General features: G+C 32.6%; 1 protein-coding gene and 1 pseudogene across 1 annotated transcript; one reads left to right on the forward strand and one right to left on the reverse strand.

Moving 5' to 3' along the window:
• Nucleotides 1-16,988: 16,988 nt before the first annotated feature.
• On the reverse strand, nucleotides 16,989-17,701 carry LOC149259837 (WD repeat-containing protein LWD1 pseudogene; annotated as a pseudogene).
• A 1,429-nt stretch (nucleotides 17,702-19,130) lies between these two features.
• LOC149259838 (uncharacterized) lies at nucleotides 19,131-48,613 on the forward strand. The gene is made up of 4 exons (XM_089455371.1): nucleotides 19,131-19,303; nucleotides 47,044-47,306; nucleotides 47,417-47,963; nucleotides 48,450-48,613. Exons 1-4 carry the CDS (start codon nucleotides 19,131-19,133, stop codon nucleotides 48,589-48,591), a joined length of 1,125 nt encoding a protein of 374 aa, XP_089311497.1. The 3' UTR covers nucleotides 48,592-48,613.
• Nucleotides 48,614-72,089: the final 23,476 nt, after the last annotated feature.

A 72,089-nucleotide genomic window follows, 5' to 3' on the forward strand; every position in this document is an offset into this window, starting at 1 on the left:
CCCATTAGCCCTTTCCATTTTCCCATATGTTTGTGGGTGATAAACCACTAGTACAAAATGGCTAATTAATTATTAAAACAACGACTAAAATTTTCATATAAATGACCATTTTTCAGTCGATGACCAATAGTGGCTAATTTATAGTATCTTACAATGCAACCAACGTTTAGTCATTTTTAGCTTAGTCATTAATTGGTTGTCTCAATTTTATCATATAGTAATATATTTAGTCATAAATCTGGTCACTAATTTAGTCATTAATTGCCACAATTAATGACCAAATACACAACAAAATATACTACTATATGATCATCCTAGAAAACCAATTAATGACCAAAGAAATATGACTAAAATGTTGGTCACGTTATAAGATACTGTAAATTAGCTACTAATAGTCATATATATGCAAATTTTAGTCATCATTTGAAACTAATTAATGACCAAAGAAATATGACTAAATTTTGGTCGTGTTATAAGATACTATAAATTAGCTACTAATAGTCATATATATGTAAATTTTAGTCATGACTTGAAACTAATTAATGACCAAATAAATATGACTAAATTTCAGTCGTGTTATAAGACATTGTAAATTAGCTACTAATAGTCATATATATGCAAAATTTAGTCGTTATTTGTAATCACAAATTTATCATTTATAGTAGTCATATATCATTTTTTGGTAGTTTCATATTCATTATATAAATGAATGATTTAGTAGTTTATATTCATGTCATTTACTTCCATTAATAATTATTATAAACGACTAATTTAGTTGTATATTCATTTTATTTCTGTTCATCATTAATCAATACAAACTTCTAATTTAGTAGTTTTAGATTGATTTTATGTGTTCATTATTAATCAACATAAATTATTTCGTATGATTTTGTGACTAAATTAAAAAAATGCTATAAAATGTTCACCTAATATGAAAACGCAAAGTTGCATATGTTAATTACAATATTAAATAATATGAAATATAACTATAAATAAATTCAACCACATAAATTATATTATATGAAATGTCAAGTATTGCAATATAAGTTTCCAACTTAATATTAGTTGGAGTACAATTTACACATGAAATATTGGTTCATCACTTCAAAACATTATAATTGTGTTTCCAAAGGATTACAGGTGAATTTACCAACTCTGAAGACTTGACCATCAATCTCTATGTGTGTGTCGCATGCGGGATACTAGCCTTAAAGGATCACTAAACTGGTTCTCTTCTCTCTTTTTGTGCATTTGTTGCTCCAGTGTTATTGTTTTCCTCTTTCTTCAATTCTTGCTTTTTACCATAAATATTTAGTTCCTCTTCTGAAAAACGAAAGAAGAAATAATGCAAAGTATAAAACATAAAATACAATGAACACTAGAATATAAACTAAAGTAAACTATAAAGGATTTAGATGACATATACCTAATATCAGTAATGTCAATGCCATATTTCCCGAGAAAATCAAGAAACTTGAACAGGTTTTCTTCACTTGGACGATAGTGGCCACTATGTGGCCAAATGACTTGTATAAACAAAGAAAATAAAATTTCACCATATAAAATAACACCTTAGTAGCTTAGTATTCAACCTCTAGCATAATTTTAGGCACAATCATGCTAACTAAGTTACATGCTAAAAATCTTAGGTGTTAGATAACTCGTGAAAAAAAATAATATGAGGTGTGATGCTTAATTCTTGTCATTTTATTCTCAATAGCATTTCGTTCTCCAATGCATCATGTGCTCAAATAACAACATGTTATTAAACGTTTCTAATAGTCATGAAAATATTTTAACACAAAACAACTAAAAGGATTTCAATCAATATCATGCAATACTAATTTCATATTCAAGCTTTGGATTTTATTTAAATGAAAATGATACCAGATATTTTCGATTTCATAGTTCAAAAAAAATAAAATAAAAGGAAACGTTCAAAATACTATCAACAATAAAAAGAGGATATCATGGAATGAACTTTGCAATTATAAAAAAAAATTCACCTTTCCACCGGTGTCTAGAATTCATATAACATTTGTTTTCCAAAAATAACCATGAGTTGAAATAATCACAACATTAAAAACCATAGGAATCCCAGCTAAAAATATTTCTGAAGTTGATGGATCATATGCCTAAAGAATCTCCAACAACAAATGAATCATATCCAATACATGTTATACATGGTCCCCCCAACCTTTTTCCAATCGCATTTCCTATAACCTACCCACACCAGAGTAAAGTAGCAATCAAACATAGGCATTGAGATTTGTTTTTATATTTTATATCTGTAAACTTTGAATCTGATTTGTTTCAAGGACATATTAATTCATATTTAAAGTCTTCTAGTCATGAGAAGGTATCAATCAAGTAGGACATCACAAAAATCAACCTCAATGAGGTTCTCAAACAATTCCTACAATATCAATATTTTCTGTGTTATGATATCTTGGGTAGAAAAAAGAACATATCTGCAAAATAAAAAGTCATATATTACTTGTGTTCAAACTCATATATGGCGTATTCTTAGGCAACCTTTTAAGATGTTCCTCTTCCTTTACCAAAGGAGACTGTAGCTTGGTTAAACTATGTATACTTTCGTTCAATATCAATTCCTGCAAGATAAATTTCACACATTATTATTTCCCATTTCTCAACATGCTACAAATGATAAATTGAAAGTCACATAAAACCAAGTGCAAACCATTTTCTAACCAAAACAAACAAACAAACAGTGTCTCTAATAAAACTTCACACCTCAGAAATTACTCTGCCACATTCTTAGGCTAAAGGTGAGATTATTTGAATCATGTTTAGCTCATACTTAACGGGATATTTGTATTGCTGCCTTGAGGTCAATTTGGTACTGAAATAAATATATAAATCCATCTCATTATTAGTGAAATTCATGTATAATTCAGAAAAATTACATTATAAGGTATTGGTAAATCTAGAGATGCAGGCATATATTCATAGGTAAATGAGGGTGCACACTCTCAAACTTATGTGATTGAGTGGCACTATCCATAAATAAATTATTGGTTGTATTAAACATTTGCATTTAACCCATTTATTCTAAAGACTCTGTTGTTCCTTAAGAAACCGATTTCCTGGCTATAGTGAAATTGTGCTTAAGACATTAATAAAGATGATTTACGATCACTTATTGTTTATTATATTCCCAAATGAAGGACTTGGAAAACTTGGTCTTAGACTCTTAATACATGCATGACCAGAACATCTCAGAATGCCATTTGTTGCTAAATATAAATGATGTATGAGGAAAGTTTGAAAAGGAAGTTAAAGACAATATGTTGATCTCTCACAAGAACTATTATATGTAACTTAGAGGAATTATGACCATGAGAAATAAATCATAGAAAATATGCTAGTCTTTCAAAAAAACTACTATCTACATAGAAAATTTTAGGGGCGAATGTTTGCCCTTTGGCGAAATTAAGGGGTTTTAAATTTTTAGTGGGCGAATATTTTGTATCATAGTAAATTTTTACAAATCACCTCAAAGAGCCAACCTTATTTTAAGGGAGAGGGTAAAAAAGGTAAATTTAGCCCTTGAAATTAGGAGTTACAACCTTCCATTCACCCATTTTCAAGAATAGGTTTTATTTAAGTGAATCCATTCGCCCATTTTCAAGAATAGGTTTTATTTAAGTGAATCCTATGGGCCAAAGGCCCAAATACCATATTTATAAAAGAGGTATGGTAAATTAATAAAAATATAAATAAATGAGAGGTATGGTAAATAAATAAAACATTTTTTATATTTACTCCATAAGTCACCTTATATACATGCAAGGGTGTAAACAAATAAAAATATAAGTAAAGTGGAGGTATGGTAAATAAATAAAACGTCTTTTTATACTTACTCAAAGGTATGGTAAATAAATAAAAATATAAATAAACTAGACGCATGGTAAATAAATAAAACCTCTTTTTATATTTAGTCCATAACCCTCGTTCTATTTATGAAGGCTCAAGAAAGAGGTTTTATTTAAGTGAATCCTATGGACCAAATACCATATTTTTAAAAGAGGTATGGTAAATTAATAAAAATATAAATAAATGAGAGGTATGGTAAACAAATAAAACATTTTTTTATATTTACTCCATAAGTCATATGGTAAACAAATAAAACATTTTTTTATATTTCCTCCATAAGTCGTATGGTAAACAAATAAAACATTTTTTTTATATTTACTCCATAAGTCACCTTATATTTACGAACACTCAAAAAATGTGTTATATTTAGGTGAAACCTATGGGAAAAATACTATGGGACAAATACCATGGACTAGATTGTTGTTAATACCATGCAAAAAAACATTATTAACCCTAATATTAGTATTAATAAAAATAAAAATGGCACATGGTATTGACCCATGGTATTCACCTGGAATGTAGCCTATTTAAATGGGGGAATTAAATATCGTGATATGCAAACTAGCATAGAGTGAAAAAATATTTGATCCGATCAAGAGTAAAAATGGATGCTGTAATTTAATGTATGTTAAACATTTTAGCTTGGTTAAAATAAAAAATAAAATAAAAATCAACTATTAATTTTATTAATTTTTATAAATTACTAATAGTAATTTTTAAGCTCCAGGTTTATGATAACCCATGGTATTGACCCATGGTAATACCATGGTATTCATGTGAGCATAGACTATTTAAAAGGGAAATTCTATCATCTTAGATCCATCTTAATTTTGGGTCTACCAAGTGCTCAGAGGGATAAATAGATTTCATCCCCCTAAGAGTGGTAGATGTGGAGTTAAGATGGATATAGGTTGGTTTTTATGATAATGAAGATATTAAATAGACTTAGGAAATTATATTGTAAAAACATCTTAAGGTGAATGGTTAAAGCATAGACATTGGACAAGTATATTCGTATACTTCTATTTTAAACAGAAACAAATCCAGGGCTAAAAGGAATGGATTGATTGCACTAGTCATCCTTCTATAACTTTCCAACATATGCTAGAGTAAACAGATTGTAATTTGGGTAATTTTTCTAATTGCAAACAGGAACATACTTGTGTATTCGCAGGGTGGTTACGAGGTCCCTAGAAGTGATGAATTTGAATTTTTCTTGGTTTTATATATAGTATTAGGTTTTTTCTCATTCCTGTGAATGGCACAGGTGAATTTTATCTTACACCCACTAGGTTATCGATATGTAATTTCGGTAATTTTGATTTCAAAAGATGTTTTAAAGAAATGCAATGATTTCATTTGTGTATTCAATAAACACAAGATTTTATAATTGAGTAAAATATTTGCCATGCCTGGTGGGAGATTCGCCAAAAAATTATATATACATATCATATTATTGATAAAATCGCCTTCCATTTTTCCTATATACCATGGAGATTTGCCCATTTATTATACATGCAAATTTAGGGGGGGTTCTTAAAATTTTCCCTGACTATCTATAACTTAGAAAGGAAGTGAGGACTTTAAGTATAGTAGTGCTCTTTAAGCAATTTTACCTTGCAGCTTCATTACTACACTTAAAAAGAAGAAAACATTGCATGAAACATGATAGTGAAACTTACAAATTATATGTAAAAACTCTTGGAAACTTCTGGTTGTTTAATTAATCAATGATGTTATCAGGAATAGAGTGGCCTCGTTCTCCAAAATTCCAACCCCTACTTAGTAAAATTTCCCCCCTTTATACATTTCTGGAATAGTTATTGATTTCTTAAACTTATCTAACTATTTTCTAACTATATGAAGTAAACTACTATAGAATTTACAGAGGGTAAAACACCTCAAAGAACATGAAATAGCAAGAACAAAACCGAATTTAGAAGAAGATGGTCACTGATAGCTCGCTCTGCTTAATTCGTTGTTGAATTCCTCAATTTCATTTCCATTATGAATAGAATCTGCTTCGGCATACACATACTCTTCTCCTTCAATGCCGAGTTCATCTTCATCAACTGCATATAATGTAGAAATTTCATCTTCAAATTGTTCTTCACCAGGATCTACTTCTATGTACAATGGTGCTTGAATTTGATTTTGATCTTTTCTTTCCTTTTGCAAAATTTGCAAAGGTTGTCTTCTGAATTGGGGATTAAAGTTCTTATTAAACTGTGTTTGTCTCTAAGAGTTCTTATTTTCTAACTCTAACCTATTTAATTTATCTGACATGGTCTTAATTATATTACACATATCCTCCAATGATTGACTTTGAGAGGACTCTATCTTTGCCTTTCCCTTATCTTGGGAAAGTTGTGTTTCTGGTGCTTTTCCTGCAGCCACTAGATTCGCTTCTATCTCTAAAGCATCTGTTTGGATTTGATCAAGGGTTGGAGCTCTCCTTTCCCTTAATGTAAATCCAAAGTTTGATTCAAAATCCCCTGCAAAAGTTATTTTCGCACCAGCAGGAGGAGGCTTAATCTCTGCTGGGAGACTATTGTACAATTTGTTGAATCTTCTAACAAATTCAGCCACAGTTTCATCAGACTTCTTCTTTATGGAATTAAATTTTGTTAATGAATATCCATGGTCTCTTTTTTCTCCCCATCTCAGAATAAACACACGTTCCATCTCTTCCCAAGAAGGAATAGTATTATTGGGAAGTCCTTTGAACCATTTCCTTGCTTCTCCATCTAGGGACTGAACAAAAAGTCTTAGAACAACATCTAAATGTTCAACATTTAGGCTTTCTGCAAAATTACAAAATACTACTACATGATTCTCTGTTGTCTGTTCATCTTCTCCTAAAAAATGAGGAAGAATTTTGAGGTAATCCTCTGGCATTTGATTGTAAGGTTGTGGTAGTTGAAGAGGTGCATACCTATTCACTAGGAACGCAGGGGCTGCCATGTTTACTGAACTTTGATTACCACTAGATGTGGAACTTGATTGAGAGGTAAATGGAATGTGCGAAGGAGGTGATGTGGTTATTGGTTGAGGTTAAATAATTACAACAGGTAAATGAAAAGTAACAGACTCAAAAGATTGGTCTTGACAACTAGGTTCCTGAAATGAAGATGATGGAAAAGATGAGTCTTTATCAGATGAATGTTTAGATAGATTGCTACTTGATGCAGACAATGTAGGAATTGGTGTAATTGGAATCTTAGACCTTTCAACCCTCTTAGAAAATAGCCTTTTAGGATTTGAAAGAGCTTGAACTTTCTTTTGTGAAGTGTCTGATCTTGTATGGGGCCTTCCTAATGCCAGAATTATTGCTTTTATTCAAATAGCCAAATATTTCCTCCTCACTGAACAACTAGAGGAAAATATTGAAACCCAGGGAAAAACCTTCTTGTGTTCTCTCCCCAGCAACAACGCCAATTAATGTTATTCCTTAAGAAACCAATTTCCTAGTTGTAGGGAAATTTTGCTTAAGACATTAATAAAGATTATTTACTGTCACTTATTGTTTATTATATTCCCAAATGAAGGACTTGGAAAACTTGGCCTTAGATTCTTAATACACGTATGACCAGAACATCCCAGAATGTCATTTGTTGCTAAATGTAAATGATGAATGAGGAAGGTTTGAAAAGGAAGTTAAAGACAATATGCTGATCTCTCATAGGAACTATTATCTGTAACTTAGAGGAATTATGATCATGAGAAATAAATCATAGACAATATGCTGGTCTTTCACAAAAACTAATATTTATAACTTAGAAAGGAAGTGAGGACTTTAAGTATAGGAGCACTCTTTAAGGGATTTTACCCTGCAGCTTCATTACTACATTTAAAAAGAAGAAAACATTGCATGACACATGATAGTGAAACTTACAAATTATATGTAACAACTCCTGGAAACTTCTGGTTGTTTCATTAATCAATGATGTTATCAGGAATATAATGGCCTCATTCTCCAAAATTCCAACCCCTACTTAGTAAAATTTCCCCCCTTTATACATTTCTGGAACAGTTATTGATTTCTGAAACTTATCTAACTATTTTCTAACTATATGAAGTAAACTACTACAGAATTTACAGAGGGTAAAACACCTCAAAGAACATGAAATAGCAAGAACAAAACTGAATTTAGAAGAAGATGGTAACTGCTGGCTCGCTCTGCTTAATCCGTTGTTGAATTCCTCTGAAGGTGCCTCAATGGTAATTAATCTACTTTAATCGTAACAAACTTGTGTTTAATTTATGCATAACTTGGATTACACATGTATCAAGCATTTCAACTGGCCAGAACAGTAAGAAATTCGGCCAACTGCCTTCTTTAAATCTGGCTTTAACATTGATTTTCATGTTTACACAACAAAACCAATGCAAAATAGGCAAAGTGGAACTGAAAAGGGATTAACCTGTTTTAATAAACTTATCACATCCACCTATTTAGCGTTACATTGACTTCCCCTTATAAATCACAATTGGTGCTTATTTCTTTTATAATCCCTTTATAATAGAAATATATTAAAAATGCATGATTATAACGCATATGAAAACTTTTCAATATAGTGGACCCGCCGGAACTTTACAACAGGATATATAATATTTCGGGTCCACTATATCAAGTCGCAATCAACGGTTCTTAACGTTCAAGGCTCTGTGGCGTGGCAGACCCGACGGAACTTTAAACCATGGTGTATATACCTTTTGGGTCCGGCTTACCCCTATCGCAATCGGCATAGCCACCTGCATATATATTAAGAATTTATGCGATAACATGGACCCGCCGGTTTATAAAACATAACCTATATGCATTTCGGGTCCACTATCACAAGTCGCAATCGGCGGGGGCATATGTATATAATATAAGCGTTTTATATTATCTCGGACCCGCCGATGTTATAAAATATGGCATATAAATTTTCAGGTCCAGAACCCAATCGCTAATCACAATCGGCGCTTATCCGTGGTGCCAACCATCCATATTGTAGACCCGCCGAACTTTTAAACGCAACATATAATATTTCGGGTCCAGTGTTAATGTTTTAACACTTGTTTTCTTTGAAATTCAACCTTTTCCTTCATTTCCTTTGTATTTTGATTTCCGATTGTTTTGCGATATATATATACATGCACCCATATAACCATTGACTTCTGATATACCACTCCTTTTGCTTTGTCTCTTTTTTTTAAATATTTTTAAAGATTCTTGAATGAAAAATGAATGTTATAAACAATGAACAATGCATGTTACAATAGACTCAATCAGAGAACACACAGGCAGGGTCCCAGAACATCCCCGAGCTTCACAAGAAACAAAGAGACATTCATTCTATGACGATTTCATTATAGAGACAAAAAATATCCTAGGGCTAACCCAAAAACAATAAAACATAAAAAAAATATATGGAAAAATACAAATACAGGTTGTGTTCCAAGTATAAGATAAGATCACTTTATTTATGTCCACCAAATGACCATAAAAGTATGTAAAAGGAACAAAGATATTACATCTATTGTTAGTACAAAGTGTAAGTTCCAAGGCATTTACGAATTGGACGTTAACTCTCTAGCAAAAGATAGTATAAGCTAAGATATAATTACAAATATAGATGTTATAAACTGAAAAGCTCTAAAAATATCAGTATTGAGCAAGAGAAGAAAGGACAACAAGCCCTGTTAGAGCTTACAGCTGAGGATGAGTGAGGGGACCAAGAGTCAGACAAATAAAGATATATTAAGAAATGCATCATAAAACTAATATGAATTCTATATTTTGAGAAACTTCTACACACATTATATTAAATAAGAAAATCGTTGTAGTTGGCATTTTCCAAACAAAAAGCTAGGAAACCAATCTGTAACAGAAATCAAACATGCAAGAGTATGTCTTTCCTTTTTTATTAAATGAAAAGTTAAATTTGTAACATAGGAAGGAGCATTTAGATGGAGAAAACATGGAAAATGACATATTGAAACTACATCTAATACCAAAATTTCATAATTAGGCATACACTAAGTTGACTTACCTCACATTGATGAGCTACTACTGAATACAATGGTTTATTAGTTGCAGATGTACAAAAGTCCCATATCAACAAATGGCGATCATATCCAACAGATCAAAAAGGTACTTGTGCCTTAAATTCCATGCAACATCTTCCGTGACACCCTCATGGACCTACATTAACATGAGGTCATCAAACATTTTCAACAAAGATAACAAAATTGACATTGTAAAGTAAAAAATACACATAAACAGAAACTCACCAACAAATCCCATTAAATTTCTACAAAAAAAAAAATTTGATAGTAAACATTAAGAATAATCTTGGCATCTTTTAATGGTCACATTTGTGGGGTTGTGAGCTCAGTTCTAACAATGTATTTACCCTTTTTTATTCCATGCTACCATAATGTAAAACCAATGAACTTTAGGATGAAAATGGCTTTTGACACAACTTGAATAGCATGAAACATTAACAAACCTAAAGAAAATAAATTTTGAATCCTAAAAACCTGTGTGTGTTCAATTTCATATAGAATCCTCTGCTAAGCTGCAACTGGCAGACAACAAAATATGAACCAATCCTATTATATGGAAAATTCATCCAACTCATGAACTATATTCAAATTCCAACCTAATGATAATAAGAGGGCATTATGATGGGTTTATTTATTTGCAGTCAGACACAAACTTACTTTGAATAACATTTGTCAAAATAAATCACCTTATATATTTGTTGGGCCTCAAGCACTTTGATTTTGGCTGGTGCATCAATGTCCCACAAACAGATTTGTGTGTCATTTGAACCACTTAGAATATAGCCATGCTTAAAACGGCTCCATGATAATTACTTTTAAGGTTGAGTATCAAGTATTGTAATAGCCCCCCTCCTTGAAATGCTTTTCTCCCAAATTAGTTGTAATGTTGGTTATTGTAGAATATCTAGGCCTCACTATGTCACATCTTCTTCTGGCAGATATTTCCTCTACCCTATTGTAGTCAATGGCATAGGTCTTGGACAATACTTGCAAATTCATCAATCAACCATTTCTCCTTTAGTATTGTTATTTTTCTGGTCCTTACCCTACTATGCTAACCCTTCATGGAATTAAACAGGAAAGTGAAACTTATCTCATTCTTAGCAAGATATTTTGACACTTTGTTTGGTGTAATCAGGTCATTTGCACTCAGTTCTAGTCCGCTAACACTAGTCAGTTGTTGTCCTTCCTCATATTTCAAGTAAAGTTCCTCCATATTCATGCGGAATTCGCCCAAGGTATTCAACCATTGAGCTCCAACAACAACATCAGCCCTCATAGTTGTCCAATTGAAATTTCGTCCCTTTGACCATCATTTTGCACTCCATCATACTAGCATTGGCCACAGATGCTTGGAAATTCTATAACTAGACTACTTTTAGGTGCAAGAAGTTACCAGCTTTGCATCAATGATGTTACGAGAACTCTCAGAATCAATGAGATTCATCATAATTTACCCTTCTCTAAAGTTTTAAACATTGGCTTGCATAGCATCCCTTCTTGTGACATTTGCAACTAGTCACATTCCTCAGGTCCTCCCTCTCAGAATGAAACATTTATCATATTTCTTACCATTCCTACTCCCTTCTCATATTTATTATTCTCGTTAATGACTACTAGGCCATTCATGTTCTCAACTTTAGCTACCACCATTTCTCAAATCATTTCTTCCTAGATATAAATGTCCCAAATCCTCTAAAATATGGGTGTGTTCATGGGTACAAATACTTCATACAAAGGTTCCAACATGTACAGATCTGATACCATCTCAATTTCAAAATTATTGATTAGGTCTACACTTAAAGAATGAAGCCTATAGGAACTAAAGCTGAAAATTTACTTTCCCCCTATCAAGCCTTTAGATATATATCCACTAAAACGTTTGTAAGGTATTTTCAAGATTGAAAACACAAAATCTTATGAGAAACTCAAAATAGTATATAGGAATTGACTAATCTACATACATCTGCAATCAGGAAATTAGCACAACAAGCCACGACAGCTAGATAGTGTATTGGAGCCTAATCTACATGACACATTGAACTTAAACATTCTAGATAGCAAGGATGAGATCCGACAATAGTCAAATTAACTCTATATTACTCAAAAAAGAAAAACTATTATTGTCACTTGACATCACACGCAATCTCTATGAACAACTTAAAGATACCATACACATTAATTGTCATTGCTAAGCTAACATGCACCTTCTCTCTTTATAGACTAAGAGAGTGAATGGAGGTCACAACTACATCATAAAATGCTTTGAGGAATGTGCCCTCATGGAGTTAATGTCATCAAATAAGACTTAATTCCACTCATGATTGTAATCTCAACATTATATGCATACAAGGAGTGTGTTACACCTACAAGGTGTCTTCTAACATCAATGTTCCCGTGTTCAGGTGTAACCATGAGCATCTTAAAAACACCTTGGGAAGTGCACCCTACCTAACTAATGCACAATAACTCTTGCAAACCAAAAATAATAGAGATGGTTTATAAAAAAAAAATATACCCATCATGAAGATATCTCTCATAAGACCACCCTCTCCCAACATTGCAATGTTTGGTCCTATAGCACACCCTTACTAAAAGGTGAACTCTGTTGTTGCTTTTTCCAGGCTAAAGAAGAACACCTATGAAAATTAGTTAATATAAAATAATTCGTATACATAAGGCAATTATTTTTCACAAACGTAACCACTGAATCTAGTTGACACACATAACCTATTATTAGCTTTTTAAAGTTCATATTAACATGTCACAAACTTAATATTTATTCCTAGCATTCACCAAGAATGTCTTATTCCTTTACTTGTAAGAATAACATTTAATGTTGAAAATATCAACACACAGTAACAGTCGTAACAATATAACCAAGCTTACCTACTTAGAATCAACAAAAAACCTTAAAGTACTATCAAAATTGTAATCTGATTTTACTAGAAACTGGATCACATCAAACTGAAAATTATAACAACAAAGTAGAACAAGTGTGAAACTCAAATCATGTCACTATTTTATTACTCTTAAATTCAGTAAATCTAGACACCATATTCTTGGTTGTCTAGGGCATCCTCTAAAGAAGATAACATCTCCATACAAAGATCAAGACAAGTGTCTCAGATCTATCAAAGTCACACAAAAAAAAAAAAAAAAATCTGAACAAGGCAACTTTTCAATCCTAGAATAACATGCTCATGTTATAGGCTACAACCTATGCATGGCCATCAACAACATATCAAAATGAAAATCACTCTCATTCACACCTCCAATCCTCTTGAAACTGAGCCAACCAAGGCTAGGTCAACTTCCTCATCCCAAGAGGATTCTGAAGCAAGCGTAACATCATGAGATACTTCTTGTGTCTAGGAGAATCCATCAACCCAAACACTATACTCTACAATAATCCCATCAACTACAAACTTTGGTTCAACCCCATAATCATCATCCATTAAAGGTTCTGAACCTTTGTTCATATCATCCCATAATGAAATATCAATATATGCCTCCCCAAAGATAGAAGGCTCATCCAGCCTCTCACTGGAATGTACAAGTGCCAATGTATTAGCAAGTGCCCTGTGATGGTCACACACTCTCATCCCTCTTGCCAAAGTCTTTGAAGTATAGATACTACAATCGTTAATGGTTCATTGTTTTCCCTCAAAAGAAACTCTCCACTATACATCAATCATACAAGAAACTAAAAGAAAATTAATATTCTAACGAGAAAAAAATAAGACATTATCCAACTCAAAAACATCCCGGAAAGGCATCTGAAAGGAAATGGAGACAACTTCTCTTACGGAATAAGTAGCATAATCACTAAGCTCAATGAACATTTTTCTGTGTTGTTCTTGAATCCTATGGAATAAATTATTGTCATGTAATATGTCTTGAAGCTCCACTATCCACATAGCATATAAGTTCCAACTTTCAACACTAGACATAGAGTTAAAGGACAATAAAGAGACCAAAGCCATCTCCATCTTGGAAGATTTGCAATAAGATCCTCCACCTATCACAAGTGAAAAAAACCAACAGCTATCAAGAAAATCAGCCACCTATCACAAGTCCTCCTAGGCATCTCACCTGCTGAAAATGAAACTATGCCAACCAACAATCATATAGATCTACCACCTCTCACTCCTAAAACAAATCAGACACCTATGGTAGGTCCTCCTAGGTATCACACCTATAAAAAAATACATCCATAACCATCATTAATATGGTGGATCCATCATCTCTCATCACAAGAGAAACCAAGGTTTCAACCCAGCAAAAGCATCTCACAAGTGCAAGTGCTCATCTCAAGCAACCTAGGGCTAATTCCCTATTTGGAACTGGAAGTCTAAAGTTTGGGTTGGGAAAGTGAAGAATGATATCAAGATTCTATTGCAGGCCTATGATCATCATGTGTAGGCAGCCAATTGGATTGCAAGGATTCTCTAGATAGGGAAAAAATATTTGAAGAGGGACCCTACTTCTTCTACTCTAGTGGTATCTATTTTATATGTTGATAGAATTGTTCATGATGTACTATATGCTCCCACAAGAGCACGATGTGAAAAATTCCTTCACAATTTGGTCAAGGTTGTGAGAGATTTGTAATATTTGAGAAATTGAGTAATCACATATTGCACAAGGACTTGAATGTAAAAAGTATTCAAAAGTGTAATGAAGCACCCCAAAATATCTTTGAAGAAAATATTAAGCACAAAGGAAAGTAGAAGAAAGAAGGAACAACTAGCAACAACTACAAGCCAGTTTCTTCAAGATGAGTAGTATAACAATTGGAAATTGAGAAAGAAGTAATTCAATGTAACAAAACATGAAGAATAATTTATGCTTTCATTGCATCTTAAGCAAAAGATAAGTTGACAGAGTGATTATTTGATTATGGAGCTACTAAGCATATCACTAACCACAATGATTGGTTTATTGCATTTGTAAAAGACAAAACCACTTTGTGGTGGTTCTGGGTGATAAACAAAAGTATTGTATTGAATGGAATTGTAATGCATAGGTCAAGGTGAGAGGTATATACCTCCATGTTGATGAATATGTCTTGTTTTCCTATTTTAACTAAAATTTTCTTTTAGTTAGTGAAATTATAAAGCCTACTCTATTTTTCAATGTTTTGGAAAGAAATATGCTTTGTAATTGATAAGTAAAACTAGATACAAAGGAACAATGGTTGTACAAGATTATGGATGATAAATGGTGGTTGATATCCTTGATATCCATGAGAAGAAAGAATAACAAGCAAGCAACACAAACTACCATTTGAAAGAGGGAAGGATTGAAAATCCAAAGGTGTTTTGAATCTTTCCCATGATGATATTTGTAATGTATGCAGACAACTTCAATGGTCAGCGCAAGGTATGTCCTATTGCCTATTTCATTTATAAGGATAATATGTTGTCCCAAAAAAATTGACCACAATTGTTTTGAGGAGCAAGGTTTGGTACTAAATGTTATTGCCAATGCCATTGGTTAAAAGAAAAGAGATATTAAAAAATAAATTTGGTCATGAAAAGGACAAGTTTTATGAAACATAGAGAAAGAGAAATAGTTGAAAAGGGCTCCCTAGAGGTACATTATCCTTTAAGGAAAATTCATAGTACAAAAGAGTGGAATGCTAGGATAGACCCAATGTCACAAATGGATGGTGAAAACCATGCCAACATTAAAGGGGACAAAATCTTGAAGTTGCATGGAGGGAAGATCAGTTTTTTGGGACATGATGAAAAAATGTATTCTCAAATTCTAGATGCTATGCTTGATGGAGAGTTGAACATTAAAAAATGAGATAACTCAAATTAGATAAGTGGGCATTTTTTAAGAGTAGCGTCAGTAGATGAAGGTGCGAAAAAAAATTTATATTTTCAAGAATGTTTTTGAGAAAATAAAGGATTCAAGAGTACAATGCAAAGTCAGATTCCTTTTAGCCCATGGAAAGAATGTTCTTTTTAGAGAGTAATTCCATGCCTCTTCCATGAGAATTCTATTAATGGTGAGCAATTATTTGAAAATCAAGCATTTGAAAAAGTAGTTAATGTGTCCCAATAAGGAATTGGATGAAATGGAATGGAAGGTTCTAAAATTACAAAGGAAGAAATTGATAATAAATGAGAATCCATGTGAATATTTTATTGTCGAGAGGCCTCTTTTATGCAAAGTCACAAGAAAGGCTGACTTGTGTATTTTAATGATGAGAGTCTGAAATCTAGTCATCTTCGAATCCATACTTTATAATATGGAATCTATGATGCTCCTCTACATATATAAATTTAATAAATCTAATTTTTTTTTCAGTGTTTACTCAAAAGAATCATACAATTTTTAGAAATAGAATATGGGATCATATGTGAATGGAATGACTTATTGTGCATGTAGGAGAGGAAAAATAAATTGACAATCAGTAGAAACGGAGGGTCAAATTAAGACGCATATTGCTAATCCTTACCTCCTATGGTCATTCCATTCGGAGAATTTATCCTCATCCAATTCGCAGAATTTAATATTGGAAGCTTTATAGAGCGCTGCTTTCCATTACTCAATTTGCGCCTTGCCATATCTACCATTCAATTCATGTTTGTGAAATGTCGTAAGACCCCATACACCAACGAATTTCACTAGGACTAACATACTGAAATATTGGTGGTAGCTACCACCAGTGACATGTGTGCAATGCAAGTATTATCTAACTTCAAAGGGAATAAGAGAGAAATGAAGAAGAGCTAGAATGTCCCTTTTGTTTAACGTTGAGATGCCAATATGCCCTAACACTATTTAAAATAATGAAAGGGAAAAATAATTGACTACCTTCACTATTTATCTCTGATGTCCATAATTTACTGTCAGTCATATGCTCACCTTAAATAGGAGCTTAGAAGTCTCCCTCTGCCTAAATAAGCCTAAACCTAAAGCCAATAAGATGCTCATTCAGTGAAGGGAATGAATCATAAGAGCCATGGCATAATTGTCATCTCCATCCAATAAGTTTTCATTTGATGTGATCTATCCTTTCAAACCATCAAGATTTGCAGGTTGCTGGAGAAGGCAATCGCGACCCAATCGGGCTGGGTCAAGGACCACTACAACTGCTCAATCTCGGCCCTAGTAGTGTAACCAAGAATAGGATCGAGGTCGCCGTCGATAGTCTTTCTCATGGAAGATATATCCCATGTGAGGGTTGATGAGTCGTCTTCAGTAGTGCAGATGTGGAAAGAGATGTGTGGTGCCTAAGTAATCGAATTGAAACTAGCCTGGTGTTGCTGGAGATTTGTGACAGGAAGGGTTGGATATCTGATATCCAAGACTACAACCTTGGGGCTTTCCATGATGATGGTAGCCATGTATCTAGGATCTTTCTTGCTCCATCCCAATATGACCAGGGGAGTATCAGGCTGAGAGCTCTCATAGATAATTGTAGAGTGCTCATTGTCCCTCAAATCAAAGACCCTAACAAACCCATCTGCACTCAGAGAGGGAAAAACACCCGCACGCCCTCGGAAATGTCGTAGATCTCCTTGTCATGGGAAATCAAGTGGGTGTTGATGACCTCCTTGTTGATGTCCCAAATGGTGCAGGTGGTATCGATGTTGGAAGTGCCGATCCTCTTGGGTTCTTGTTCGTTTGAATCGAAGGAAGTGAGAGGGCCGCAGAAGTCACTATTCTTCTTGTTGTTGAAGAACCTCTTTTCCTTGATGCGGTCGTCAGAAATGTGCCATATTCTAGAAGAATTTTAGCATACCAAAATACTAGAAGCATTTTAGCATCAGATTTCAACATTAAAACCAACTCATTCAAACAGTAAATTCAAATGCCAAATAGACTTGGCATAGCTCTTGGAGAAAATGGGGATGCCCTTAGCCTGTTTCAAATTACATTTCCTCTTCGTTTCCTTCAAATTGATATTAGAATTATAAGATCCAAAGAGTCGGAAATTATATAGCTACATCTAAAGGGTTGAAATTTTTGTTGCTGCTCAATGATAAATTGTACCTTGATAAAAAAATGGTTGTAGAGAGCGAGGGTCGCGGCCCTAAACGCAACAAGAATTTTTTTTATTGAAAAAAAAATGTTTCAGTTGCCTCCTTCGCTGAGTTATTGATGCTTTGAATCCAATCAAAAAGAATATGAGAGCCATATATAAAAAGGCCAAACCCAACCCTTAAGGAAAGTTTAAAAGAGTTTAAAAAAAACCCAACCCTTGAGGCAAGTTTAAAAGAGTTTTAAAAAGTTTTTGAAAGTATTTTTTAAAAAGGGTCGTAGTCGTTCCCGCCGGAAGTTGAAAGGGTGTGAAAATGATTGAAAAGTCTTTTTTAAAGTTTAAAAAGTCAAATCTTTGATGTTTAGTTTTTTTTTTTTTTTAATCATTCAAAAGGTTTTTTGGTATATTGAAAAGTGTCCGCGGTTATAAAGGTTTGTAAAGAGTTATAAAAGGGTTTATTAAAAAAAGTGTTTTTTTTATATGTTAGAAATTTGTATGGTGTAAAAAATGTTTACAAAAATTCTCTCAAAATTTTTTTGAGAGATTTTTATAATTTGTTTAAATTTTAAAATATTTCATGATGCTTTAAATAAGTAGGAAATGCATATTTATACAAAAATTATTGTATATTTGTTTTTTAAGATAATGGTGAAGTCAGTTTAGGACACTATAAAAATTTACGTATGATATTTGTTTGTTGTTTGTTGTTTTTCATTTATATATATCTATATATATATATATATATATAATTGAAAGAGAATATTGAAAAGAAAAAGGATTTTAATGGAAAAAGAGTTTTTATTGAACAAGAAAGATTAGGGTTTTGCAAAAGTCCATTCATCTGCAAGGTTTTTGGTATGTCAAGCATGACAGTGTTTTGGGTTCATATGTCTTAGTTTTGAGTTTCATTCCACAAGAAATGGGTGAAACAGTTCTATGCAAGGTAGCAAAAGCTACATCTTCCAAAGAAGCGTGGAAGATTTTGGAAGCATAATTTGGTGCAAGGGGGAGTGACATGCAGCAACAAGATGTGTTATAATTTGTTGAGTCAGCTGCAAATCTAAGAGTAGATAAACAAGACTCTGAGAGAAGAATAGAGCTTGGAGAATCCCACTCAAAAGTGGATGATGGTTTTCAAGACCATAAAATTGAAACCCATTATGAAAGCATGCATATGGATGAAGAAGATGCAACAACGATTGCAGAGAGAGAAGCAGAAGCCTCTGTGTGTGAAACAGAGCAAGAGCATATAAATTCTCAAGGAATCCACTGCAATGTGAATGGTGTAGATGATGGTGAATCCCATTATGATGAGACACATGTGGATGATGAGTCGATGACTGCAATGTGATATGTGAATTGGTGAATCTAGCTGCAACTGATGATTTTGGTGAAGTTGAAATTGTCAATGAGCACATGCATGCTTGTATACCCCACAATATAGTGGATGAAAATTATGTTGATGTTAAATTTGATGAATAACCATTAACTAGTGATGAGTGGTTGCATATGATGCAACAAAATAATGAACCTCTAACATATCATGTGCATTCATGGCATACTTAACAATACCCCTAATTTGACTACATATTGGAAAATACCTCTAAAACTCGTATTATTTAACCCCTTACCAATACAAACCCAATACACCTTCCCAATTAAAAAAACCATAATTTCATAAGATATTGTAGGTATCCATTTTTTCGTTAATAGTTTTTATACCCCTTTATATTTTTCATTAACTTTGAGCTCCATCTTTTATACTTGCCAATATAAAAACCGTTTATCCCTTATTATATGATCACTATATTATGTCATTTTTCCCTTAAAGTATATCCCCCAATATGAATGCACGTGGTATGGGATTTCTACCCCATTGAAGCCCCTGTGAAAAATACTCTTATTGATATGTTATTATTTGGTGAGAGAAGCAAACTTGTGTTTGGAAGCCAAGTGGAAGACGACATGTTTGCAGTAACTTATGTTTGATGACATTCATTAACAATGAACAAGAAAAATAATGCTTCCCTTATGGCATACATTTTGAGGACATGATCTACCCTATGTCACCCTAGACTTGGTCCACATAAGAGAGAGAGGATGACCCCTAGCAAAGATGAGGGAAAATAGTGTGAAGGCCCTCGAGAAGATATTAATCAGGACGATGGTGTCAAAATTGGATCTAGAAGGGAATATAAATCAAATGCAGATGGACCCACAAGCTAACCCAATGACCATACTCCTTCACTTGGTGACAATTGAATGAGATCTCTGGGATATGTAAGATGGATAAATCGATGAGGTAATCATCTCAATCAATAGGCATATTGAAACAAAGGTCTCCTCTTGTTTCACCAATGACATTTTCCAGCTTTCAAACCTAAAAATGTATGAAACTTGATGTTATCAGGGTTCAAAACTCTTGTGGTTATATGATTAAAAATCTAAAGGGCATACAAAATAGGGCACAAACACAGAATCAAACCCTGAGCATGGTCTCACTGTTAGAAAATATATTTGACATTTGAAGCACCAAATAGACATGATTCTTCAAAGAGAACATCTGCACGACGAAGTACCATAAGGTGTACATTTCCAAAACCCCAAACATCATCTACCTCGGGCCACACTATTGTTGTTGTTTCCTTCCCATAGGTGCAATGACTTGCTTTCCTCTTTCAAGTGATGCCATGATTCTTAATAAGATTAATGAATACCACTCCTTTCAGAATTCTCAGACTGACTCACAGATTGAAATCGTTGTAAACCCTGAAAAAACAATCAATGGGGTTTTGGGCAAAAGGAGGAAAACTGAAAAAACAATCAATGGGGTTTTGGGCAAAAAGAGGAAAACTGAACTCAGAAGGAAGCATGGAATCGTTGTCCAAGTGTGAGTCGAAAGTTAAGATGGATTTTTTGTACTTTCCACCTGTCGCAAAATCTTTCTCAAATTTATTGTGCTTGGAAATATCACTCAAATTTAACGTGCTTGGAGGGATTATATTTTCCCTAATTTAATAATAATAGGATGCATTTATGTTGTCATTAAAATTAAAATGGTGTAAAATAATTTTTTTCTATTAACAATAGTCTTGGTGTAAAGTTTTATTTATTTATTTTGAAACATGTAATCTTACAACTTGATTTCCATTTTCAATTTAAATTTTGATAAAAATTAAATCCCATGAAAATTGATTAATTTGCATTTTTTTCAATAAGAGGAAACCCTATTATAACTTATTTTTCAGACTAGAATTGAAGACATCCCTATTTAGTTGTTATCTACTAATGCATCCTAACTCACCACTATTATTCAAGGAAAACCACATCACCTAGAATGACCTGTTGGTCGTCTGTAAAGGGGCAGGCTTTCATGCTTACCAAATGCCTTTGTGTCTTTGCCCATTAACATGTTTCCTTATGTTCAATGAAGATGAGCTCTTAGCCAAGAAGAAGCAATTTTAGGGCATACTCCAGGCCTATTCGATTAATTTATATTTCAAAGAATATATTAAAATTAATAGTTAAAAAAAAAATTATTTATCGAATTCTATATTAATACGAGTTGTCTTTAGTGCAAGATTGGCTAGCCTTACGTTGAGGAAATAAACCACTGATTCTCTTGCTATTTCCTTTTCAAGTAATGTTTTCCTAGTTCCATAAGGGACATACACCAAAACACCAGAGGACTAAGGAACTTTCTCTACTCAAACAAATTAGGCCTCATAAAGTTCCTATTTAATGTATTCTAACCATCCAATTGAGTCAAAAGTTACATCAACATCATCTATATGTATAACATAACAAGCTATCACAACATGTAAGAGAAAGGAATCACAATCCAAAAAAAAATAATGCACAACTAAAATGACTACCATAAATGACTAATTTGTATTATTGTAGTACTTTTTAAGTAGTCGTATTTTCGTTACTAAACTAAATTGTTCATTCACGTTAGTAACTTTTAGTTGCATTACTTATGATCTAGTCATATATTTTAACTCGAGACTAAATTAGTCATTTATGTTAGTCTTTCTGAGTTGGGTTACTTAAGATTGCTAATTTTTGGTAGTATTTCACTTCGAAAAGTTGTGGTGACTAACTTTTTTAGTCACCTGGTCTACAATTTCAGCATTTTCTACTAGTGAATAGTGTTGCAGTTCAACTATGCACCCATTCCTATAAACAATGTCTTCCAAACATTGGAAGTAAATTTCACATCCCTTTCAAATATTACAATTTTTGGTATCCCATGTAATCGAAAAATCTCTTGAATCAAAATTTTTACCACATGCACAACTTTGTAAGTAGAATGAATAGATATAAAATGAATATCCTTCGTCAATTTATATAGCATAACCATAATTGCTTCATGTTTCCTTTTATTTCTAGGAAAACCGGTGATAAAATCTAGTGAGGCCACCTCCCAGTTCCATTTTAGTGTACGAATAGGGTTCAACAATCTTCTTATATGTTGATGGTCTACCTTTACTTTTTGAAATTCTTGGCATTTTTCAAAATACTTTTCCTCTTCTGTTTTATCGAGCCAAAAGAATTATTTTCCTAGTGTTGAAATAATTTTTTGATAACCAAGATAAGGCAAGAAGGGCCTATTATGGTGTCAATAAAGTATTAATTGTTTCAGTTCAGCCATGCTAGGGACCAAAATTTTGTTTCTAAATGTTAGCAAACACTAGCACAAAATCACTAATTAATTACTAAAAAAAGAGCTAAAATTTGCATATAAATGACCATTTTTCAGTCAGTGACCAATAGTAGTTAATTTACAGTATCTTATAAGGTGACCAACTTTTAGTCATTAATTGGTTTCTTCAATTTTACCATATAGTAGAATATTTAGTCATAAATTTGGTCATTAATTTTTCATTGGTTTAGTCATTAATTGTCACAATTAATAACCAAATATACAACAAAATATATTACTATATGAATCCTCGAGAAAACCAATTAATGACTAAAGAATTATGACCAAAATGTTGGTCGTGTTATAAGATACTGTAAATTAGCTACTAATAGTCATATATATGCAAATTTTAGTCATCACTTGAAACCAAATAATGACCAAAGAAATACGACTGAATTTTAGTCGTGTTATAAGATATTGTAAATTAGCTACTAATAGTCATATATATTTAAAATTTAGTCATCATTTTAATCAAAACTTTATCATTTGTAGGAGTCATTTATCTTTTTTTGGTATTTTCATATTCATTATATAAACGACTGATTTAGTAGTTTCAATTCATTTCATTTAATTTCATTTATAATCATTATAAATGACTAATTTCGTCATATATTCATTTTATTCATGTTCATCATTAATTAATATACACTACTAATTTAGTAGTTTTAGATTGATTTTATGTGTTCAATATTAATCAACATAAAAAATTAGTATGATTTTGTGGCTAAATTTTTAAAAAATGCCATACAATGTGCATTTTTATCTAATATGATAACGCAAAGTTACATATGTTAATTACAAGACTAAATAATATCAAGTGCAAATAAAAATAATTTCAACCATATAAATTTTATTAAATAAAATATCAAGTATTACAATGTGATTTTCCAACTTAATATTGATTGGACTACAATTTGCACATTAAATATTGTTCATTTCAAAACATTAACACTATGTTGCCAAAGCATTTCAAATGAATTCACCAAATCTAAAGGCTTGACCATTAGTCTCTATGAGTATGTCTTATGCAAGATATTGGCTCTAAGGGTATCATTAGACAATTTCTCTTCTCTCTATCTCATTTTACATTTGTCGCTCCATGTTAGGTCCCTCTAATACTAGTGATTCCCCCATTACTATTGTCATTGTAGCCCTTATTGTTATTATTGTGTCCCTACTTTCCCCATATTATTATTAGTGTGCCCCATAGAAACCCATTATTGTTATTATTGTGCCCTTATGTTATTATTGCTATGTCAGCTTTGATTATATTGTTACCCCTTAGACTTCTATATATAGAAAGGAGGTTTAGTCATTTGTATCATCCAAGAATTGTTTATTTGTGTAATGTAAAGGAGGTTTCCTCCTCGAAGAGACTGTTTTTGAAGGCGTTCATCTATATTTTCTTCTATTTTGTGAGTTGGTTGCATAACATTTGGTATCAGAGCTTTGGATTCTAGGGTTTCGCTGCTCAAACAATTCTTCATGGTATTTTCACTATACGTTTTTTTTACAATGTTTCAGAAGTGAAAAAATAACCCATTTGAGCTAAAATCGCTCTGAACCTTCGGTCTGAATTTCTAATATTTTCTTGCTTTATTTCTGGAGATATGATCCAAGGAAGTTAGGGTTTTGCAGGATCCCGAATCATATCTCAAACAGGTGACCTGGGGAAAATCATCATAACTTTTGTTTTGAGAATCATATTGAAATTTCATAAGAAATTTCCAAAATATGATCGCTTGTAGTTTTTTGTATATTAGTTTCAAGTACTATGGTTGAAACAATGACACGTGGCACTACATACAAGTTCACTCTGGTGGAACTAGTCAATAGGCAAGTCACTATGGGAAATTTGGTATAACTCTTCCTTGGAGAATCCAATATTGATCAGACTTATGGGGCTGGAAAGAGGACTCAGAGAGATATCATAGGGTGAAATTTCAAATTTTTTATATCTGGAATTGAAAAGATACAATAGATTCAATATCGAGCTCTTACAAAGTGAAACAAGGTGTGTAGTTTTTTTTTTAAATTTTGCATAACATTGGTTTGAAAAATTAGTTTGAAGGATATAAAAGGGCATAGTGAAGAGTTATTAGCATTAATGGATGCCCCAAAGAAAGAAAATGGAAACACCCAGTAAGTAACCTGAAAGCTCTAGCATGACTCATGAAGAATAGGAAGAAATGAAACATGATATATCAAAATGACGAGACCAAGTGCAACAAAATTCACTCTCACAAAAAGTAACAGAAGCTAATATGGATGGTTTAAAGAAAGGCATGGAAGATAAAATGGATGGTTTAGAGAAAGGCATGGAAGCTAAGATGAATGTCGTGGAATCTAAGATGGATGGTTTCAGAGCTAAGATGAATGACGTGGAAGCTAACGTGGAAGGAAAAATGGACGATTTGAAGACAAATTTGACAAAGTTGCTACAAGAAATGTTTACTAATGGAGAAATGGTAGTAAAGAAAACTCATGATGAGAAAAAAATAAATGTTAATCATGATTTCATAGACTCTAATGTTTGATTGAAGACCCACAATGTTACAAAGATCGATATGTGGAAGTTTGATGGCAAGGATCCCGTAACGTGGATACTACAGATGGAGCAATTTTTCAATCTCCATAATGTGAAAAACACACAAAAGGTACGTATTACAACTTTATATTTTGAACCAAATCAGTTTGTATGATATCGATGGATTTTCTCTCGTAAACAAATTGTCACTTGGGCAATTTTTACGGATTAAATGATAGCACATTATGAGGATACACAAAGCAACACCTTTTTTAGCCAATTGATAAATTTCAAACAAAAGGGTTCAATGCTGGAGCACATTGAGGACTTGCAAAAATTCAACATAAGGGTAAAAGATATCCCAAAGGAGCATAGGATTGATGTGTTCATAGGGAATTTAAATGATAACATCCAACATGAGGTTCACCTTTGGGAACCTGATTCATTGGAGAAGGCATTCAGGTTGGCAAGAAAAATGGAAAGAAAAAAATTGAATCCAGGAAGCCTATTGCTCACAACTATAAAGATGGAAGTGTTGCTGCCCGTATTCTTCCACAACCTATAAGGTCGACATCACAACAATTGGAAGAAAATAGAGAAAAAGGGCTTTGTTACAGTTGTGATAGAAAATACACTAAAGGTCATAAGTGTGCTGAGAAGAAATTATTCTACATAGATTGTGAAGAGGAGGAAGAAAAATAACAAGAAACATCAAAAGAAGAGGATATACACCAGGAAAAAACCCTAGAGAAAGAAGAAATGAATCCGACCATATCTTGTAATGCATTGGCTGGAATTACCACTCCTCAAACTATCAAGATAGAAGGACATATCAAGAAGAAAAATGTAATAGTGTTGATCGATTCAGGCAGTAGCCATAATTTTATTCATTGTATGATAGCCAAGGAACCAAATTTCTTCCTATATCCAGCACCAGAGTGTCAAGTGATGGTTGCAAGTGGAGGAACCACAAATTTCTCTAGAAAGTACCATAATATCAATCTATCCATGGGAGAATATGCATTTAATAGCCCAATTCTTTCCATTCCAATTGATGGTGCTGATGTTGTACTAGGATTCCAATGGCTACAATCCTTGGGTACAATAGCTTTTAATTTTCAAGAACTTTTCATGAAATTTTGTGTGGAAGGAAAGGCAGTTGAATTAAGGGGTATTGCAGGGAAAACAGGAAAGATAATCAGATCTAATGGTATGATGAAGCTTCTAAAGAAGGAACAACAAGGTGTAATTGCACAATTATGTTCACTAGACATTCCCACATTGAAATCATCTATTTCTCCAAATATCCAAAAAGTCTTGAACAATCATTCCAAGGTATTTGAGACTCCCAAAGGCCTTCCACCTATTCATGATCATGATCATGATCATGCTATTCATTTGATTCTAGTAAGTGTTCCTCCAAATATTAGGCCTTACAGATATCACTATTCCGAAAAGAGTGAAATTGAACATACGGTTGCAGAAATGCTAAAGGCCGGTATAATTAAACCTAGTCAAAGTTCTTTCTCTGCTCCAGTAGTATTGGTGCTCAAGAAGGATGGATCATGGCACATGTGTCTAGATTATAGGAAGCTCAAAAAACTCACTATTAAAGATAAATTCCCCATTCATGTTATTGATGAATTATTGGATGAACTGCATGGATCCATTTACTTCACCAAGTTGGATCTTCGTTCAGGATATCATTAAATCAGAATGAAGACTGAAGACATTCGGAAAAACAAAATTTAGAACTCATGAGGGTCATTATGAATTTTTGGTTATGCATTTTGGCCTTACCAATGCACCTTCTACATTTCAATGTTTGATTAATTCCATTTTCAAACCCTTCCTTAGAAAATTTGTGTTAGTACTTTTTGATGATATACTAATCTATAGCACGTCTTGGAAGGATCATGTTCAACATGTTCACAAGGTGCTCAAAATATTGGACGAGAAACAATTATATGAAAAAATCTCCAAATGTTTCTTTGGAGTACAAGAGGTGGAATATCTGGGTCATATTGTATCTCATGAAGGTCTTAAGGTAGACCCTAGCAAAATTAAAGCCATTAAGGACTGGAAAATCCCCACATCCATAAAGCACCTGCGAGGATTTCTCGGGTTGATAAGGTATTATCGCAAGTTTGTGAAGGATTATGGGAGAATAGCAACACCTCTAACAATATTATTGAAGAAAGGTGCATTTTCATGGACTCTAGAAGCAACAAAGGCCTTCAAACATCTTAAAGAGGCAATGTGCCAAGCACCGGTATTAGCTATGTCGGACTTCACAAAAACCTTTATTGTGGAATGTGATGCTTCAGGAAATGGAATTGGTGTTGTTTTAATGCAAGAAGAAAGGCCCATTGCTTTCAAAAGTCATCCAATCAAAGGAAAGTATTTACACAAAGCTATTTATGAGAAGGAAATGTTGGCAATACTAGGTGTACCTAGGAAATGGTGACCCAACTTAATGGGAAGACACTTGAAGGTAAAAACGGATCATGATAGTCTTAAATACCTTTTAGAATAAATATTATCCTCTAAAGAGCAACAAAAATGGGTCACAAAGATTTTGGGTTATGAATTTGAAATCATCTACAAAGAAGGGAAGCAAAATGTTGTGGTAGATGCACTCTCAAGAAAGGATGAGGATGTGGAAGAATTTTTTTGCGCCATTTCTATTATCCAATTGGACTGGATAAACGAAGAATGGGATGAATGGAAGAATGATGAAGAAGTGTGGGCACTCATTCAAAAGATACATCAATATCCCAGTACATTTGATACATTTAGCTGGAAAAATGGTTCGTTATGGTACAAAGATCGCTTATGCCTATGTAAGAATTCCCAATTCAAACAAACGATTCTTATGGAATTGCACATTTCTCCCATAGGAGGGCACTCAGGATTTTCAAAAACTTACCTCAGGGTTAAGAAGGAATTTTTTGGGATGGCCTTAAATTAGATATTCAAAAGTTTGTGGCTGAATGTTTGGTTTGCCAACAAAATAAAGTTGAAACAATTAAGACCCCAAGTCTATTACAACCTTTATCCATTCCAAGCCAACGTTGGGAGGAGGTTTCAATGGATTTTATCATAGGTTTACCCAAGTCCGAAGGAAAGAGTGTGATTAGGGTGGTAGTTGACAGACTTACCAAGTATGCATACTTTTGTGCATTATCGCATCCATTTAAAGCCTGTAAAGTTTCTACTGCATTTATTGAAACAATTCAAAAGCTACATGGAAACCCAAAGATTATTGTAAGCGACTGAGATCCCATTTTCACTGGAGATTTTTTGACAAAATTATTTTCTTATGTCGGTACTTAGTTAGCTCATAGCTCATCTTATTATCCTCAATCTAAAGGACAAACTGAGATAGTAAACAAATGTTTGGAAGGATATCTTCGTTGCTTTGTATCTAATAAAGAAACACAATGGGTCAAATGGTTGCCTCTAGCTGAATGGTGGTATAGCACTTCCTTCCATACTGCAGCAAAAATGACCCCATTTATGGCACTTTATGGATATCATCCACCATCCATCACATCATATTTAAGAGAAAATTCTAAGGTTCAAGAAGTCAAAGATCACATCGAGCATTAACAAGTTCTACAACTCTTAAAGGATAACCTCACATTGGCGCAGAATAGAATGAAACAACAGGTAGATCAACATCGCAGCAAAAGAAGTTTTGATGTAGGTGATTGGGTATTTCTACGGCTACAACGATATAAACAAATGTCACTCAAGCAAGCTAAGAAGGATAATAAATTATCACCAAAGTATTATGGTCCGTAAAAGGTGTTGCAAAAGATTTGTACTATGGAATACAAATTGGAGCTTCCTGCAGCCTCCCAAGTGTACCCAGTTTTCTATGTTTCATGTTTAAAGAAGGTTATAGGTGACAAGCTCCCAGTTCAAACAATATTTCCAGAACTTGACGAGGAAGGAAAAATCATATTGGAACCTGAAGCAGTCACAAAAAAAAGAACTCGACAACTACGCAATCTATTAATTTCGGAGTATCTCATCAAGTGGAAGAACTTACACACTGAAGATTCCACATCGGAGGATGCAAATTTTGTACAAAAGCATATAAAACTACTCAAGCATTGAGGACAACACTTTTCTGAAGGAGAGGGGCATATTAGGTCCCTATAATACTAATAATTCCCCCATTACTATTGTCATTGTAGCCCTTATTGTTTATTATTGTTCCCCTATTGTCCCCATATTGTTATTAGTGTGCCCCATAGAAACCCATTATTGTTAATATTGTGCCCTTATGTTATTATCGTTATGTTGTATTTGATTATATTGTGACCCCTTAGACTCCTATATATACAAAGGATGTTTAGTCCTTTGTATCATCCAAGAATTGTTCATTTGTTTAATGTAAAGGAGGTTTCCCCCTCGAAGAGGCTGATTTTGAAGGCGTTCATCTATCTTTTCTTCTATTTTTTGAGCTGGTTGCATAACACTCCAGTGTTATTGTTCTCCTCTTTCTTCAATCGCTACTTCTTACCATCAATACTAAAAATGAAAGAAGATACAATGCAGAGTATAAGACATGGAAGACGATGAATACTTGAATATAAAATAAAGTAGACTATAAAAGATTTATACGACATATAGCTCAACATTCGATAGTGGCCACTATGCATCTTTAACCATTTTAACCATTTTCATTAATTATGTATTATGGGTTTTCTACATGAATCTTTCAAATTTTCCCAAATTTGATTATAAATTTATCTTCCAAAATTGTTGTCTTGATTTGTTCAATAAAATGTATTTCAGTAGCACTTATTGTTACCTCATAGATTTTCTTTAAACTTTGAATTAGCATGTTATCCGCTTTATTTTCCTTACCTTTTATATGCTTAATTTCAAAGTCATATTAACTAAAGAAATCCATCCACCTGGCTTATTTTGCATTCATGTCAGGCTAACTGAAAAAATATTTTAAACTAATATTATCGCTGCAATAGAACTGCTCCCATGGCATAATCGCTTGCATCCTTTTGAATCTAGAATGGTTTTCTAACATATGGAAGTGCTATTACCAGTGCTAAACTTATCTTTTTCTTCAAATCATCAAATGCTTTCTGTTGTACATCTCCCCAATGGAGAACTTTCTTGACACTTGTCAATGCATGTAATGGAGTTGCAATGGAAGAAAAAATAGCAATAAAATTTCTCCAATATTGTGCTGCCCCTAAAAAGCTTCTTACCTCTGTGACTATATTAGGCTTGGACCAATTGAGAATGACCTCAAACTTATAGGTGTCTATATTCATCTCACCTCCTCCAACAATGTGTCCCAAATACACTAAAGAAGTCTTGCCACATTCACACTTCGACATATTTAAAAACAATTGTTCTTTTCTCAAGACATCAAGTATTTTTTTTACATGCATAGCAAGTTCATCTCTTGACTTGCTAAATATGAGGATATCATCTAATTAGACAATGACAAAATCATCTAGAAATGGTCTCAATACATCATTCATTACTCTCATGAAAGTAGCTGGAGCATTTGTAAGACCGAAAGGCATAACAAGCCACTCAAACAATCCTCGTTTAGTTTTAAATGCAATTTTTCAAATGTCTTCTTTAGCTATCCTAACTTGATAATAACCAATTTGTAAATCGAACTTAGTGAAACACTTTTCATACCTCAATTGATCAAGCAAATCATCAATTCTTGGGAGTGGATAACAATTCTTTACCATGATTTTGTTCAATGCATGGAAATCCACACACATGCGCCAAGTTCCATCCTTCTCTGACACCAAGACAATGGGCGAACAAAATGGTGAAGTAGATGGGCGTATGATACCTTTTCTCAGAAATTCTTGAATTTTCTTTTTGATTTCCAAACTCTCCATAATAGACATGCAATACATGCCAATGTTTGGAAGTGGAACATCCTGTTGCAACTGAATCTCATGCTGAATTCCCCTCTTGGGAGGTAGCCCCTTTGGTTCTTGAAACATATCACCATGCTTGATTACCACATCAAACAAATCAGATTTCAATTTATCATCACAACCTTCAAAATATTCATAATCAACATCATTCTTTTTCTTGATCATGAGAAGCACAAAATTTTTACTTACATTTACTAGTCTCTTCATCTGTCTTGCATTAACCAAAGAAATGTTCAGATTTTTGCGATGGGCTCTCACTATGTACTTCACCCCATTCTCGAGAAATATGTATTTGTTCACGGAAATAAAATACTTCTTTTCTATCATACCAATAAGGACTACCCAAAATGATTCCTGAGATGTCAAGTGGAACTACATCTAACTCAACTTCATCAATGAACTTTTCAGTAATGGCGAACTTGAATAAACACTTCCTTGTAACCTGTAAGTTTGCATTGTTTGCTATCCAACCTAATGTATGGCTTATGATGAGGTACAGTTTCAAGGTTTAGTTTTTTAACCAAGTCTTCTGAAATCAAGTTTTATTGTGACCCACTATCAAATAATGCGTCAATATTTGTATGATTTGAAATCACTCTAACATGAAACAACTCTATTCTTGACTCTTCATTTGGAGTGTTGTTTTGACTATGCGATGAACTAGTGCTTGCAATAGTTTCTTTTCCTTTTGTAACCATGGCAGAAATCTTGGTCTCATCACCAGAATCTGAACCAAGGTCATGTTGTGTGGTAGTGGTCATATTTTGTTTCCCTTAGTGTTTTGTTTCTTAGGCCTTAATTTGGGATACATTTTCCAATAGTGGGCTTCATCATGCCCCTCTTTGGAATAATGTTTGCATGTGATTTTATCCCCTTCTTTCTTCACACTTGCATTCTTCTTTCCCTTCCATTTTCCACTCCTTCCTTTCCCCTTATCCTTGAATGGCTTCTTGTTACTACCATCTTCCTGAATGTTCTTTCCTCTAGATTTAAGGTGCCTGGATCGCACACATACCTCATCTAAAGTGTTTGGATTAAACATAAGGATAGTATGTTTAGGATAGGAATGTAAACCCCAATATATTTCAACAGTGTATCTTGAGAATTTAAATTCACTCCTAATAACAAAGGCATTTTTCTAAACTCCTGTGTATAATCTTGGACTGTTTGGACTTTAAGCTTCCTAAAGTTCTTCCAACTCATAATGCCTTTTTGGATATAAGCTAAGGGATAAAAATTTCTTTTAATTGTAGAAACAAATTCAACCCAAGTGATGGATATCTTACCATGGATTCTCATTTCCTCTTGAGTCTTTGCTTCCCACCAAACTAGTGCAGCTCCTTCTAGCCTCAGTGAAGCCAACTAGATCTTTACGTTGTCTTCTTGAAGGTTCTGAATTGTGCAGTATACCTCCAATAGTCGAATCCAATTGTCCAACTTTTCTGCATTCACCTCTCCATTGTAAATGGGAAGTTCAAATTTTATGTCCAATTTCAGTAATGGAGTTTTTCCTTTTAGGGTTTTGGAATGAGTATTGGTAGTTTCCATGGTGGTAGTGGAAGATGATGTTGTGTGAGATGATGGAGATGATGAGGAAGATGATGAGGATGGTGGAGATGGAGGTGGATTGCCACCATTCCCTTTGGAATCCTTCTTCTCATCTTTTTTGTCCTCTGAGCTTCCTTCTCCATGTTGTGGTTTATAACTCTCTCCAACTATTATGGTGTTCCTCTCTTCATAGAGGACTTTAACCATCTCAGTCAAAGTATAGAAATATTTCTTGAATTCTTCCTCTTCTGAAGAGGGACCTTCAGGCTTTCTTTCTCCAGACATAATGGCTATGGATTCAGGCTTAGAAAGTGGTACTTCTTGTACCTCTTCAATCTCAATTGAAGAAAAAACTTGAGCAGTTTTAAGTGCAACTAGAATTGGAACTTTGGGTGGTGGAGATTGTGGCCTTGTGGCTCTGCTTCTTCTAGGCATTACCTCAGGAGTTGCAACCAATACCTTCCCTTCTCCTTTCTGCAACTTGAACCTTGTAAGCATCACAATTTTGCAACCATTAAAACCCTAATTGCACAAACTCAAGCAATCACACAATTCAACCTTTGCTCTGATACCAATTTGATCTATTTTTGTATGATTAATTTTTATGTGCTAATAACAATTACAGATTTATAAATATGTGCTTCCCTATTGCTCCTTGTGTTAAGGATTCATTAGTTGTTTGTGAATACAATCAGCTAAATTTCCTTAAGTTTTAAAAGATATTCATGAGAAAAATAGCTTTAGAAAGAAATACTAAACAACAAACATGTACAATGCAGCAAACCATCGAAGAGACACGTTAAAATAGTGTTTTGGTGAAGGATTTAACCCCACATGGGCTACATCTCCTTGGTCCAGCTTCCATGGCTTGGGCTTCTATATTAGCTCAACGAGTAAAAACTTATGTTTCAAAAGATCTATGGCTCCTGATAACTGTACCAATGTGTTCATAATGTCCAAATTAGCAAAAATTGACTATTAGATCTCTGAAAACTGACTCTTGTTGCTCTCGGCATGACCCCCTTCCCTGGTGACCCTAGGCTTCCTTGAAATTCCTTGTGGAAAAATCACCTGTTGAAATATTATATTGCCTTCGTAGCTTATACCAATGAGTTTAGAAAGTCGAAATCACCCAAAATTGACTATTCATTTTACAAAATTGGTCGAAAATTGAGCAAGATATGCTCCATTCAATTTTTCCCTAGGAAACCCCACTAAATCTGGAGGAGACTCCAGTTACCACCACTAAAACTGGAAGCCCTATCGAATTTGGCACTCCTATGAAATGACCACAAACTTAATCTCCAAGTTAATTAATGTAAAATGAGATTAATTAAGTTAAGCGTGATTAGGGGGCACTTATCCATTGGCGGAAGCCCTTGGTTCTAGTGCTTAGTTGCATGGGGAGGGGGCTAGCATGTAGGGCTGGCTCCCTCTGCCCCTGCCATCGATGTTTCCCGAAATGATAAATAAAAGTCCACTGCTAACCATTTCAAGTTCTGCCTATGGCCCAACAATGGGAAGTGGTAGTTGGGCAGGGGAAGTCATGGGTTCGACCCCGCCTCCACCCATCCCATACACATGTTTTGTCGCCAACGAATTTGAACTTTACCACCATTTTGGATTTAAAACTTGTCACCCATTTCAAAATTTTAATTACCGCTGCGATTTGAATTAAAATTAATTTAATATATTTAATATATTTAAGATATATATAATATTATAATATAATATATAGTTAAAAACTATATAATATAAAATAAAAATTACACATATATATATATATATATATATATATATATATATATATATATATATATATATATATATATATATATATATATATATATATATATATAAGTAAAAAAAAATCAAATTCCACCTCGGAGGCTAATTAGGAAGTTTCTCCTTCAAACAACCAAACTGGAGAATTTCGAAGTGACACTTATCATAGCCTCATTGGGCAAAAATTGAAGAAGATTCCACCTCGGAGGCTAATTAGGAAGTTTCTCCTTCAAACAACCAAAAAAAATTCAAATTCCACCTCGGAGGCTAATTAGGAAGTTTCTCCTTCAAACAACCAAACTGGAGAATTTCGAAGTGACACTTATCATAGCCTCATTGGGCAAAAATTGAAGAAGATTCCCCTTGCTGACTGTACTTCCATGTCATCATTCTGTTCTGTTCTACAATTTTTTTAGTTGTTCAGGAAAATGAACAACATACCTTTTCTCCTTCATCCAAAATCCATTTTCAATGAAACAAATTGTGTTGTGATCATCTTGACGAGACGGATCCAATTTTACAATTCTTGAGCCAATATGAGAACTTCTATATTTTAGCTAAATATTAAGCACTAGATCATCCATTTTTTAACTTCTGTTTTTTTCCTTGATTGAACTTCTATCAACTTTATGCGTGTTGCACATAACAAGTGACTATATTGACAACTTATGGCATCAGGTTGATAGTATTGAAAGTAAAAATGATTCTCGATTTGATGAGTTTCTTGGAAAATAACCTTTCAGTGTAATAAACCCTCTTTCATATATAAAATTGTTATCACCACAGTCTTCCAATAAATTCATCTTTCATTTAGTGCACCGTATCAAATAATAATTTACATTTTCTATGTTGTTAATGGGTGCAACTACAACAAAAGCATATCCTGCACAATAAAAAAAGTGTAAATTCATTTCATAATTAACAAGAAATTAGTTATCAAAATGAACTTGATTTTATTATCTATTTAGATATAATTTTCAGCATTATTTAGATACTTATGTACAATGATTTTAGAAACATAAACCTATATATGTGTATGTGTATGTGTATGTGTATGTGTATGTATATGTATATATATATATATATATATATATATATATATATATATATATACCCTTTGAAAACAATTGAAATGTTTCCTTCTCTAACAAGATCATAAACTCGGTCACCTTCAGATGACACTATATTCTCCTTTAATTCCATATCTTTGAAGCTTGCAACCGACATTTTCCCCTTTCTATTAAGTTTTATATATTGTCAAGCTTTTACATACATATTGTTTTCACAAACATCATTGAATTGTGTGTCCTCTATGAAAACAAGACAAAAACAAGATGTTATTCTTTTATCAAATGCAAATGCATTTTGGTACTCTTTTGTTTTAATTGAATGCAATTTTCGAGTCCCTTTTACTGCTTCAACTTCATATGTAATTGATCTATCTATAGCATGGACTCCAATATGACAAACCTATAGTAAATTTAAACAACAATTTAAATATGTTATTTAGAATACAATTTGTATATCAAAGATAATCATCGATCAAATATTTAAACTATATAATTTATAAATGTTTAAAATTATAAAATTAATAAAAGCTATCATATATTGAAAATACATACAAGTTAATGTATATGTACATACATGTGTACCTCCCTTGATAGGTTAGTATCATGGTTTAGTGCAACAATGCATCATTGAACAACTTGTTCAGCTAAGAAAAATTGGTTTGTAGAGTGGTCCACTTGATATCTTTGAACTGCTCATTTTAAACATTTGTCTTCACCATTTGGTTCTCCTTTTCGATGACTAGTCTCAAAGAAATTCCAACAATGTTTAATGTTGGATTTCATATGAAGACAACGCAACCAAAAGAATGATGGTGAAGATATGAGTTGACCTGTGTATCCATCTGACCATAGCCAATGTTCATTGAATTTTATTCCACGACCTTTTGATGAGTCATCAATATTATCAAAGCAATGTTCTACAAAACCTGTATCATGTGTATGACCATCATTGATATAAAAATGATATTCTTTAATAATGTCAATTCTTACTGGTGCTTTCTACATGATCAACATTTTGTTCAACATGTCTATATAGAACATGGAAAATCACAAAGACTTAGTGAGAATGATAATATTAACTTTGTATTTCATTTTGTGCTGTGTAATTTTCTACAAATTTTAGATATTAACAAAATGGTCCATGGTGGAAATATTTTATGGGATTTTTTGAATTGCAAGTCCTCCCATGGAGCTCTATGAGAATTCTTGGTGTATTGATAATTTTTTGTTTGAAACTTCTTTAAAAACTCTATCACAGAAATATTTTCTTATTGTAAATCAATTATTCTAGCACTTGTATTACTACTTGAACCAATCAATGTATGTATATATTCATACCTCTTCCATTTCACTTTTATGTTGGAAAATGATTGATCATTAATATCAATAGGATATTTGTTTTGAAATAAAGTTAAATTTCCATAATGATCACATTTACCACTAGCACATTTCTTTTGGTAAAATAATTCATGATTTTCTCTTCCACATAGAATTTGGGATATGAAATCATGGATAGTGGAAGGAGGAGGTTAATTTTTCCAAAATGTTTTACCAAAATTAAGGTGTCATAATATAATTGAAATTCCATGTGATAATGACAACAACAAGTGTCACGTACAATGATAGGTTTTACATACCATGCTTTTTATTGCACAGAAGTCATGATTTAGACATTAGTTCCACAATTCTCTTCTATGAAATTATTAAAAAACTATATCTTTGTGGTGTCCAAGATATGTTTTACATGTTGTTCATATTGATTTTGTGTTATTCTTCACCATATCACATCCCTTACTTTTGGCGAAACACATGAAATTTTCATCCAGTATTCATATACTATTTTTTTAACATATTTTCCAAGTCTATATTTGTATGGTTTCCTACAAATAACTATCCAACAAGCAACATCATCATTTACATCTACCTACAATAGAAATTTCCTATGTTTGTGAAATGTCTTTTGTCAGGTCCCTAAATCTTTTGCCAAATATTTTACCAGACGATTTTCTTTAGTACTTGGTGAAACCACTGCCATTTATGTTTCTCTACGTGCATCTAGATCAATTTATTTTCTAAATCTTCCAATTTATTTTAGATAACCATGTATCTTTTGAATCACATTTCCCTTCACCTTTTTATCTTTCGTTGATTTTAGAATACCTAATAGTGTTATAGCTTCTTTTAATTTCTTTGATGTTAAGAGACCTCTCAAAATTTTAGCTTGAACTATCACATTTTCATCTTTGAATAACTTATCAATATTGAGCTTAACATGATATCGTAAAACATGGTTAGATTTTTTATCTCCATATGTACCAGTGTTGACATTTTCTAACATCTCATCATCGATATTGACTTCATCTGTACATATGACAATTTAATGTAAATTAGTATAAATATACATTAAATAATTAAATTAATAAACGGAGATCATAAAATTCAAACTAATAAATATGTATAATTTTAATAATACATGACATATATATACATACCTAAGGGTGATTCAAATTCTTCATTTGAACCTCTTTCAACATCTTCAACAACATCGTCAATCATTGGTTCATTTTCTTTTTCACCTTGTCTTTCAACATTTCCAATCTCATCACCAATGTTGTGAAGAAAATCTCTTGGTTTACATTGCAAAATATTTTTCAAATTAGTTCATCAAATAAAAATTAAATTCCACAATATAGTATTAAATTTAAATATCATTTATAATATTTAAATTTACATATCTGGTTCAACTTATTGTTGAGTTTGATTTTCCCTTTCCATATTTAAGCAGTCTTCCTTCTTTCTTTTGTAATAGTTTCTTGAGTATTCTCTACGAGCCTCAATGTCTCTTATTCGATCATATTTTCTCTTTCAATTCCTTAAATTTCCCATGGTAATTCAATATAAGTATATTTTTAAAATACAACCCCAAAAAGTCAATTTCAAAATCCAACTAAAAAAACTCATTTTCAAAATCCAACAAAAAAATTTCACTTTCTAAATTTAGCCTAAAAATCGCACTTTCAAAATTTAGACCAAAAAATTGACTTTCAAAATTTAGCCCAAAAAACTAACTTTCAAAAATTAAACCAAAGAATTAATTTCAAAATTCAACCCAAAAAGCTCACTTTCAAAATCCAACCAGAAAAAAATAAATAAATAAATATAAATAAATAAAATACAAAAAAAATAAATATAAATATAAATATAAATATAAATAAATAAATAAAATAAAATAAATAAATAAATAAAATAAAATAAAATAAAAAATGTCCAAAAATTAGATGTAAAGAAGTTTGGAATTCAAAGTTTGTGCATTACGAATGTGAGTGCGAAAATATTTTTTTTGTCGAATTTATTTATAGCTTTCGATCGAAATAGTTATATCAGAGGGTCACACCATTTTAATTTTGTGGTTGAAGAAAAATATGGATATGGTTTTCGGCTAAACTTTTAAAAATATTCAGCCAAAAAATTCCCTGTTTAATTTAATGTCCGTTCGCGGCCAAAAAAAGTTGTGTCAAACCTTTTTTTTGTTTGGCCGAACTATTTTTTTCATCCAAAAACCTGCAACTCTTCAACAACTCAACTTTGATCACCTTTCTCCAAGTTCAGAATTGTTAATATCCATAAAATATGGTGGATTTGCTTTCGAAACCAATACTAACATTTGCATAAATGAATATACTTTTAGTAGATATAAATTTTATGGAATTCAATTGATATTTGCTAATTTTAACTAATTTTCTAGTAAAATGTGTGCAAAAAAATTCTCAATGTCATTATGATTCAGTGAGATTATAGTTTTGTATCTTCCAAAATACACTGTGAAGAAATATGGAAAATTTATGGTGCATTATGTTGGTTTGAAGGTTAGTGATTGCTACATCCACATAATATTTATACGAGATAGGTCTATCTGAAGTGATCATTTCAAGCCAGCTCAACTATGTAGCCTAACCCCGAGAATGTCAAGAGAATCGAAACCATAACCTCTCAATAGAAAATGTGCTTTAATGATGGGGACATGAATAGTTGAGATAAACCTCAAGGCTATAATTATTGAAAGATTTTACCTAAGGTATATATTGAAATAGTTTATTTATGATTAAATCAAAATATTATTAAATACCACATTACAGCTCCTTGTTAATCACTCAAGGAGTTATACATCATCCTCACAATGAATTGACCCTATGCCTTTTGCTTCTAATTCACACCAATAAACCACCCCAACTATTCCATTAGGCTATATATACATATAACTATGTATGCATGTATTTTTTAAGGTCCATATTGATTTCTTTATTATTATTAATATTTTTGTGAATGCAATCTCATGGGTTTAAACCAAAGTGTTTGGGAAAACAATTTATTATCCTCTCCACCTGATTTCAATTCCTATGTAGGGACAAGCTTTTTCATTTTGATAAGGGTCAAGGAATCTTATCTCTTGTTAAGCCATAAGTTATTGGTAAATCTATTAGATATACTCTTGGTATTATATCAGCAATTACACATCTCCCTCTGTACTACTTCAAATCCATATTAAGTATTAATTATTTATTTTGTTACATTGTACATGTTAGGTATATGTTGAGTATGGAAGGAATTTTAGAAATACTCTTCATGTTATATTAGCATTTACACATCTCCCTTTGTACTACTTTAAATCCATATTAAGTATTAAATATTTACCCTGTTAAATTCTATATGTTAGATATATGTTGAGTATGGAAGGAATTAGACATCTCTCTCATAACGGGTTGTAGTAAATCTCTTTTTAGGAAATATGAAACTTTTTATTCTCATTTACTACATACATACATAGATATATAACGAGATAAGAAATGAAATGTTTATTACAATTAAAAGATTTCAATGGTGTATTACAACGAGCCATCATGACTTTAAATAAACTACAGTACATAAAAATACCATGGACAATATTATAGTTTGGTGAAGCCTCAAGCTCATAAACCTACAATGATAGACCTCTTAGTTACCATATCAAATTGACTCTATGGAAAAGTCAAGCTCAACCTAACTATCGTAAAATTCCCCCTTTAAACCTGAGTTGGGAAAATTATTTAGATTTAGTCCATAAAATATACATCACCACCATATCTCTCTATAATTTCGGTGCACTTGACTAATTAGGTCTTATAGTCATATGCACATATAGAAGAAACACCTAAATCATCATACACAACCTATGTTGGAAAACTCAAAATCATGAAAAATAGATTGTAATAGATGTATTACATTGTCAATAAGCATGTTATAATTGAGTATGGAAAGCCTATTTATGGATTTTTTTCAATACATGATGCTTGAAGATCACATATCATAGACTAAAATCATTTGAATCTATGATGGAGCCACTAATAACTGAAAATTCCCTTTTTAAACCTACTTGGGAAAATTCTTGAGACCCAATCTAGAAAACATACATGTCCCCCCATCACTCTAGACGCTACCATGTTACACATACATAACTAGGTCTTAAAAATATATGCCCCTATAGATATAATCTAAAAATTTTCATGTCTACAATAACTATTCTAGTGTTTTTATTTCCTTCATGAATCTAGGAGATGACACTCACCATATGCTTTGCTTCTCTTACCAACACTTAAAAATGGCAATATTCTCTCACATTGCCATGTCTTCCACCTTCTGTCGCACAACCTCATGTTTCATCTTTGATTTACATATTTTTGATAGGATGAGACACATCCTTCTGACTCATCCATGTCGATACTAAACTTTCTCTTGTTATATCTCCAACCTATGTCAATCCATAATTTCTATATACTCCTTAGTCACCACTCAAAAATCATCTACTATGTCTCAGCTTGACCTAGACTTCAAACCTTATTTTCAACTGTGGTTTGTCATCAACCTATCTCACATCCATTCAACATGCATCTTTCTTATCTTCCCATTTCCTATTCACTTGCAATCACTGGCCATTTAGTAGAAATACTTCTAGTATTCCTTTCATCTTTCATGCCTCTTACCTCCACAACTATCTAGTGGACCTCTACTACCCATGCAATCAGCCATTGTGCCTTCTCACTAGGGATTGAAATTGGGAAACAAGCCTCAATCCTTTAAGCAATTCCAAATTCACTTTGGATTTTCCCACCAACTCAAACATCAACTCTATAATCTACTACTAATGCCCAAAATATTTTGTAAATAGTGTTATGGGCCTTGGGCACCATCCATCTAGTGATTCTAACAATATATCTATCTGATATATTTGACTCTCTCAAAAAGTCAACTAGACTCTTTCCAATTATAATCATGCAATCCTATAAATCTATGCACACTCACACATTTCAAACATAGAAATCCTTTCCAAGAAGCAACGTAACAATATTATAAACCTTAAGTAGAAAAAAATGGTGTTATTATACATTATTTAAAGAACCTTACACCATTTTGAGAGTAGCCTTTACATGCACCATACACATACAGATCACCACATATCTATATTTTCCATAGGCAACAGTTGACCCTGCACAACGTCGCCCTGCCTAGGCCCAAGGCCCTGCGACCTGGGCAGTCATGGCTGAGGGTAGCCTAGGTTGATTCCCATAATTGACCTAATGGTGGGCTAGGCCAATTCTGGGAATCGACTTAGGCCACGAGCAGGGAAAATGTTTTTCAAATTTTTTAAAATTTAAATTTTTTTTTTTTTTTTTTTACTTCTAAATTTTTAAAATTTAATTATTTTTTGTTTCTATTTTTTATTTTTTATTTTTTTTAATTTTTAGTTTTAATTTTTTTAAATTGTTTTAATTTTTTTTTTCATTTTTTTATTTTATTGTTTTAATTTTTAATTTTTTTTTTAAATATGCAGTTTTTTATTTTTTTAACTTTAAAAAAAATTGTTTTTGATGTTTTTTTTAAGGATTTATTTTATTTTCTTGAATTATATCTCTTTTTGAATATTTTCTTTTTTTTCATATTTTTTTGTTTTTTTTTATTTTATTTTATATTTTTACAAGTCAATTTTGTTTTCTTTGTCTTTTTAATATATTTTTTATATTTTCTTTTCATGTTTTTTTAATTTTTTTATTTTTTTTAATATTTTATCATATTTGTTATTGTGTGTTTTTTTTGGTTAAAATTTTTTATTTTTACAAGTTAATTTTGTTTTTTTTACATTTTTATGTTTTATTTTTCTTTTTTTTAATATAATTTTTTATATTTGATTTGTTTGTCATCTTTTTTTATTTATTTTTATGGTTTATTACCGACATGAAAATAAAAAAACATTTTAAAAAAATTATACACACTTATTAAATTAGAAGATTTAAAGTGTAAAAAAGAAGCTCTCCAAACAAAAAGGGTTGGTGTTGCATCAACACTTTTCAAAATCAACATGAAAATCTCTAACATTTAAGAAAAATATCATCTTGATACACAAAAATATTAAAGTGTCAAAAATAAGCCCTCTAAAAGAAATATGTTGATGCTGCATCGACACCTTTTCAAAATCAGCATGAAAATCCCTAACATTTAAAAAAAAATTGTTACATAAGAAAATTTAAAGTGTCAAAAATATGCTCCAAAAAAAAAGATGTATTCTGAATAACCAGAAGGTGTATTATGAATAACCACTTTTCAAAATCGGGTGATTTTTTTGCTATCTACAAAAAACGGGTAATCGATAATTTTCTCGTTTGATCGGTAACTATGCTTAATTTGTTTGACCATAGTTTTAATGTTGACATTCTTATTAAAAGAGAACCTGACTTGCTCATTTATTTGATAAATATCTTCTAATCTTGTTTCACAACACTTAAGCCACTACATCTCAATTCTAAATCACTCCAACAAATCTAATTCAAATCACTAAATCCACTCCACCAACCTTTTTAATCACCATGCATTCCCTAGTCAATTCCTCAACCACAACATGCACAGATGTGTAGATCTCCATGCTCAAGTAGTTAGATCAATTAAGATGAGAGAAATTATTTTGGGATCAATTCAAATCATGTGTTCCAACACATATCACAGACACACCATATATGTGCTATCTAGGCATTATTACACCACTTGTTCCCCCCTCTCCTTGGCTTGGTCTTCCATATTCCCACTAAGGCTCTCACCTTGGCTTGCACTCTATTGGAAGATTCTCGTAAGCCTTGGTGGAATCCTCTATGCCAATGGATGTAATTTTCTACCAATTTCTACAAAATACCTTGACACATATTTAAAGGCTAACCCCAAGATCGTTTCCCATGTAGTTACGTCGCCTTCCCATGTAGTTACGTCGCCTTCTTAATGCAGGTTAGCTATCATTAGCGCGAATTAGATCTATGACACTCTTATTTCCTTGATCTATGTACAATACTCTTATGCATAGAGTGCTTCCCCTCAATTCTAATACCACTACTAAATATTATGATAGGAATGTTATAAAAGGAGAGATAAATAAATGCATAATAAAAACACATAAAGGAAATAGCACATTTACACTATGAATTTTCCTAAAAACCCTCGCCAAAAAACCAACCTTAATAATAGAGTTATTATTATTTGTTCCAAAGGAATTTTATTATAGATTTATTATGGGCTTAAATAGGATATATTACATGAAAATATCATAGTGAAACCACGAATTACCAAAATCTTGAGCTTGCAAATAGTATAGGGTAAACTCATTAGTGATTATATCAAATTGACTCTATGATTAAGTAAAACTTACCATGACTAACCTAACATATGACACATGGCTAAATCATCGAAGAACAAAAGAAAATATTACTCTAAAAAATAAGCATAAATTTAAAAGTATTAATACATGTAAATTTAAGGAGAAAATATTGTACAAAAAAGAATTGGAAAATAAAAGAAATTGAAAGTACTATAAGGAGGTTATTAACCCTAAGCTCAAAAGTATCTCTCAATTTTTACTAGAGTAAAGAATAAAATCAATATATCATACTAAAAATACTATTACATCTAATTTTAAGTAGGACTTGTGAAGGATGATTGAAAATTAAGATACTATTCAACCCTAAATTAAAAGATCAAAAGTATTTCTCCAGTTTGACTAGCTTGAAAACAAAATCAATATTACTATAATAAGAATAAGCTCAAGCTCTTATGAGCTCATAGTGAAATAAGGAATATACTCACTTTTCTATATACTCACATTAATTTACAATTTCAAATTATTTGAATGATAGAGATTGAGATACTTTATTTAGAACCTACATTGGTAATTCATTTGCTATTTGTCAACTCCATCTTGAGTAGAGAAAGAATTGCACAACTCCTTTACAGTGATTAATACAGCTTATTGAATTGGTTTAACCATGTGAATTTTGTTACTTTATTATTTATTGGAATTACTTTATGTAAAACTCACATTGAAATTTTTCTATTAATATCTTTTTAAAATCGAAATACCAACTCCCATTAACCCTCTGCTTGTAATTCATAGCACCAAATTATTCCAATTACCCCATTATAATATAACATCATATATATATATATATATATATATATATATATATATATATATATATATATAATGAATTGAATGAACTAAAAAGCATTTAAGAATTTATCTACTTTGAATTACTTTATCTTTTTTATTTATAAAAAGTTTAGTATTAAATTTTGCTTAATTGGTGGACATATAAATTTTTTTATTTATGATTTGCATTTAAAGATTTGTTTTATTATTAAAAAAATTGTATATGATTTGTATGAAAGGAATTAGACATCTCTCATAAATGGGTGTAAAATGCATACTTTTGGATAAACAAAAAATCTTTAATTTTCAAATACTACATATATAAGAAATATAAAATAAAAAAATTATTGTAGTTAAAATATTTTAATGGATGCTTAGTATGAAAGATGTGTAATTTCTTCGTAGCATTAGTTTAGTTGGTCTAGTTCCCATAGTTAAAGAACTTTTGCTCATAGCATTAGTTTAGTTGGTCAAGTTTGCATAGTCAAAGAACCTTTGCTATTGAGAGATCCTGATTCCTCGTTGGGGAGCATCGGCCCAAAGAAATTGAAGAGAATCAAACCAATAATAAGCAACAAGTGACAACAATATCAAAGAACTTTAGTTCTTGCTCTAAAAACTAACCCTTAAAATTAATTAAAAAAACCTTGCTATTACTATTAATTAAAACTATTTACAATTAAATATATGATCATGATGATTAACGTTCAACTTCATTCATTTCTTTATAACTTATGATCATGATGATTAACATCCAACTTTATTCATTTCTATTTCTTTATAACAGCTATGTCCAAAATTCATAACATTAAATAACTACACCAATTGACCATTCAAATTAATTAAAATTATCAATAATTAAATATACATATATCTAAAATTACAATGATTAAGATGTAAAACGTCAAAGTTTAATGGGTGGTCCTGTAATAATGATTATGTACCATAAAATTCTAACCTAAAATCTCCAGTAGCAAATTCCTCTATTAAAAACAAAAATGTCAAACTTCAAATTATAAAATTAAGAAGGGAATGCAATTCATAAACGGAAGAAGAGAATCTAAATTTGATGGTAGCCGAAATCCGTAGGTTACGTAAATGTGACGCACTTATGTATTGCACCGAATATCAGTGGCCGTATCCGACTAATTCCCGAATCGAGGAGGGACATCTTCTACTATGATTCCCGAATCGAGGAGGGACATCTTCTACTATGACTCAGTCGATTGTGATATGTTTATTAACGTCAACAAATGTTAAAATATCTGATGATCGCTATTAAAAAATCATAGGCACTCCCGATCTGGCATAAAATAACACTGGAATGTGATATGTATGTGAAGCTCAACAAATGTGTTCCGTAGACATTCAAGTTTATGATACATCGTGAGCACTCCGGGTTTGCCCTGTTGATCATTTCTGAATCTGAATAAGTCTACGTTGAAGTAATCTACTTGCATTTCACACGCGTTTGCTATTTTTAAATCATATTGTGCGCCGGAATCTGGTTATTGAAGGATACATCTTTGTGTTGGACGTTTGATTGAATACAACTTTCTTGGATCAATACACGAATATGTCAAAGTCCATTGAACTGATCTTGCACAGCAAAAGTTATAAATATGATACATCCACAACTTTATATCTACAACTTTGGAAAATATATTCATTCGTCTAAAATGGCCGTGTTCAACCGAAATCACTTGTTCTCACTCACTATATTATTCATCGCGTTTTGTAATTTAGATAATATTTCAGAAACAGAAGCTGCAGCAGCAACCCTTCTCTCAAAAAAATCGATCGATCCTCCATTTGGGAATTCGTACGAATTATTTCCAACTCTGAATGTCATTTTATTTATATTTCATTTTACCATTGATATGAATGTCTAATACTTCGGAAATATTCCTATAGTAGTTTAAATTGATTATGGAGCAGATTTATAGTTATTTTTGAGAATAGCCTGCACTCTTTGTGGATCTGTCTGATAAGTAAATGTTGGTTTTCTCAGCCTTATTCGGACAGTGGATGCATTTGGAGTCCAAATTTATAAATGTGCAAAAAATTCAAGTGCAACTGGGCTCCAGTATACTTCGGCTGGGGCAATGGCCACGCTCTATTCTCCTGATGGTACTAGTGCTTATGGGAAGCATACTTCAGTGGGTTATCATTATTTCTTGCGAGAGCCTCTAGCTCAAGGTGGGAAGCCCACCTTTGCGTTCAGCATGAAAGCAGGAGAGCCCATCTCGGCCATCCCCGAATCAACAGTAACATGTAGTCACATATTTAGTTTTTAATTTTCTTTCTCTGAAATGAAAATCTTAAGAGACACAATTCTAAATATTTGTTTGTTGTCCTTTAACTTGCTTTAATGTCAAACGCAGGTAATGTACTTGCCATGAAAACGTTAGATAGTGAAGATGTGGATGATCTCCTGCTCAAGGCTGTTTCACACAGTGCTCAGGGCAATAGCGGGGTATCTTATGTACACCGATTGCATTCCAAGGGCGGAGTTCCTCCATCTTCAAAATGTAATGTGGTTGGAAAGCAACTTCAAATTCCATACACTGCGCAATATCTATTTTGGTTACAAGATCGATCACTCCCAATGGGAATTCCTGTTGAAATAAGTGTTTCAGAGGATTTTAGTCCTCTTATCAGATTTTGCGGGGAAGGAATCCAGTATTACAGATTTAATGGCTCTTCTTGGATTAATTTCAATGTATCAGCGTATTTACACACTTCTCCTGGGCAAGAGGTTGTGGGTAAGCACTATTTCTCTACAAACCCTGATCCAAATGGAGGACAACCCACATGGGAGCTATTCATGCCCTTGAGTCGAGTGACCGTAAAGGTTGTGAGTTCAATTACAGTGGATTCTGACAGTATCGATTGGATTGAATTTGAGGCTACAAGCCATGGTGGAAACAAGTAAGTAATGGGACCCAATTTTTTTCACGTTTTGATGGTCGCTTTGGCTGCTTTTACGGTTGTGATGATACCATATTATCTGATTTCTGAGAAACTTTTAAGTGATAAGCACATGATAATTTATTTGTGGACACAGTTTAAACCATTTAGTGTGGTTGATCTGGTCTTGACAATAAACTTGGGCTGTTTCTACTGCTGTGATGATACCATATTACTTAATTTCTGAGAAAAGTTTAGGTGATATTCATATTATAATTTATTTGTAAAAACTTTTCAAACCATCCAATATAGTTAATGTTATCTAAACCATAATGGATAATTAGAAACTCATGAATTATGATATGATTATCACTTCAAAATTTCTTAGAAATCAAAATATAAATTAGCATATAAACCTAAATTCGAACTATGTTATCTTTTATTCTACTGCTATGATAACAGCATATTACCTTTGTTTCATCATATTACTTTTGTTTCTCCCTGCAGATATGGACTACTTCAAAATGTGAAATACGTGCAGCGAGTTTCTACTGTTGGGGGACTTCCTCCTCCGATAACGGCTGGGTCTGCCGTAGTAGGGGACGAATACACGTCTCCCTTTTCAACAATCTATTGGTTTTATGTATGACCACTCTTCACATCCAATAAGACGAGGGCGAAATTCAATGTGCTTTGATTATGATTATTAGATTGTTGTAATAAGAATTTATTAATATTGTTGAAATGCTTTCTGCTCTTTCTGTTTTTCAACAATCTATTTGTTTTATTTATGACCACTCTTGACATCCAATAAGACGAGGGTGAAATTCAAAGTGTTTGATTATGATTATTAGATTGTTGTAATAAGAATTTCTTAATATTGTGAAAATGCTTTCTGTTTAATTTGGAATGGAATAGAATTTAGATGGTTTTTCATTGAGTTATGAGTTTTTTTTTGGTATTATGTAATTAATATTTATGGAGTTGTAGTTTGGGCCAGCATATATTATTTATTAGCTTTTGTAATGGGTGAAATCTAACTAATAACATATATATTTTTACAAATATTAATAACTTTCCTGTTGTATATTCTCATTAATATATATATATATATAATATCTTTTGCCTGTATCCATTATTAATGCACTGAAACAGTACTTACTATTTATTAACTTTTATAATTTTGTAATTGGTTAAATGCAACTAATAATATTTTGCTCAAGGGTTTTATACACATGGGCGTTCGTGATGTCTCTCTTTCTATTGAGTAGTTTGCGTGTATCCATTATCAACGACAAAACAAAATACGATTTAAAGCAAAGGTCATATCATCTGAATCCGTTCAGTGGTCTATTCAGACAGATGTTTAGGCTTTCAACTTGTTTCGGTCAATAACATCTATACAGTGATGAAGAGTTTTTTTATAGCACGGCAATGCAATTAAATATAAAAACACTGTTTTAATATTAATTAGAAAATAAATGTTATTTTATTAAAAAAATTTAATATATATCATTTAAATAAATAAATTTATATGAGTTTCTCAACATTTATGTTTAATAATTAAAAGAAAAAAGCAATTGGAAAGAAATATTAATTTAAACAAATTAATAAAATAAAACAATTGAAATGCTGATAAATAAAACAATTATAAAAAAGTTGATAAATAAGGTGAGAAATCACAATATCTAAATTGACATGGAAATTGAAAATATTGAGATGAATCAAATTAAGTGGAATGGAATTTTGTTTATTGTACAAGTCCATGATACTTGAGTGTAGGTGAGATGTTTTCCAATAAATTGAAAATAGATATTATAATTATTTTAAGAAGTATAAATGCTTTTTATTTAATTTTATGGTTATATATGGGATTTAATGTGAAGAAATGTGTAATTCTTTTAGTGAAGTGCATATGGGTTAATAAATATATTTTAATATATTTTTATTTTGTGTATTATTTTTAAATAAAATATTTTAATTTAGTATTATTATATATGTGTTAAAATCTTTAAATATTTTATTTAAAATAATTGTATCAATTTCATATAGAAATATTCTTTTTCTTAATAGGTGTTTTCTATTTCTTAGTACGTGAGAGAGTAAGAGATTTTTGATATAACAAATAAACAAAAAATTCAATGTGTGTATGTAGAGAGAGAACAAAGTATTTCAATGTTCATGTTAACTATATGAATTTTTCACTTGCTTGTTTATTTGAAATATTATTTATGATTAAATTCACATATTTATTTTTACTGTAAAATATTTTTAAATGCTACATGCAAACTGCATATTAATGAGCACAAGAGTTATACATATACTTGTAATTCACAAGACTAAACTATCAAAGTTCACCCATTAAAACACACACATATGCCACATGCCAAACCTATGTTAATATGCTCAAGAGTTATACATCTCCCTCACATAGACTTGACCGTGTGAGCTTTACCTGTAATTTACAAATTACGGAACTAAACTATTCAAGTTAATAGATTAAAATAGCTTCATGGTCCAGGTTAATGTGTGCATTCATGGGTAGGTCACAGGCTCAAACCTACCATACTAAAATATTTATGTAGATTCGAACCTCCATTTACCTATCCTCCATGTTTAAATTTATTTACAATTTACATTAAAACATTTCTTTTATTATTAATATTTTACTTAAACATCTCATTTTTAATATTTTACTTAAACATCTCATTTTATATGAAACACATGTTTTAAACTAAAATTATTTTTATTCTCAATTATTACACACTTTCATAAAAAAAAAATACAAAATAAAAACATTAACACACGTAGAATAAAAAAGACTTAATTCCTTTCACACCCTTTCACACTCAATAGAGAGTTAGCAAATGGCATATCTTCAATATTGATGCCCCACTCACCCTAATAAATCTGTAAGTCGTTCCATGTAAATATACCTCCCTCACATTGAAAATATATATTTTAAATTTAGTAAATAACTTTATATTTATTTATCATTAATTATTTTTATTATTATTATCGTTTTAAATGATATTATTAAAAAAATTAATTTATACTAAAAAACTATTATTATTAATTAAAATTACCGATAATTAAATATCCAACTTCTGTTTGTGAATCAAATATCCAAAATCACGAAGATTATGATGTCCAAATCCAAACCATAAAATGCGATTTGGTTGGTCAACGAAATCGGTTAAGATGCAGGTCTTCTATTACGCCAACGCCTAATCAGTTATACATAACACTGGTTAACGCGATAACACGGGAGCAGTGAGTTTCGGTATTAAATAATTTTTGGGTTTTCGCGTGTTATCAGATTAAGCTGTGTACATATCCCCAAGCATTAAATACCCTATATATGGCTAGTTAAGACTTGCCTTTTATACGACTCTGTCGATCGTGATATGTCTATTAAACTCAACGAATGTGTTCTGTCCACATTAAAATATATGATGACAACTATTAAAATAGCACTCGCGATTTGGCATAAAATAAGACTGGATTGTGATGTGCGGGCAACAAATATGTTTTGTCCACATAAAAGTTTCTGATACATCACGCTCAGCACTCTCTGTTTGGCCTAAAGATAAAGCTTCGTTGATCGGTTCTGTATCTGAATAAGTCTACGTTGAGGTAATCTACTTGACTTTCACAAGTGTTTCCTATTTTTAAATCATATCGTGGGCCGGAGACTGGTTATTGAATAATACCTCTCAAAAATTGCGCATCAACATCTTCGTATTGGAAGTCTGATTGAAAGCATTTTTTTGATCAATACACCATTGGAATATTTTCTTACACAGTAAAAGTTATAAATACGAGGCCTGTGAAAATAAGATTATTCGTGGAGTTTGTTAAACTGAGAGAGTCAGTTAATTATTGAGATTGAATATTTGAGTGTTGAGTTAAGTTAAGTGATACATGATTTTTTTTGTGTGTAAAGTTATGCGAACCAGAGAAAACGGATGCAATCCGTATAAGAGCATAAACATATTTTTGGTAGTGGTGTTTAAACATTAACGCATCTTACAATGATATACAAGGCGTGTGGTGTTTAAACATTAACGCATCCTAGAGTTGTACACATGGCGCAGTTATACACATGGCGCTATAATGCATTCAAGCTCAGGGGAGAACCGCTTTAACAGTCAAAAACTTTTTGCATGCACGCGGGTTCCTTTGGATTTGTCGCGTTAAACACGCGGGAGTTCATTTACGTAAAAGGTTTTAATGCAACCCTTAACCAGTTATCTATAGGTATTTAATGCATGGGGATATACATATAACTTAACGCGATAACACAGGAGCTGAGAATTTCCACATTAAATAATATTTAAGCTTTTGCGTGTTATCGAGGTAAGCTACGTGTATATCCCCGAACATTAAATACCCTATATCACTTGGCTTTAACACCCAACCAGTTTCAACGATACAATGCGTTAAAAAAAGGTATTTCATGTAGCGCATAGAGCGCGTTAAACATTCAAAATCGTTAAAAACTCCAAAGCTTGTTAAGCTTTTTAAAAGGAGTACCGTAAGACTTCAAACGAGTAAAAGTCACGTGGCTATATAAGGGTAAGTATTTTCGAAACGAGTGACGTGAAGGTTTTTATGAAACATTTTCTTAAAAACTTTGAACGTGAGCTTTTAAATTAAAGTTTTATAAACGTGTAGCTTTTAAATTAAAGATTTTTGTTTTTTATATATAAAGATTTTTTAAAAGATTTCTTTTATATATTAAAAATGATTAAGAGCTTTTTTATAAGGGTTTTTTGAAAAGGTCTTTCTAATAAAATAAAAAACTTGGGGTTTGATTGAAAGGGAATTTTTTTTTGAAAAATATTACAAAAAAGAATTTTAGGGTTTTTTCAAAGAGAAATTTTTGGAGAAAGATAGTTTTCTCATTTTTCCATCACGAGTTTCCATTGATAATAGGGAAGGATTACGATGTGTGGGCCATTAAGATGGCAACCACTTTGCAGACACATGATGTTTGAGATTATGTCTAGTTTGGGTTTTGAGAATCTAAGGATGAAGCAACATAACGAGGTCTCAATAATATAGAGAGGGATCAATGGAAGAAAGACAAGAAGAAGAATTCTCAAGCGTTGCAACTTATCTAGCAGGGAGTGGATCGAGCAGTGTTCTAAAAGATTATGATCACGTCTTCAGCGAAAGTAGCATGGGATACTTTGGCGACAAACTATATAGGTATGGCCAAAGTCAATATTGTTAAGTTGCAGAATACGAGGAGAGATTTTGGAAATCTGCAGATGAAGGAGACAGAGGACATTGATTCTTTCATGAATCAGGTTATAACTGTCGTAAATCAGTTAAAGATTTATAGTGAAGAAATTAAAGATCAAATAGTGGTGGAGAAGGTCCTTAGATCTTTGTCTACCAAATTTGATATTGTGGTAGCAACCATAGAAGAAGCCAAGGATTTGGCATTATTGACAATTGATGAGCCAATGGGATCACTTCTATTGCATGAGGCAAGGATAGACCAAAATAATGATTCCACTTTAGAGACCACTTTCAAAAGTCAGGTTTTTATTTCAAGGGAGAAAAGACGAAGAAGAAGATATGATGGTCAGAGAGATGGTCAAGAAGAACATGAACATTAAAGTGGAAGAAACTATAGAAGCTTCAACAATAATTAAAGAGTTGACAAATCAAAGGTGAGATGTTATTATTACAGTAAATTTGGTCACTATCCTTGTGATTGCAGGAAGAAGATAGCTCATCAAGGGAACTAGGGAGCTAATGTCACTACAGAGAGTACTAACTCCATGTTCCTAGCTTTCCATACCATGCATGAGCCTTCTGTTAGTGTGTGGTTGTTAGACAGTGGTTGTAGTAACCTCATGACATGGCAACAAGGATTTTGTTGCAAATTTCGATCAATTTGTGAAAACAAAGGTAAAGCTGGGGACTGACAAGACTGTGGAAGTAGATAGCAAAGGAGTGGTCAATATTCTGACCAAGCAGGGGGAGCCGAAGACAATATCATAGGTATATTATGTTCCTAGTCTCAAACATTATTTGATAAGTGTTGGTCAATCGGCATAGAGAGGATACATAGTTATCTTTCAAGGTCATGAATGCGTTATATATGACAAACCCCCAAGAAAACAACTGATAGCAAAGGTGCAGATGACGAGGGACAAATGCTTTCCTCTAAATTTTAATTATAGTGGTCAGGCGAGTTCTTTTACAGTTGCATGTTCTGATGATTATTGGTTATGACACTTTCAGTTTGGACAGTTGCACTTTTCTAGTTTAAGATTGTTACAGCAACAGCAGATGGTCAGAGGATTACCTCCCATCAAAGAACGTGCTAGTACTTGTGAGTGTTGCATCTTGGGAAAAAAACACCGTGAAAGTTTTCCAAAGGGAGTTGCATCCAGAGCAAAGAAACCTCTTGAGCTAGTGCATACAAACTTGTGTGGACCTATGAGGACACAGTCAATCGCTGGAAGTTTTTACTTCCTCACTTTCATTGATGATTACATCAGAAAGACTTGGGTTTACTTCTTGAAGCAGAAGTTTGAAACTTTTGCAAAGTTAAAGGAATTCAAAGCCTTGGCAGAGCACTAAAGTGATCGACAGATCAAGATATTGAGGCTAGATCGTGGTGGAGAATATGATTCAAAGGCATTCCATGATTACTGCAAAGAACATGGAATCAGAAGACAGTTTACAACTAGGTAAACACCGCATCAGAATGGTGTAGCAGAGGGAAAGAACAAGACAATTATGAACATGGTAAGAAGCATGTTGAAAGGCAAAAACTTGTCTAATGAGTATTGGGCAGAAGCAGTTGCATGTGCTATTTATGTGACCAATAGATATCCTACAAAGAGTGTGATAAACAGAGTACCAGAACAAGCATGGTTAGGTATGTATTGTAGTGTATATCATCTTAGATTATTTGGATGTGTAGCTTATGCACATGTGCCTAAGGAGCGAAGAGGCAAATTGGATGATAAAAGTGAAAAATGCATATTTACTAGTTATCGTGAGAAATCAAAATCTTAAAATTTTTATAACCTTGTCACAAAGAAGACCATAATTAGCTGAGATGTTGTGTGCAAAGAACAAGAGTCATGGAATGGAACTGTAGACAAAATAGTTGATGCACAAGTGCCACTGATGGAAGAAGATGATGTTGTAGAAAAGGAGCAACAAGAATCACAGGTGAAGACACAAAACAAAGACACACCAAGGACTCCAAGACTTTTAGAGCAACATGGATCTTCAAGCCTCCCAACAGTCAATCAGGTGATGAATCAAGAAATGGTAAGAAAAATATGAGAAGTCTGAAAGATATTTATGATTATTTGAATGTTATTCCAAATTTTGCATTATTATCATTCCAACATTCATCGTTTGAAGAAGCAATCAGAGATGAAAATTGGGTGCAAGCCACGGATGAAGAATTTGAAGCTATTGAAAATAATGATACATGCGATTTGGTTGATTTACCAAAGGACAAAAATCTCATTGGTGTGAAGTGGGTGTACAAGACAAAGTTGAATGAGAAAGGTGAAATTGACAGATTTAAAGCAACACTCGTAGCAAAAGGATTCTTGCAACAACCAAGAATACACTTTGGAGAAACGTTTTCTCCAGTAGCCAGATTGGATACTGTAAGAGAAGTTCTAGCCACGGAAGCTCAAAACAAGTGGAAAGTATATTGAATGGATGTGAAATAAACCTTCTTGAATGGAATTCTAGAAGAAGAAATTTATGTGCAGCAGCCTCCGGGATATGGAGTTGAAAGTAATGAAGATTCAGTTTACAAGTTGAAAAAAGTGCTCTATGGACTAAATCAAGCACCTAGAGCTCGATAAAGCAGAATCGACAGCTACATGATTAAGAATGCATTTTGCAGAGGTAACATTGAGCCTACCTTGTACACAAACGTAAATGAGCAAGGACAGTTTTTAATTATTTGCTTATATGTTGATGACATGATTTTTATAAGTGATTTTGAGATAGATGAATTTAACGCAACCATGATGAAATAATTTGAGATGACAGATCTTGGTCTCATGAAATATTTTCTTGGCATAGAAGTTGAGCAATATAAAAAAGGAATTTTATTTTTCAAAATAAATATGCCAAAGATTTGTTGAAAATATTCAGGATGGAAAATTGCAAACCTATCCCTACACTAGTTGCAACAGGTACAAGTTAAGAAAGGATGATGTAGGATCATATGTCAATCCAACTCTATTCAAAAGATTGGTTGGCAACCTCATGTATCTCACAACTACAAGAGCGAATATCATGCAAGGAGTGACTTTGATTTTCAGATTTATGGAGACTCCAAAAGGCACACAATGGAGCACAGGAACAAGAATTTTGAGATACATAGCAGGAACTAGAGATGGTGGCACGATGTATGCAAGCGCAGAAAAGAAGGATTTGATTGGATACAGAGATAAAGATTTTGCAGGAAGTTTGGATGATAGGAAAAACATTTCTAGTTTTGTGTTCCACCTTGGTTCAGGTGTGATTTCATGGGCATCTAAAAAGAAGCCCATTGTGACACTTTCATCAACAGAAAAATAATATATGGCAAGAACATTAGCAGCATGTCAAGTAATGTGGTTAAGAATGGTATTTGATGGACTCAAGTAGAAACAACAAGGATCAACAACAATATATTGTGACAACTGTCCAAGAATAGTGTGTTTCATCAGAAGAGAAAGCATATTGATACTAGATATCACTTTATTAGAGAACTTGTGAGCAATGGAGAAGTTCAATTGAAGCCTTGTAAATCTAGTGATCAATTGAATGATATATTTACTAAGTCATTAGCTCAAGATGTGTTTGATTTTCATAGAATAAACTTGGGTGTTGTAAGCCTAGCTAAGATATAGACCAGTAGGCATGTTTGAGTTGTCATGAGTCATGTTTTAGTTTAGCATTCTTAATTAAGGGGCAATGTTAAAATAAGATAGTTACTCCAACATGAGGAGTTCACTAAACTTAGAGAGTCAGTTAACTTAGTGATTCAGTGACTGAGTATTTGAGTTTTGAGTAACCCAAGTTAAGTGATAGACGAATTTTAGTGTGTGGTTTCATGTGGTTGCATGTCAACATATTTTAGAGCCGCAGCGCATGTTTTATGTCTTAATTCATGCCTTTTTCTTCTCCACCTTTCCAACAAGGCCTACATTTAAAACTTTGGAAAAGATATTTACTAGACTAAAATGGCAGTGTTTAACAAAAATGACTTGTTTGTTCTCATTATATTATTGATCAGGTATTTTGCTTAATAATTTCATACAGATGGCTATACATTTAGCCATGTTGTCTCTCTCCTTGTGAGTACCCATGAGAAAATAAAAAGTACGATGGAAAAAGTCCTATGAACTGAATCTGTTTAGATAGATGTTTTGGCTTTCAACTTGCTTCTGTCAATCACATCAAAACAATGAAGAAGTGCTTTTTTTTTTATTGTAATAAATTATTTAGGCAAGATTTATCTAGCTTGTTGTGCAACAATTAATGTGTAGGGGTTGTATATGTCCATGGTTTAATTCAAGCAAACAGATTATTCAAAGGTGGACATATATAGATCATAAGCATTAATTGCGGCGTAGCAGTGCTGTACATATCGATTGCTCAATTTAAGAAAATAGATTATACAACCCTTAAGCGTAAGTCTACCAACATAGATCCATTTTAAGTATGGATCTAACATGAGGAGAGAGAAAGATCCAATTTCTTAAGTGAAAACTTCTTTAGAGTGCAAAATACAACGTGTTATTTTTACTAACCAAATAAAAATTTTAACCATAAAACTTAATTTTTTCACGATATATACATAATTTTTTTAAATAATATATAATATATACATAATTGACATAAAAAAGCTATAATTTTACAATTTTTGTTTTTTTTGTATAAAAATATATATGAAGTTGATATGGACATAATTTAGTTCATAGTTTTTCAAATAGTTTTGTTTATTTAAATTTTTTGTTGAAATATTTTTGAAAAAGTATAAGATTTAAATATCTTACTCACTTTTTTTTACTTTTAATTACTTTATAATATATTCTTTATTATTATTATTATAATTATAATGAACATTATTTTTCTGTTTAAAATTTCTTTTTTTAAGCACATCACTCATATTAAACCATAGAATCGACCTCTAAGCTCAATAAAAAACTATATATATAGATTACATATCATTTAAGTACCTAAATACATACATACTTGTAAATAGGTAAGTAAGTGTTTTCAAAACGTTATATTTATTCAGTAAAAGATCAATGCAATCCATATTCTTAAAAATAATAAATAAAAATAGAAATAGAAATAGCTAAGAATCAAACGATAAAAAGATATTGAAATCAAATTAATAATTTAATTGGAATTTTGTTTTTATTTAAAATTTTTGTATTAATATTTTAATATAAAAAGATTAAAATCATTGCACTCACATTTCCCCTCGGTACACCAGCAATCTTTTATACGAATAAAATTTTAATGAGGTACTATTATGTAACTAAATTTATTTGGATAGTAATAATTGGTACAATTATAGAATTAAATTTTTAAAATAACTTTATTTATATATTTATATATATAAACTTATAAATTTATATATATACTTGAAAATATATTTAAATTAAGCTTTCCTATAAAAATAAATATATATACTTAAAAATAGAAAATATGTATATACTTAAAAATCTGTTTAAATGAAGCCTTCTTATTCCACCTACCATATGCTAAAATCAATCTCTCTCACTCCAATGCTTCTAGAAAGGCCACATCCATCTCCGTTTGTTACTCTCACTCCATTGATTTAGCAGTTCGGAAAGGCCACTTCACCTCCTTTTGTTACTTTTCACTTCAAACCTTGGTATCTCTATTAAGGACCGCCTCATTGAGATTGAGAGTGCGTTTCCGTTTTTATAGTATGCCTTTGTTTGTGAAAGGTGACAAATTAATTCATTATATATATATGAAAATGAAAATGAAAATCACGGAAGAAAATATTTATAGAAAAATTGTGAATGGTTAATAGAGAGTTTATGATAAGTACGGGGTTTGATTCAATGAATTTCTGATATAGTGTGTGAGTTTATGGTATGTTAAACAATATTTTTAGCTTGATTAAATATTGGAAAATATTTCGAAAAATCTCATTATATAACCCTTCACTAATGTTAACCCAATACACTTTTTTAATTTAAAAAATTCTTAATTTTATTTGATATTATAGGTATCCATTTTTTCATTAGCATTTTTTATACCTCTGTATATTTTTTCATTGACTTTGAGCTCCATTTTGTATACCTGTGAATATAAAACCCTTTTACCACTATTATGTTCAATATATTATGCCATTTTTTCATCAATATATATCTCCATATAAATACCAATAGTATAATATTTCTCCCCTAATAAAATTTTCTTGATAATAAAATCTCATTTTAAATAGTAAAAAAACCCTATTTTCTTGATCAATTAGTTTTGCAAGGATTAATTCAATGTCTATAAATGGAGAATTAATTCTCGTAATTCTGTTATTTTTCTTAAAAACAATATCCAATAAAGTATGACAAATTAGAAGTTTGCATAATGGATTAGCTTTAAAATAGTATATTTTTTTGGGGAAGAAGATGACCTTAAAATGAGAAAGTTGAATTGTAGATGGTGGGTTTAAGTCCCCAAGGTATTCTACTTCAACTGTTATATATACGTCTTTTATACAAGGCGCTTGATTTAAGGCCAACAAGTCGAAATGACGTAAAGGTTTCACAAGATTTTCACCACCTAGACTATTGAAATGATATTGAAATTACAGTGATTGAGAAGTATAAAAGGCAAGATATCCAGAAAATAATAAGCTAGCAAATTAGCAAACTAATCAACGAGCTATAGTGAGACATGAGATACAAAATGATGTAATGAATAAATAGATGATGGAGATGAACTGTAGAGTGTTGGAGATCAGATGCACAGCAGACTATAAAACAATACACAACAGAAATTCAAGCACATAAAGACACAGAGAATTAACGTGGTTCACCCAACCAATCTGGGCTACGTCCACACAACTAAGGCATCGGCAATATTTTATTAATCAAACAGGAGATTACATAAACTCTCACATTACACCCAGCTATCCGTATGACTGCCTATTTTATAGCAAGGAGAATCTAACTGCCTCTCACATCAAATTTAGGATGCATTAATTTTCTCCCAACAACCTGGAGATAATCCAGCAACAGATTTTCTATTGTTGTCACACACTGGGATTTTGCCTATTTTGTCCAAAATAGAAAAATCTCAACAATCTCCACCTTGACAACAATTAACCTGATGCCCTGTTTGTTTATTATTTTCATCTTTTCTGCAAGCCAAGAGAAGCCAAACACCAACGTAGCTTCTCTAACAAAACTGGTTTCGTGAACATGTCTGCACAGTTTTCCTTTGTATGCACCTTTTCAAGAGAAACTCCCCTTTCAATGATAACCTGTCTTACAAAATGATACTTGATTGGAATATGCTTTGATTTACTATGATAGGCCGGATTCTTAGCCAAATGTATTGCACTTTGACTGCCACAAAGTAACCTGATGTTGTCCTGTAACCTACCAAACTCACCAAGCAACCCTTTCAACCAAACCGCCTCTCTGCAAGCATGCGAAGCAGCAATATATTCTGCTTCAGTAGTGGATAAAGCAACAATGTTTTGTAGCTTTGACATCTAGCTAATAGCTCCACCTGCAAGAGTAAATACATACCCTGAAGTTGACCTTCTCTTATCCAAGTCACCTGCAAAATCAGAATCAACATATCCACAAACAGATTCACTACTTTTATTGTAAGTTATACAATAACTACTTGTGCCTCTCATATACCGAAGCACCCATTTCACTGCTGACCAGTGTTCTTTACCCGGATTTGCCATGTACCTACTGACAACCCCAACTGCATGTGAAATATCTGGTCGCGTACACATCATCGCATACATCAAACATCCTACTACATTGGCATACGGAATTCGAGACATATAATCCTTTTCTTCATCTGTATTAGGACATAAACTGGAAGAAAGCTTGAAATGGGAAGCTAAAGGGACTGACACAGGCTTCACATTATTCATACCAAACCTCAAAAGTATTTTCTCAACATACTTCTGTTATGATAGCCACAGCTTACCATTACTCCTGTCTCTGAAAATCTCCATGCCCAAAATCTGTCTTGCTGCTCCTAGATCTTTCATATCAAACGTCCTTGCCATCTGAGTCTTCAACCTGTTGATTTCTTCAATGCTTTTGCTTGTTAAAAGCATATCATCAACATACAACACTAAGATAATGAACATGCCATTATTTAACTGCTTAAAGTAAACACAATGATCATATTCACTTCTTACATATTTCTGACTCAACATGAAAGAATCAAACTTCTTATACCACTGCTGAGGTGACTGCTTCAGCCCATATAATGACTTCTTGAGCCTGCAGACAAATTTCTCATTGCGAAGCTGAACAAACCCTTCTGGTTGTTCCATATATATTTCCTCATCTAAGTCTCCATGTAGAAATGCAGTCTTAACATCTAATTGCTGCAACTCTAAATCAAACAAAGCCACTAATGTTAACACAATTTTGATTGAAACAATTTTAACCACTGGTGAAAATATCTCATGAAAGTTTATGCCAGCTTTCTGAGAAAACCCTTTTGCAACCAGCCTCGCTTTGTACCTGTCTTATGTATCATTCACACCCCGTTTCACCTTGAACACCCACTTGCATCCCACAGTTTTCCTGCCTTTGGGAAGTTCAACCAGATCCCATGTACCATTCTTACTTAAAGTCATCATTTCGTCCTTCATGGCTACTTTCCACTTGTCACTATTTGAACCTTCTACAGCTTCCTGATAACACAAAGGTTCATCATCATTAGCGATCAAAGCAACTGAAGTAACATGATCATCATAACTTCTCGGAGGGCGTTTGATCCTTGTAGACCTCCTTAAGAATGTTTCTGGTGCTTCCACAATTGGCTGTCTATCAACTGTAGGAACTTCTTCATGATCGCCATCTGAGACCTGTTCATGACCTCCATCTGAACCCTGTTCATAATCTGATTCTGAAACCTGTTCATGACTAGAATCTGAACTATGGTCGTTATGACTATCATTAGAAATGCTGTCAAACTGAATATGCTGGAAATCAGATACATCATCCTGTTTCAATCTACTATTTACATCTAACTGTACAAGAGAGGATTCATCAAACTTTACATCTCTGTTGATGATGATTTTGCGGGTAGTAGGATCCCACAATCTAAATCCCTTTGTTCCATCACCATACCCAACAAAGACATACCTTTTCGATTTCGGATCTAATTTAGTTTGTTGATGTTTAGGCACTAGAGCATATGCATCACAACCAAACACTCTGAGTTTAGAATAGTCACAAGGGTGTCCTTTCCATACCTCTTGCGGAACCTTGCAGCCTATCGCCGTTGAAGGAGATCGGTTTATCACATAACAAGCTGTTGCCACTGCTTCCGTCCACAACTCCTTTTGCAACCCGGCGTTACTCAACATACACCTTGCTCTCTCTAGAAGAGTCCTGTTCATGCGTTCAGCAACTCCATTCTGCTGAGGAGTATAAACCGTGGTCTTATGTCTCTCGATCCCTGCATCTTTGCAATAGCTGTCAAACTCCTTGGAGGAAAACTCACCACCATTGTCAGTTCTTAAACATTTTATAGTTCTACCAGTGCTGTTTTCTACAAATGCTCTAAACTGCTTGAATACTGTAAAAACATCAGACTTCTTTTTCAACATGTAGACCCATACTTTCCGAGAAAAGTCATCAATAAATGACACAAAATACGACGAGCCACCATACGACGCTGTAGGGGCTGGACCCCAAACATCTGAATGAATATAATCAAGTATCCCTTTACTAGTATGTTTGCCTGTTTTAAACTTTTGTTTACTTTGTTTTCCAAACAAGCAATGTTTACAAAAATCTAACTTTCCAGATCTTAGATTAGGAAGTAACTTGCGGTCAGCCAAAATTTTCAACCCTCGTTCGCTCATATGGCCCAACCTTTGATGCCATAGGCGAATGGAACTACTGTCCTGTTCAGACACCGACACATGATCTGACCTAGTTCTACCTTCTAATTGAAAAAGATTTCCTACCTTCTTAGCCTTCATCACTAGTAAGATACCTTTATAGATTTTCATAACTCCACCTTGAATTACAGTTTTATATCCATTCGTATCCAATGCTCCTAATGAAATTAGATTTTTTCTTATATCTGGTACATGTCTCACATCAGTTAACATTTTGGTTGTGCCATCAAACATTTGTAGTTGTACACTTCCTATTCCAATAATACTGCAAGTGACATCATTACCCATGTACACGACTCCATCATCAACTGATCTATATGTTTTAAACCAATCTTTATGAATACACATGTGGTTAGATGCCCCAGAATCTAACAACCAATGTTGATCATGTTTTGAAACATTAACAGACAATTCCTCATCACTCATACCTGAACCAGATACTGAACCTGTATCTGTGGTGTTGGCTTCCTTCTTTTCTGTCGAAGAGCCTTCTTTAGCAGCCTACTTTCGCTTCCAGCAATCCTTTTTCAGATGTCCAGCCTTGCCACAATGCCAACACTTCACCTTTGGCTTCTTTCCTTTGGACTTTGAACGAGAGTCGCTATGCTTTCCCCCGGACTGTCTTTCTCTTGAGCGACCTCTGGCCATCATTACCTCTGATGTAGAGGTGTCTGCATTCGACCTCTTCCTCGTCTCCTTAGCCAACAAGGCTCCAACAACATCGTTAAACTCAAGGATGTCTGATGTACTAAAGCTTATGGAAGTAACAAAGTGATCCCAAGATTCGGGCAATGAACACAATAGAGTTATTGCCTTATCCTCTGAATCAAATTTCACATCTAGACTGTCTAATTGCACCAGTAAGGTATTAAAAACATTCAGGTGATCAGTAATTGAGGTACCTTCTTTCATCCGCAAACCATAAAGTTGCCGTTTCAAGAGAATCCGATTTGTCAAAGATTTCGTCATATAGAGCTTCTCAAGCTTCGACCACAGGCCTGTGGTGGTTTTCTCTGACACAATGTTGAACAGAACATCGTCCGCCAGACATAACCGAATTTCGCTCAGAGCTCTATCGTCCATCTCATCCCATTCATCCTCCGTCATGGAAGGAGGCCTTTTGTTTTTCCCCAACAGTGCTTTCGCCACACCTTGTTGAACCAGCAGATCGTGCATCTTTACCTTCCAGATCTCGAAATTATTTTTCCCATTAAATTTATCTATTTCAAAACGGGCACTTTGAGTTTTGGCCATCTCGTATAAAAAACAAAGAATCTCCAATTTCAATTTAATAAAAAACAAAATTGAATCTCAATAAATGCCTGTGCCTCAGTTTACATTTAATCTCATTTAAAAAACATGTAAAGCAAATTGGCGCTTGCTGATGAATTGGCGCTTGCTGATCAACACAAGAACCGCGCCACTTAAAAAACGCTGCAAGGAATGTCAAATTGGCGCGAGAATTCTACTAATATACGCGCCTATTGGCTCATTGGCGCATTTGCGCACTTAATTATATAATATTCGCGCTAATTCAGGAGGTTGGCGCTACTGTTTTTGGATAATCCGCGCCAATTAAAAAAAAAAATATCACTGTCGGTTCTGCGCACGCTGTACACCAAAAAACAAAACTCCACGCAGGGTTCACACGGCTCCAGCAATGGTCAACGCAGCAAACAAAAGAATCCACGCCATTTTTAATATATATATATATGAACGCGGATCTAAGAAAACCATGCCGTTTTTGTTTACCAATTATTGGTTCCACGCTATAACATAACCACGCTGTTTTTTTTTAAATAAATCCACGCGGTTGCAATACACATACCCACGCTGTTTTAACATATATCAACGCAGGTATCTAACATAACCACGCCGTTTATTAAATACATACCCATGCTGTAAACTCACAGCAAAAAGTGTTTTACCAGCGCGCAGGGCAATGGACGACTCCAGCAATCAGGTAATACGTTTCTGCTCCAGCGCTCCACGCAGTTTCCACGCCGTTTTGTATAACAGATCCACGCCGATAGTCACATATATATCCACGCACTTTTGTTATAATCCGCGCCGTTTTTAAATGTATATACCAACGCTTTTGAATGCAGCGATCCACGGCAGCATTAAAATATAACTATGCCGTTTTTGAATGTAATTCACACCGGTTTTAAATATGTATATACACGCTGTTTATAAAAAACATATCCACGCTGTTGGAAATACATACCCACGCAGGTTTATTGACTGTCGATTCTCCTCGACGCACCAACATGTAAACGCAGGTATATACGCACCAGGTTTACTCCACACTTGTTGGACACACTCCACAGCGCACCAGGTAGCATGTCCAGGCAGCAAATAAATGACCTCAGCTCCACCTCCAGTATGCAAGTCCAATCTTGCCTCCAACATGCTCTGATACCAATTGTTGGAGATCAGATGCACAGCAGACTATAAAACAATACACAGCAGAAATTCAAGCACATAAAGACACAGAGAATTAACGTGGTTCACCCAACCAATCTGGGCTATGTCCACACAACTAAGGCATCGGCAATATTTTATTAATCAAACAGGAGAGTACATAAACTCTCACATTACACCCAGCTATCCGTATGACTGCCTATTTTATAGCAAGGAGAATCTAACTGCCCCTCACATCAAATTTAGGATGCATTAATTTTCTCCCAACAACCTGGAGATAATCCAGCGACAAATTTTCTATTGTTGTCACACACTGGGATTTTGCCTATTTTGTCCAAAACAGAAAAATCTCAACATAGAGATGAATGGAAGAAATAATAATGAATGTTTGTGTTCAATAAACTTTTAGCTATCGTGTTCACGTTATAAAAACTTTTCAATGTAGTTATATTTAAGCGTTCGAATAAATAATTTTTGAAATAAAATTCACTAAATTTAACTATATCCGAAAATCCTAAAAGTCTATAATGTTTTAACAATGATTTCAAAATAGATTCCAGTTATATATAGAAAGAGAGAAAAATAGAAAATCAAAACTTGAAATAGATATAATAAATCTAGTGAAATAATATTTATAGATACTTATTTATAGATAAGTTAGTTGCACTTAAAAAATTATTTTACAAATAAATTTAAATTATCAGTTCTTGTGATAAAGATGTTCTCAAATTTATATATTTATACTGATTATTTATAATAACACATTTTTAAAATTTAAAATTTAATATATTAAGTTATGTATAATAAATATGATGTGATTAAATTGATTTCAAGTTAAGTCAAGAGAATTAAATTATATCGTTTTAGAATATAAAAAATATTTGTAAATATTTTTAATTTAAAATTCAAAACAAAATTTTTATAATAAATATTTATATTTTTAATCATAATAATTTTTATTATAATATTTAAAAATTATAACTATACCAATAATATAATAATTATTAAATAATTAAACATAAATAAATTATATAATGATTATTAAATTAGTATTAAACTATGTCAGATCGAACTCTATATAACGTTTATTAAATTAGTATTAAACTATGTTAGATCGAACTCTATTCCTATACAAGGTTGTGTGCCTAATTAGAAGCTTGATTCAGAGTTGAAAAATAAGACATAATACATAATAAATATGAGCGTTTATAATTATGAATATAGCTCATAGCGAAATAAGAGACCGAACTCTATTCCTTACACAAGGTTATGTGCCAAATTAGAAGCTTGATTCAGTGTTTAAAAATAGAACATAAAACATAGTAAATATAAGTGTTTGTAATCATGAATATAGTTAGTATGTTATATCTTTTATATATAAATAATTATTTTTTAATAACATTAGAATACAATTGTTAGTTAAAATTAAGGGTTTTATATTTAAAATTGTTATATTATTATATATATATTTTTAAAGAGGATGGTAAAAATTTGTATTAAAATATAATTTTTTTACTAGGCAATAATTTATATCTATGCAACAATTTCATTTATTTCATTGTTTTTATAGACCTAACAACTGTTTTCCTCTACTTATGGATTCTATTAACTAATAAATTGTAATGATATCCTTTAATTTCCTTCCAAAAAGTATCTAATATCAAATAGTATTTGCAAAACATGGGTTTAGAAAAAAAAATATTTCTAGACCAAATTGGATGGACCAACGTTGGAAGGATCCTTTGTTGGTAATTTTACTCCATTTCGCTTTGAATGTTCTTGGTCAGATGCACCTTGTTGAATCTCCTCAACCATGTTTTCCTTAAACGCCATGTATGCAAGGAATCCTACTTCTCTTTGCTTGATGTCAGGCTCCAACTTCTTCAGTCTTATATCTACCAGAAACACTATTGTTGTGATTAATGCCTAGAGTGCCTCATACTTTTTCTACAACAAATCACATTTTTGTTCCAAAAGTGAAATTCGAGCCTGCTTCACTTTTGCTTCCATTTCACTTTTATGATTGAGTAGAGATAAGATGTATTCTATTGTCTCAGTTAGTCTACCGAATTGATGGTTCATTTTCTCCAAATCCTTGAGAAGGGAAAATTGGATATCACTCTCCATTTGCATGTTTGGACCGAGAACTGTTATTACACCAAATTCTCTGTACATTCCATCAAACCCACCCGAATTGTGACATTTTATTTTAGTTGTGAATGATATATAGAGCGACTTGTTTCAAAATCCTTATCTCATTGATCTCACAAGCCTTCAATGGCAAAAGGAATATGTCCTAACACATTCATTGAGTTGTTCAAACAATCTATCTCCATTGCTTCTATGAGATTGCACAAGATTTCTTGCAATAACACAGTATGTGCTTTGTGCTAATCTAGACGGGGCATTTAAAGTTGAAGGTCTCATTCTCCAGTTATAATCACAATGGGGATCTCCCATCCACCATGTTTCGACTTCAATGTTGTTGTGTAATTGCTAGAGCTAGGAGAGAGTGTGATGTGGAAATTGCAATCCTATGTTAATATTAATGGAGGAACATCTTTATAGAGGCTTTATGTTACAAATTATCGCCACCATCAAGGGACGAGAACGTAGTGTTCGATTATGACGGCCAATTACGATGGCGAATTTTCTGATGAAGACTCTGATTGTCTTTTATTAATTAGTGAAATTGCTAGTTTTCCTAAGAATAACAATCTTTAGTCAAGGAAGGGGCTTGAAAATTACCGAACTTTGATAGTCCAACATACTTGCTCCACATTTTCTCCTTTATTGTCCAACTCATCTACAATCAAATTAAAAATGCCATTTGACATGATAGAAATCTATTATCTCAAAATTCTCTAATTACAATGAAGTCCTTCACACTATTGGGGGACTATAGAAGCTACATATTTCTTTGAGTTTGGTCTTTTGTTGAATCACTATCACCCTATCGACGAAGACTATTAATATATGTATTTTTCTTGCAATGGCTATTTCTAAACCCTACTAAAAGGCCAAATATTCTAGTTGGTTATTCGTATTGATACTAAGGTCGCATATATACTATAACTCTCTTTGTTCATTTGAGAAAAGAAAAAAAATTTCCAAAATTATTATATTATTAATATGTATAATTTTATGTTCACCCCATACATATATATATATATATATATATTAATATTCATTCTAGTAATTTTCTTTAGTAATTTAGATCATATGATCAAAGATTTCACTGTAAGGGTAAAATGCTAAATAAATAACACTTACTCTAGATGGAGAATGTGTGAATAAAGAACCCGAGAGTGTATAAGTGAGGATAGGAGGTAGATGGCCTCCATGGTGGCTTTTTTATATGTTAGTTTGGCTTTTTGTTGCTGTAAACACGTTATATAATATTAGGGAGGTCTTCTAGTTTCTCATCTATAAATAAATAGTCATCTCGAACCTTTTCACAATATTAATTCTAAATTAGACATGCCTTTTTGTTGTTTGAACATGCTCAATCAACACACAGTATGTCCAAAACTCTACATGCTTATACGGTATATAAATTATCAATAATATAACAAAATCTTATTAAAAAAATATGCCAATAAAAATGCATAAAAATACCCACATATTTTGTATTTAGTTGGAACTATGGATTGAAATAACTATATAAGAAATTTGAATAAATTAACCATGATTACCATTAATTTAGTTGTACACTGAAGTTGAGAACCATTCTATAGATATAATTACAATGTTTACAATTCTATGACTATAATTATAATGATAATCTTGCAATACTGAGAACAAGAGAATTTAATTAAATGAATATACTAAATGTTTTCAGAAATGTTCTTAGAAATTTCATATTCATGAATATACGAAATGTGAGTTGTTAGAAACTTAATAAGTTTCACGAATTGCTTTAAATATAACCATAAGAATCAGTGAAATGTTTTATTGGAATGGTTTATTTTGTTCGAGATGCCATGTAAATAGTGGGGGGAATTTGGTTTGGTTTAATTTTCAGCGTGATCATCAATTACATTGACCTGGCAAGCGATATATACGATTGCGTATCCCTGTATCATAGAACATATTTTTGCACAATACTGGAGGTCAAATATTTATCACTCTCTTATTTTAGTTATACACTTATCTTTAAAAATATGTAATCATTTTCTACGTTGTTCGACACTAGATTAAAGGGTAGCTACTACAGTATTTAATAAAATATTGATGCAATTTATTGTTGTCATATGCTTATATAAATATAAACAGTATAGCGTTGTTATTATGTTAATTGTTTTTTGGAAACTAATAAGTAGGAATAGAAGAGTGAGCGTACGTTAATCCTAGTATCATGATATTTTGGAAACGTAAGTTTCGAACAGAAAAAAAAATAATTTTAAGAAATGATTAGTGGTATTTATATATTATAAGGAATTTAAGGATAGTGTAAAAAGATGAAATATAGAAAAATTAGTTAGCTTTTTCAATATATAAATCTGTTTTATTGTTTTTTCAAGAAATAAATCTCTTCTATAGAAATTGTGTTTAACTATGTAAATTTTGAGCTATCATATCATTAATATGTTATTTTTCATGCAAAATATAATGCATTTGTTTCAATTGGTACAACCTTTGAGTATTTATATGATGAAATCTACAATAAAATTGTAAAGAACATAGTGTTCTTGTGATTATATATATATAATTGAAATTGTAAGGCGTTACGTGAGAAGGTCTTAACATCATCAAACCTTCATTTTCTTTTATATTATATGGTGTAATCTCCTCTAATGCACCATATAATTTATTTATTTCTAGTAAAAAAATGGAAATGGATATAAACCATGGATTTATTTTAATTTTTTATATATGTGAAAAGAAAAATATGTTAACAATAGTAAACAACATTAATTTTTTTAAAAGTTAGATATTTAGAATCTATAAAGTCTACTCTATATGTGTATGTAATTTCATGGAGAAGGGAATTGTGTAACATATATATATATATATATATATATATATATATATATATATATATATATATATCTAAGTTTTCTAAAAAAATGTTGTTTTCAAGTATTTGCGACCAAGACCACCATACTTGTGATCTTGAACCTATATCCTAAGTAACCAACACATCCTACACATTACTAGCACTAAAAATGCATCCAAATTCCTATTGGTAAAAATGTGTGTACTTCTTAGTACTAAAAACATGTGTAGACCTGACAATAGAGATGTGTGTGCATTCTTGCATCTAGGGTCTTTAACACATGGGAAATGGTTGAGGTAGGATTCTAGGGGAGGGGGAGAGAGGGAGGATAGAGGCACTAATAGAGATAAAGAGAGATATAGCAAGGGGGGATGAAGAACAATGGGATGGGGAGTGAGGGGAAAAGTGGGGAAGAGAGAGAGTGAGTGAAAGTCAAAAAGTGTGAGAGATAGGGAAAAAGGGTGGGAAAGGGATATTTGTGAGAGACATAGGGAGGAAGAAAGACAAGTTTGGAGGGGATTGTTGTGAAGGAGGGACTAAGGGGGAGAGGGAGAGAGGAAAGACGAGGTAGAGTGAGTGAGTTTGTTTGTGATTGAGAGTGTGATTGAAGAGAAAGAGAGAGAGAGAGAGAGAGAGAGAGAGAGAGAGAGAAGGAAAGAGTGGAGGGTGAAGAGAGAAGTGTCAGAGATAGAGAGATGATGGGGGGAAGAGAATGAGAGAGCGGGAAGGAGTGATGGAGAGAGAAATACTTAGGGATAGAGAGAGGGAGATATATACATAATTGAAGGGAAAATAGAGAGACAGAGAGAGTTGGAGGGGAGTTGTTTTGAAGTAGGGACTAAGGGAGGGAAGGGTAGAGGAAGTAGGAAGGGGGAGGGGAGGGAATGTGAAAGAGAGAGAAATGGGGGGGGAAGCGAGGGGAGGAGAGAGGTAAGGAGATAGAGATAGATTTGTATGGGAGAGAGAAGGGCGAGAGAATGAGAGAGAGAGGGAGTGGCTGGGGTAAAGAGATAAGGAAAGAGGGATCAAGATAGAGATAAAGATGGAGCTAGGGGGAGATATAATTATTATTATGGTCCAACCCTAACCCTTTTGTTAATGTAGTAAGCCCAAGGGACCTCATTAGAGTCATAGTTAGTTAGTTGAGTGAATAAAGTCCATAATCGATTATCCGCATTAATAATAATTGTAAGTGGTTGACCCACATTATAGAAAAGGGACCACAATTAGTTATAAATGGGCCATAGTTAATAAATAAAGTGGTTAACATGTGTTATGCAAGAGACCACTAGTATTTAGGGCTTTGGATTTCATAAATCTATAAATAGCCTTAGATATAAAGGGAAGAAGTGTCGAGTTTTATTGTAATTGATCTCTGCTCTGTTGGAGGTTGCCCACTCAAAGAGGCAAGTGAACATTGTATTACGCTTCTGATTAATAAAATATCTTTGTAGCTTGTCTCAATTCATGTGATATTTATGTGTTTCTAGTAATATTGTTTTTTATTTATGGAATCTTGTTATTCTTGTAGGTCAAGTACATAACAAATGGTATGAGAGCACTTCCCAAGGCTAGTTGT

The sequence above is a fragment of the Pinus tabuliformis genome, chromosome 6, assembly GCF_031772625.1.
Source record: "Pinus tabuliformis cultivar Carrire ecotype Pingquan chromosome 6, CPIR1, whole genome shotgun sequence".
Lineage (NCBI taxonomy): Eukaryota > Viridiplantae > Streptophyta > Pinopsida > Pinales > Pinaceae > Pinus > Pinus tabuliformis.

Coding starts and splice junctions, on each gene's coding strand:
- LOC149259838 (XM_089455371.1), top strand. CDS start 19,131: ATGGATGAAGAAGATGCAACAACGATTGCAGAGAGAGAAGCAGAAGCC. Junction 47,307..47,416: donor CCCCGAATCAACAGTAACAT/GTAGTCACATAT, acceptor TGTCAAACGCAG/GTAATGTACTTGCCATGAAA. Junction 47,964..48,449: donor ACAAGCCATGGTGGAAACAA/GTAAGTAATGGG, acceptor TTCTCCCTGCAG/ATATGGACTACTTCAAAATG.